The sequence below is a fragment of the Pygocentrus nattereri genome, chromosome 28 (genome assembly GCF_015220715.1).
Source record: "Pygocentrus nattereri isolate fPygNat1 chromosome 28, fPygNat1.pri, whole genome shotgun sequence".
NCBI lineage: Eukaryota > Metazoa > Chordata > Actinopteri > Characiformes > Serrasalmidae > Pygocentrus > Pygocentrus nattereri.
In genome coordinates, this window is record NC_051238.1 from 19,441,333 (window position 1) to 19,513,421 (window position 72,089).

General features: G+C 39.1%; 3 protein-coding genes across 4 annotated transcripts in view; 2 read left to right on the plus strand and 1 right to left on the minus strand.

Annotated features, from left to right (window-relative positions):
• Positions 1 to 11,432: 11,432 nt before the first annotated feature.
• On the minus strand, positions 11,433 to 30,754 carry syn1 (synapsin I). 2 transcript variants are annotated; one of them, XM_017719092.2, is made up of 13 exons: positions 30,022 to 30,754; positions 29,273 to 29,330; positions 27,734 to 27,825; positions 26,675 to 26,831; positions 26,293 to 26,382; positions 23,320 to 23,382; positions 23,084 to 23,226; positions 20,987 to 21,061; positions 20,748 to 20,850; positions 20,032 to 20,163; positions 15,776 to 15,857; positions 15,064 to 15,670; positions 11,433 to 14,418 (listed from the first exon to the last, which is right to left on the minus strand). In XM_017719092.2, exons 1-13 carry the CDS (start codon positions 30,324 to 30,326, stop codon positions 14,277 to 14,279), a joined length of 2,049 nt encoding a protein of 682 aa, XP_017574581.2. In that variant the 5' UTR covers positions 30,327 to 30,754; the 3' UTR covers positions 11,433 to 14,276. The 2 variants fall into 2 exon arrangements, with proteins under 2 accessions (XP_017574581.2, XP_017574582.2); XM_017719093.2 differs by having other exon boundaries at positions 11,433 to 14,380; positions 30,022 to 30,753.
• Positions 30,755 to 39,346: 8,592 nt separating this feature from the next.
• On the plus strand, positions 39,347 to 43,523 carry vgll4l (vestigial like 4 like). The gene is made up of 5 exons (XM_017719117.2): positions 39,347 to 39,538; positions 41,064 to 41,187; positions 41,351 to 41,588; positions 42,925 to 43,003; positions 43,188 to 43,523. The coding sequence occupies exons 1-5, from the start codon at positions 39,472 to 39,474 to the stop codon at positions 43,511 to 43,513; spliced, it is 834 nt and encodes a 277-aa protein (XP_017574606.1). The 5' UTR covers positions 39,347 to 39,471; the 3' UTR covers positions 43,514 to 43,523.
• A 20,321-nt stretch (positions 43,524 to 63,844) lies between these two features.
• slc20a1a (solute carrier family 20 member 1a) overlaps positions 63,845 to 72,089 on the plus strand; it is a 9,294-nt gene continuing 1,049 nt past the window's right edge. The window contains exons 1-9 of the mRNA XM_017719094.2: positions 63,845 to 64,021; positions 64,873 to 65,569; positions 66,930 to 67,070; positions 67,394 to 67,479; positions 67,665 to 67,761; positions 68,645 to 68,764; positions 69,097 to 69,315; positions 71,080 to 71,578; positions 71,770 to 71,955. Coding sequence (XP_017574583.1) covers positions 65,221 to 65,569; positions 66,930 to 67,070; positions 67,394 to 67,479; positions 67,665 to 67,761; positions 68,645 to 68,764; positions 69,097 to 69,315; positions 71,080 to 71,578; positions 71,770 to 71,955 — 1,697 coding nt within the window. The 5' untranslated portion in view covers positions 63,845 to 64,021; positions 64,873 to 65,220. The remainder of the gene's footprint in view (positions 64,022 to 64,872; positions 65,570 to 66,929; positions 67,071 to 67,393; positions 67,480 to 67,664; positions 67,762 to 68,644; positions 68,765 to 69,096; positions 69,316 to 71,079; positions 71,579 to 71,769; positions 71,956 to 72,089) is intronic.

Consider the following 72,089-nt stretch of genomic DNA (forward strand, 5'->3'; position numbering starts at 1 on the left):
TGGGCGTGATGTGCGTGTTGCTAAACTGCTCACAGACTGAACATGTAATAGATGCGCAAGTCGCTTCTATGCTGTTGAAGATTAGCTCCACTGTCATATGAAGCACACTGACCACAACTTTATGCCACTATGGAAATGGTGTGGACATATGGCATTTGGTGATGTCACCCAGCTCCCACTGGGATGCTTTATAAATGTGACACTAGACTGAGCTCACCATCCGGTTACTGAGGAGTTAGAGAGGAAACACTGAGTGTAGGTATGAGTAGTAAATTTGTAGAGGAGTCTTTTCCTTCCTTGCATTCAGTTTGGCATGTAACTGAATTTAACTGTAAAAGTTCTTGTATACATACGTGTGAATGTTCTGTAAATGCATATAAAAGTGGGCATACATTTGTGACTGGATGTATTTTGATTACATATATTGTGAATATGTGTATGTACCTGTGTATGAGTGTGAATTGTAAGTGTAAGCAAAAATATGAGTGTATGCATTTTATTAGTATTGCAACCATGTGAAAAACAGCTGTGGTAAGTGGTTAAGGTGAATTCTAAGGGTAACACTTTCTTCTGGTATATTTGAGACAGTTCATAACTCTAAAATGGATGCAGGAGTGAACGCAGTGATAAGCATGTGAGCTTAATCTTTGTGAAAGAACATAATAATAGCACCATTATGTAAAAGCTGTGTTGGCTATAAATTAACATAATTAGTTTGTCTGTGAAACTGTAATTAATCTAGTAAGAAAGAACAGAATTGCAAATCACACAGCATAAACCTTTCTGTCTGACGTCATGATGTTTGCAGCCTCTTTTTTGTCCAAGCCCATCTGGCCTGATGTCCAACTGCAGAAGAACTGAGATTTGAGTCCCTGAAGAGACCTGTTTTGTCTGATGTCTGAAATCTGTTGCAGTGGTATAAGGATGTTCTAAAATGTACTCCATCATATAGGCAGCTTTTTGTAACGGTATGATGTCACCTGCTGCAGTGGCAGACAGTGCTGTTTCCACATTAACTTGGTTTTCTTTACACCAGTTGCCCTTTACAATGTGTGAACATTGCTTATACAGTTAGTTCCGTGCTGATATTTCACCACTACATTACATGGTTTTTCACAAACACTGCATCGCTCCTCTGAGAGGCCGTTGCTAAGCAACGACTTTGACAGCTGTAGGAGACACTCTAGCTATTTGAACATTTTTACTTGTTACTTTGTACACAAACAGAAAATGGATACTGTGAAGATTATATTTGACTGACGGACGATTTTGTCGGACTCTGAACATGAGACTACACGAAATTCCCAAACTGTCACTTGGTCTGTGTGAGGAGCTGGAGAACAAACCGCCGGCTGTGCAGCAAGTGAACAGAGCTCATTACTCTGATGCAGCAACAAGCTGCTTGTTAAGGAACTATAATTTGGCAGAAGGAATCGCTAACATTAAAATATATTAAATGACACATAATGGCCCAGTTTATTTGTATCAACAACTGCAACAGTTTCGTGGGTCCATCCGTAATGAAAAGCTTCTGCTTTTGGCAGAAGGAACTGCCAATAATAAAGCACATTTGATACCATGTTTAGGGGCTTCTTTGTTTTACTTTTATCTTTATTCTGTAGAACTGGTGTATAAATGCAGAGGAACACATGAGGCTGTGTGCTAACAGCATCATAACGTTATGTGATGTTATTTGCAACAACCTTTAGAGTTCTATTGCTTAAAATGCCGTAGACATGGTGGGCCTTGTTCATTGGATTTTACAACCTTTTATGATATGTGAACTAGTCCGGAGACTTTCATGCATTGTGGAAACGTTGAGTTGACTCGCTCAGCGCTGAAGCTTTCATACAATGTGGAAAAAGCTGTGCATATAATGAATCCACTTCAGTGTGTAACCAAGTACCAGCCTAGCAGTAGCTCATTCATACAGTATATAATTTACATGAAGCACACCCTAATTCATGATTCAGATGTTTTGATTGAGCCAAAATAAAGCAGGTATTATTTGGGTGGTGGTCGTGTGTTAGTGTGTGCTGTGCTGGCATGAGTGGATCAGACCCAGCAGTGCTGCTTTTTTAAACACCTCAATGTCACTGCTGGACTGAGAACTGTCCACCAACCTATAACATCCTGTCAAGAGCATCCTATGGGCAGCATTCTAGGAGCATTGATAAAGCACTCTAGGATGATCAACACAAATTGGGAGAGTGAAAGATGAGCTATGGTCTCTGACTTTAAATCTACTGGGTGAAAAAACAAGGTAGATGTGTCTTATAGTGGACAGTGGGTGGATACTGTTTAAAAACTCCAGGAAAACTTCAGCAAAGCCTCTGGATTCCTGGCAGTGATTTTTTTTCTTTTTTTGCTTCTGAGTAATGTGAAGTAATTATTTCTTTAGATAACTGTTAAAAACAAAAGGAAGGCATGTAGTCACAGCTAAAATCACAGTTATAAATACTGTCAGCCTTGTGTGCAAACCACATAGTGCACAGTTGTTCACTCACAGATGACGAGCATCAATAGTTTTTAGACAGTGTTTATTAGATAAGTAATACGTAACAGGTAAAACTGTCATTATGTAAAACTGTATAAAAAACACAGATGTACCTACTGAGTTCTGATATTGTGAAATCGATCTGAGATACTTTAACCATATGTTTTAAGGCACACTCACATTCATTTAAAAAATGAACTGTTCAGAAACATTTAATTTTACTGTTTGCATTTTTGCCATATTCACTGAAAAAGGTGAGAACGGTAAAGAGCTACATTGTACTAACTGATGTTCTAACTCATTACACAGGTGGCCGGGGACACTGTCAGGCATGTGTAATAGGTTTCTAAAATGCCAGACTTTTAACGTCAGCGGCAGTCGTGGGCTGGAGGTTAGGGGACTGGCCCCATGACTGGAAGGTCGCTGGTTCAATCCCCTGAGCTGACAGTACGTGACTGAAGTGCCCTTGAGTAACACACCTAATCCCAACTGCTCCCCGGGCGCTGTGGATTGGGTTGCCCACTGCTCCGGGCAAGTGTGCTCACGGACTTCTAGTGTGTGTGCGCTCACTAGTGTGTATGTGGTGTTTCAGTTCATGGATGGGTTAAATGAGGAGGAGAAATGTCCCAGTTGTGGGACTAATAAGGGTCACTTAATCTAATTTAATTACCTGTTGAGGTTTTTAAATAATTGTACAGTGAATTCTACCTTTCTTCCACATTCTGTCCTGGACTAGCTATGAGTGATGATCTGGTCAATAACCATTTGGTTTGAATTTCACTCAGTAAGGTATGTATGTAAGGCTGACTTTGGGCCCCTCTGTGGTCTAACTGATGATATATATACTCCTCTTCAGGTTCACACACAACACAGACATATCATTGTTGTTGGATGAAAATGTTATATCTCCAAAATGAGAACTTTACAGGGGAAGGAAACTACTTTACTTTCAGTGGAAATCAAAGTCAAACTCAAAGGCAATGGAACCAAATGTTTTGTCCAAGTAATTTTGGGCCGTTTCTTTTAGTCCATTCATCATGAAATTTACAGACAATGTAAAGAGCAACAGGCATTTTCAAATTATGTCAAATACTGAAAACCGAGAAAAATTTAGGTTTTGTTCTAACAGGTATATGGACTTAACTTTACATTAGCAATTTCTGTTATTTCTATTTATAAACATATATCTTCAGCTCACCAGTTTAAGAGCTTTTTACACCAATTTCACTACAACGTGATGTTTTGTTTATTATTCACAGTAAGTCAGACTGTGTCCCAGTTGACAACATTGACCAGTCTGAGCTTAAAGAAGACATGGAAGCGCTTTGAGTGGGTTGATTTTACAGGATATATTTACAGAAATGGTTTTGGTTATGGTCGACTTTTGGTTTTTGTAAGCAACATTAGCCTCATACCCCAGCACTGAATTAAACCAGCAAAGTCTGGATGCCAAGCTTGTCTCACCTGAGGTAAGTGGAAAACTGTGGTTTTCATTTTTGCCAAACCATCTTGTTTCATTTAATGGTGCATAGCATTGATTTGACAGAACTAGATCATGTCATCAATCAATCAAATTAGGTTTACCTGAGGCATGACTGTGTGCATCTGTGGAAGAGTGTGAGACTCATACTCGGCGGCAGTACTCAACTCTTTGACCTCTCCATCTCAGCCACTTTTCTCCTAACTTTCTGACTGCAGTGAATCCACACACAGTGGTGTGACAAACACACACACACACACACACACACACAAAAAATAAAGATGGCCAAACAAACAAAACCACTGCAGTTGGACAATGATATGACAACGACTTTTCTGTCCGGTATCAAAGACAACAGCAATCATCTGTAAAGAGACTAGTTTAAAAGAGGGAGAAAAAGAAAGACACAAAGGGAACGCAACATAAAAAACAGAGCTGTTGGGTCTGAGCTGGATGAATGTGAGGATTGTTATTTGTGGAGATGCAGGCTGGTCAGGCAGTGTTGTCACCAAGCTTTGTCCCCACTGGACACAGTAGGAGGCAACAGTGCTGCTCATTACTGTGTGCTGTCAGGATGTATTGCGGTAGCGTGGCTCCCTCTAGTGTCCACACAGAATGAACACCAGACAGGCTTAAACTGACGACTTCATCTGACTGCAGCACGCAAGAAGGTGCACCCAGCTTGTCTATCACTTTTTTTTTTAGAACCATGAACATGTAGCCTTTTTAAAGGTTCTGTACAGAACCATCTACAGCACATTCTTCACTCCACTAGCGCAAAGCCAGAGCACCAATCAGGGCACAGCGGTCACTTTGTTTAGAGCTTGTTTTGACCTGTTGGTCATACCAACCCAGTGCGGCACACGGTTCAACATCAGCGCAGCAGCGTAAAACTTTGGGAGAGTCTGTTCAACATAAATAATGAACTAACCTAACTGTGTGTAAATAGAGCACAATATAGAAATATGTCCACATATGCAGTCGAGACTGACGCGGCTTTTTTTTTTAAATTTCTACAAACACCATTTCATTTTATAAATTAGTAAATTAGTTTGGGCTGGTTTATGTTTATGAACAGAGGCCTACAGATCAACATAGTAAAGGAGCTCATCTGTGATCCTGAGTTTAAAGCCAGTTTTTATTCAACTTGGAACTAATTTACAAAGTAATCTGAAACTGAAACTTTGCTTGTGTGTAAAAAGTGATTTCAGAGCCACTCGGTTCTCCCTGATGGAAACTGTTTACCTTCAGTGTTTTGTGCTTATGATCATTTTAATAGACGTCAGCGTCACTAATTAATGACGTTCTATCAAAAGACTGGTTTACCAAGAGAGACGCTGGAGGACTTTCACCTGAAATAACTTCATGAAGCCAGTCTTGTTATAAAAATGATAACAGGACATCAGAGCCAGAATTACTCTTTTAGTACTTTTACTTTCGATACTTAAGTACATTTGAAGGCAAATACTTTTGTACTTTTACTCAAGTTGAGGTCTAGAGTAAGAACTTCTACTTTTACTGGAGTAATATTTTATCTTGGGTATCTCTACTTTAACTCAAATACATGATTTGTGTACTTCGTCCACCTCTGCCTATCCTTGCAGTAAGAGATCTTTGTTGATGTGATGGGGCGAATGTTTTGTGGGTCCAGGCTCGTTGTCTGTGCAGTGTGGAGTATCTCAGAGTTACGACTGATTTTAAATTATTACTGAGAAATGTGATGCTTAAGACTGAAACATCTTTTTGATCTCTCACATCTGTTCAACTGTTCCAGACACCAGGAGGTGGACTTCTTGGACTTTTGATGACCTTGCTGCTTTCATTCTCTACCCTCACAATGCAGAGTACACCCAGGGCCAATTATTACCTGTTCCTACTTCAGGTAACAGACTAACTGTTATATGCCACAAATGCTCTTCATTAAAACTCATCAAAATCCATGAAAAGTACATGATTATTCTTTCATGTAATTCCACTCAATTGAAAACAGCCTTATTGGCATTATCATATTAAGATAAATTTAAATAATTCTGTTTCAATGATTTACTTTTCTCTGTTTCGTCTCTCAGGATGAGATGATGCTCTTGTTAGATGGCATCTTTTTACTGGAGGAGTGTGTGTATCTGCATGGTCCTCTGGATGTTGTTGTGTGGGAAAGCTTGCTTTTCCATGTCAGGCAGCTCTCAGAGAGGCTGAAGCCCAGCTATTGTCCCTACATTCCCTTGGATCCCTTCCTTTCATATTCTTTTCTTCTCTCCTAAGCTTTATCCATGCCTTTTTGATTTTTCCCCAGTTAATAGCAGAGTTTATAGTCAGATAGTATAAGTAATAACTTAGTATAAGCAAGTTAGTATAAGACAGTATAAAAAGTAAGTTAATACAAGATAATCTAGTTTAAGATTGAACAAGTGGTAGGTTACTATAAGTAATAAGTTAGTATAAAACTAGCTAGTGTAAGTTAGTATAAGTAGTAAGTTATTATAAGGTAAGCTAGTGTAACTTAATTTAATGAGTAAGTTTAAGATAAGATAGTATAAGCAGTTAGTATAAAATAAGCTAATGAAAGTTAATTTAAGTAGTAAGTTCAAGACATGCTAGTGTAAGATAGTATAATTAGTTATTTTAAGATAGTATGAGTAGTAAGTTAGTAGAAGATAAGTTAGTGTATGATAGTAACATTAGTAAGTTAGTATATGTAGTAAGTTAATAAAAGTAATAGGTTAGTATAAGATAAGCTAGTGTAAGACAGTATAAATAATGACTTGGTGTAAGTATTAAGTTAGTATATGAGAAGCTAGTTTAAGACAGTATAAGTTAGTATAAGATAAACTAGCTTAAGATAGTATAATTCACGTTAGTATAAGTAGTAAGTTATAACGTAATAATAATAATAAGTTCATGTAAGATAAGATAGTGACTTAGTATAATAGTAAGTTATTATATGAGAAGCTAGTGTAAGATTTAAGAAAGAGTAAATTAAAGTAGAAAAAAATGAAAGTAAATTAAAAAGTAGGTGGCAGTTGTGGGCTGGAGGTCAGGGAAACAGCCTTGTGACTGGAAGCCGGTTCGATCCCCTGAGCCGACAATATGTGACTGAAGTCTACTGCTCCCTACTATGTGTGTTCACTAGTGTGTATGTGGTCTTTCACTGCATGGATGGGTTAAATGTGGGACTAATAAGGGTCTTTTATTCTTAATTAATTAAAAGATCAGTACAAGGTAGTTTAAGATGGTATAAGAAGTAACTTAGTATGAGATAAGCTAATGTAAGATATTATAACAAGTTAGTTTAAGTGGTGAGTTAGTATAAGATAAGCTAGTGTAAGATAGTAGAAGTCATACATCAGTATAAGATGAGCTAGTATAAGATAGTATAAGAAGGGAGTGAGTGTATGATAGTATAAAAATGAAGGTCACTTGAAGGTCAAGCATGGGGGGACTTTAAATGTTTTATGATATTCAATGTTCAGGAAATTATTTCATTCTTTTACATTGAAAGTATTTAAGCATTTGTGATTTTGCTCAAATGCTCCATATAAACTCATTCAATTTGGACTCACTCAGGAGCGCCCCCTAGCATTAGAGAAAAACAGAAGACATTGCAGAGCGGTAATTCTCCTCTCTACAAGTTCTCTGGTGTTTTTGTTATGTGCACGTCACAGAGTGTCTGGGTGCAGCATTTCTGCACTTCCAGGTTCCACTTTTTGCGTTCCGTCAACATTACGTTACAAAATAAATATTTAGAAAATCATTTTTTAAAATTTGTGAGTCGATCCCCGCACCCCTACACACCATTACACTCTCTCACACTTGCTATCAAATGTCACACACACACAGCCGTACTCTCAAATTCACCATCAAACTCTATTACACACTATCACACTGTCTCTCCTACACCATCATGCTCTAAAGCATTCTTGACAGTGAATGTGAGAGAGTTTGACAGTGGTTGAGAGAGAATTTAAAAGGGAATTTAATAGTGATTGAAAGAGAGGGTATGAGAGAGGGTGATGGTCACATTTTCTGATTGGTCTAGAGAGTTATCATTTAAATGAGCAGTTTCTGATTCGCTTTAGTCAAATATGCCTGTTTCCCATGTGCAGTTATTTCCAAAGAAGTAGTTCACGCTTTAAAAAGATGGTTCTTCAAAGGTCCTTTAGTAAAGACAGTGGTTTTATATGTAGAACTAGAAACACTCGAAGAACCATTTGCATGATTAAAGAGCTCTTTGCTTGGTGAAATGGTTCTTCAGATTTATAGGCAATGTGCTGTAGATGGTTTTACATATGACTGAAGTCTTTTTGGTGTTATATAGATCGATATATATCTTTTGCTTATTACATTTTCATTTCAAAACCAGTATTGAAAAATAAAAAAATGGATCAGTTTTCATTTTTTATTGTTATTGTCAGTGGAAAAAAAAAACAAGTAGAATAAAAGGTTCTATTTTATTTATCCAAATGTAAAAAGTTCTCTCCCTTCAACCTGAAATACACATGTAAAGCACGCATATAGTTGCATAAGCTCAGAAATCAGGCAATCACGGTTAAAAAAGGACAAATGAACGTTGATATGATAGGCATAGTCTTTGGGGAGACAACATGCCATTTTATAAATGTTTGTATATTTGATGTATTATATCAGCAAATATAATGTATATATCTTTGATTTTGCCATTTAACTTGGAAATCGAAGAGAAATGAAAGTCATGTTGCCCAGTAATGATGAGAAAAATGAATACTGTATTGTTACGTCGTCAGATGTGAACTTCATGATAGCAGCTGTGTTACTGCTCCAGACTTATGAACTTAAGCTGTGAGCTGTACGCTGTCCTGTGTTCATATTGTACTTATAATCCTGTGGCTGTTGCCACTGGCTCTGGTTTTGTGAAAGGAGCTTTAAAGGCGCTTTATGAAAATATATGTCATATAAAAAGGGACATTGTTATGGCTTAATATCGTAGATATCGTAATATCAAGACACTTATCATTACAGCTGAGAACCATTCAGTCCACAAAGTGCTGCATAACAACCAGCATTTTCAGTACATTAAACTAAAATCTCACTGCAAGACTCTGAGTTGGGCTTTAGGTCCTGTTTGTTGTGAAGGGATATTGAGGATTAACCATTATTTACACACAGAGACAACCGAAATCGCCAGTGTAGTCTATAGTGTCCACATGCTTGCCAGACATTTATATTTACGGCATTTGGCTGACGCTCTTATCCAGAGCGACTTACAGTTTGATCGTTTTTTTACACAGGTAGGCGGAGGTGGCGTTAGGAGTCTTGCCCAAGAACTCTTATTGGTTTAGTGTAGGGTGCTCACCCAGGTGGGCATTGAACCCCAGTCTACAGCATAGAAGTCAGAGGTTTTAACCACTACACTAACCACCACAGACATGCGTGCACATGAAGGGGAGTCAGGATTCTGCACAAGCCCAACAAACAGGCCTGATTTCTGTGGTTCTGAGTTTCTGAAAAACGTGTGCTCTGCACATTTATTTCAGGTTATGGTGATAGAAGTGTTTCACATGGATAAGTAAAGTAGGATCATTTATTCCATTGTTGTTTGTTTGTGCAAGTTTGAATATTGACATAAAGGCTCCTCTCATAGTATAAGCTAGTGTAAGATGTAAGTAGTATGTTAGTAAGATAGTAAGACAGTGTAAGATAGTATATAAAGTCAATTTGTGAGCTACTATAAGGTAGTAAAATACATTAATATAAGAAGTTATTTTAAAATAAGATATTGTAAGATAATGTAAATAGAAAGTTATTTAATCAATAGAACATGAGAGAGTGTGTTATCATGAAATAACATTATTCACAATAGCACATTGATTTTGTACAACAATTAAATAAACAAAGTAAGAAATAAATCAACTGGGCAGTGAACATGGCATTTAATATGTTTCAATGTTAGCAGTTCCTTTCGCCAAATTATAGTTCACTATAATTCACTATAAACACTATATTGCCAAAAGTACTCAGTCACCCATTCAAATCATTGAATTCAGGTATTCCAATTACTTCCATGGCCACAGGTGTATAAAGCCAAGGCTCTAGGCCTGCAGACTGCTTCTACAGACATTAGAGAAAGAATGGGTTGCTCTCAGGAGCTCAGTGAATTCCAGCATGGTACCGTGATCGGACGCCACCTGTGTAGCAAGTCCAGGCCTTCTTGTCCAACATCAGTGTCTGACCTCACAAATGCGCTTCTGGAAGAACGGTCAAAAATTCCCATGTGGACAGCCTTCCCAGAAGAGTTGAAGTTGTTATAGCTGCAAAGGGTGGGCCGACATCATATTAAACCCTATGGATTAAGAATGGGATGTTACTCAAGTTCACATGCGTGTGAAGACAGACGACCGAATACTTTTGGCAGACAAAACCTTCTTTCTTCATTTTTGTTTGTTTTTCAGTTATTTCACAATTTCAATGATAAATGGACCAAAAGAAATTGGAGAAAAAGGTTCCACTGACTTAAAAGTATGTTTTTTCTTTCTTCTGCAAAAATTAGTGCAATTAATGAATCTTCTTCTGTAGGTTAATGCCAAATGAGTTAAAGTAGAGACACCCAAGGTAAAATATTACTCCAGTAAAAGTAGAAGTCCTTACTCTAGACCTCAACTTGAGTAAAAGTACAAAAGCATTTGCCTTCAAATGTACTTAAGTATCGAAAGTAAAAGTACTAAATAGTAGATTTATTATGACTCTAATGTCCTGTTATCATTTTTATAACAAGACTCACTTCATGAAGTTATTTCAGGTGAAAGTCCTCCAGCGTCTCTCTTGGTAAACCAGTCTTTTAATAGAACGTCATTAATTAGTGATGCTGACGTCTATTAAAATGATCATAAGCACAAAACACTGAAGGTAAACAGTTTCCATCAGGGAGAACCGAGTGGCTCTGAAATCACTTTTTACACACAAGCAAAGTTTTAGTTTAAGATTACTTTGTAAATTAGTTCCAAGTTTAAGTTGAATAAAAACTGGCTTTAAACTCAGGATCACAAATGAGCTCCTTTACTATATTGATCTGTAGGCCTCTGTTCAAAACATAAACCAGCCCAAACTAATTTACTATAAAATAAAAGTGTTTGTATGAATTCAGAAAAAAAGAAACACGCCAGTCATGACTGCATATGTGTACATATTTCTATATTGTGGTCTATTTACACAAAGTTAGGTTAGTCCATCATTTAGGTGACATATGTATTTTTACACTGCTGCACTGAAGTTGAACCGTGTGCTGCACTGGGTCGGTATGACCAACAGGTGAAAACCAGCTCTAAACCAAGTGACCAAGTGAAGTACAGATACATGACAAATTTACTTAAGTACAGTAATGAATTACTGTATGAATGAATATCCACCAAATGTTTTTAGACTGCACTTTAAATCTCTCAAATAAGGATTCTTTTGACAAAAACCTAAAGGGGAAATCAGACATATCTTCAGACTTATATGCTTTATTGAAGATGTGCACATTTTGTCAGCATAGTCATTTCACACAGTTATTAAGCTACAGTAACAACATAATATTTGCAATATTAATTACATTCAATAATATCTCTTCATCTGTATATTAGACAGCTTTATATATTCTTTACTTGTTTTGTACAACTGGCAGGCATCAATAGATATTTTTCACAGAGATTCCTACAGTCAACACAGCATAAAACCATTCAAAATTGCTAAATAAATATACTTTAAAAACAGACACCATATTTCAATATGCACTGCATGAGAAATTTGAACAGATTACGTAAAAAAACAAAAATTTAATGAAGCATAAGCCTGAGTTGAGGGCCAGTGATAATTTATATAAATGAAAAACAAGCAAAGGTCATCAATTTCCTCTAATCATACAATTCCTGACTAATACAGTGCATAATTAAAAGCCCATCGAATCCATAATTGCACGCTCACATAGTCTTGTTTAAAGAACATAGTCCATCATTAAAAATTTGCCTGAGACACATCATGTAACTGGACCAGACAGCATCAGTTTCAGCTAATCAAATCACTTCATTTCATTTTTATATTAATGAGATGACTAATATTGTGTGCAATAGAACTCCAAAATAAGTGAGTGATGCAAATCATTTAAAACAAAGTGCTTTCACAAAAAGCAAGGCATATATCAAAGAAACCTAAATAAAATCATCAACCAGACTTCTAGAGGAACTTGACAAACACATTAAAGTATTCACGGCTAACTATAATGAACAAAAAGGGAAAAAAACAGCATTTGCATTATTTGTTAAGTTACAGTCTGTACAACACTTCTATTTGGTTTTGACAAATTACGGTACAACATTTACACTAATGCACCATTGGCACAAGGGATCACTATGGATACACAACAGGCTGGTGCAGGAAGCTGGAAAAGGGATCAGGGAGTGGGCCAGGGCTATCTTTGTGGCCTCATCTATTATACTGCCCTTAACACCACAGTGTTGGAATGTTCTCACCTATGGAAGACATGGCAGTGCCCTACCAACCTATGGATTCAGTTCCGGCAGAGGTGGCAAACTCAACCTGGACGGCTGTTGTCATGCATATTTTGGTGATTATCCTACTCAAGCATGTCTTATTCAACTCAGCTTATTGGCAGGTTAAGTGGGTTTTTAAAAGCAAACACCAAACTGTGCTGGACACTAACCTCCAGGACCACCCCTGAGTTGTAGGATCCATCTGAACTATCAGAAACCTGAAGAAATTATATTAAAGATTCTAGATAGACCTTAGGGAAACCTGGGACTTACCAAAAGCCGTTCTGTCTATTACCAAGCATATGACAGAAATCTTCTTTTATATTATATGGTTTTGATTGGCAAGGACATTCGTTACACCAATGGTATCCTTGGCTGTTGCATTCTTTGGAGTGTAGCCCTACTGTGGATTCCATTAGAAAGACAAGCACGTGGACTCCTAATCTCAGAATCTAGGCTCAGGCACTCAGAATGGCTGGCATAAATTGTGTTCAGTGTGACTCTGACACATACTATGGATAGAAGTTAACTCCATTCTTTAACCATCCTGAGCTTTGATCCATATCATGTTTTCTCAAGTATTACAGTGCTCATGTGCAAACACAGTCGCAAGAAATCACAGACAGAATATCAGTATTCTATAGTACAAGCAAATAACTATATTCATTCTCTTCATTCCTTTACAACTGTCAGTCATTGAGTTTTGAACTATTGGTTTGGAAGACCGGATCATAGACACTTTATTATTGTGTCACTCTCCAGGACATCCCTGAGATGTATGCACTTGAACAAAACTGAAAGCTGTTTTTGTCTTTCTAAGGCATGTTAATCACATTTAGGGCTTAAAAGGGTGTATTATTCATATTTATATTTCAGGAGAAGGGAAAACAGGGAGGCAGCTACAGATTCGTCACAAAAATGAACACTCGACTACAGCTACTTTATCTATGCAGAATGGCACAAAATTACAAAAGCACAATCAGCACTGCTTTATGTGACTACCTCTTCCTTGATTGACATGCAGTTTCAAAGACATAGCTAGTGGCTTATTTTGACACTTGACAAAAGCCTGTCCATACAGATTAAATATTTACTCTAACATTACCACAGCGGTTCACCAGGGAACTCAAACTGTGTTCAAGCAAGTACGCCAATGTATCTTTTGGTCACAAATATGTGATGTTGAAATATAAATCATGTGAGACGATGCCATTACTGCATCGATAAATGGCATTCCAATGTTGACATGTCCAGCTAAAATTTCTAGCTAGTTCAGATCTTACATTTGCCAAAAATATGATCTGGCAGGAAAAGTTACCTTTAAAACACTTGAACACCATCTAAATAGTCACAGATATTAATGATTAGTTTAAATGAAGTAAACAATGTGGATAGAGACATATATTACCAATGCATGTGTGAGTAGCCAGAAGCACTGGGAATATTTTTGAGACACAGGTGCAGTGCACTCACTAGCAGCACTGTAGAAGCCAGCTGCAATACTTCCCTTTATTGTGATCTTGTGATCATTCATTTGTGTAGGCAGTGGGTGTTATGTTAATGTTACAGTAGATGCAATGATAAGACATGCACAGGATGTTCATAACAATAAGTCATGTTATTGGTCCTTTGTGTAAGCTGTGTCTCAAGTCCTCAAGTATTTGTGTGTATGCAAGGGGTATCTGTTTGACTGTATCAATCTAATTTTATGTCTGTCTAATTGTCTTCTTGTTTCTCAGCCTGTCTTCTTAGAATGGTGGTGCTAAGATGGTGTTTGTTTGTGTTTGCACATGTGTGTCTATTCCACTGAGAAGAGGCTGGCAAAGGATTTCCGCAGGTTGCGGATGGTCTCGGCTTTCTCTTCATCCTGACTAAGACTTGGGTGTGGGGCCACTTGCGTTTCTGGAATGTTGAAGGTATTGGTAAGAGACTGGGATTTGCTACAGAGAGAGAAAGAATGGCAATAGAGGAGAAGAACAGGCTATTAAAGTCATGCAGTAAATACATGGAGATGGCTGTATAGAGGTGTGGCAGAGAGAAAAAGAGAGGATGAATTCATTCCCATTCATGGTGTTTTGCCAGTGAATTTGAGAGTCACTGCTTGAGAGCAAGGGAATGACATATTCAGATGTAAAAGCATGCACTGTCTTGCATGCCATCATTCTGTGCCACTATTCCTCAGTCAAGAGCCCAGCAGCAAATCCATTTCACTTGATTACTGCAGTATTCTGTGTATCCATTGCCAGTCAAAAATTCTTGGAACTTAACAGAGGAATAATGCTGGACAAATGATGCTTATTGTGAAAATAGAGAGTAAATAAATTGTACAGCAGTCATCAAGAAAGATGCTGTTTCTAGAATAAAGGTTTCATTTCCAAAGTGACTTTATCATGCAAAGCGTCCTAGCACATAACACATAGCATCTAACACTACTATACATACTTCCACATATATTTTGAATATATGTCTGCAGCAAAAGAGTTGGTGGTAAGTTGATTGTGTTCATTTTCATCATCAGCTGACATTCATGCATTTAGCAATTTACTTTAGCACAGTCTAACGGAGCTATAGAAAGTCATTCTTACTTGAGCTGTGGGGATCCACTCAAGGCTGGGTGGTCAGGGCTAGGTTTCTGTGGAGGCTGGGGCTTCTGCTGCAGTGGTGGACGCACACCGCCTGGTCCCCCCTGTCCCTGTGCGAAAGGTCGTGGCTGCTGGGTGGTGGGAGGTTTGGGACCACCATGCTCCTGCTGCTGTTGCTGAGGACCTCTCTGCTGCTGGCCTTGCTGAGGGCCTCCCTGGGTGGGCTGCCTTACTGGCTGAGCCTGTCGTGGTTGTGGAGGCCTTTGCTGGGGCTGACCACTTACAGGTTTCGCCCCCTGCCCCCCAGGCTGAGGCCGCTGTTGAATAGGTGCTTGTTGAGGTTTCTGACTTTGAAGAGACCCACTGGGGCTACGCTGAGTAGAGCCCATGGATGTAGGAGACCTTTGCTGGCCTGAGACCCCCTGGCCCAGCGGCCGATGCTGGGCAGGGTTGGGCTGTTTGGCCTGTTGAGCTGGAGGATTCTGCGCAACAGGATTGGTCGTGGTCTGCATCTGGGGGGGAGGCTGTCCCTGGGGAGAAGGTCGCTGCTGGGGAACGGGCCCTTGGTGAGGGGAGGAAGTACCCATAGGTGCTTGCTGTGGTGGCCCACCTGAGAAAATTAGATAAATCAGGAAAGTGAATATAAGAGCTCGCATGAAAAGTTTAAGATTCTAAAACTATCTGGTCTTGTAAAAACATAGTTGCAGTTTCCTACCTTGTGGAGGAAGACGCTGTTGAGCTTGCGGAACTCTGGGTTGAGTGACAGGCTGAGGTGAAACAACTTTCGGCGCTGAAGCCTAACAGAGCAAGGGTGAGGGGTACCAAAGAGATGCTGGAATAACCTCAACAATCAGCAAACATTCACTGAAAATACAGATTAAATGCTAAGTCTCATGAGAGGCCCATGGGGGCATTAAATTCAGGTGAATAAATTTCCTTATTACAAAGGAAGGATATGTGACCAAAGAAATTACAATATCACTAAGTGATGCCAGCAGTTGAATTATCGCAAGTAACACAGATTGAAATGCTGAACCATGGAGTCTCATTCACAGGAAAGATTATTCTGTTCATGAGGGAAAAGCATACTTGCATCATCAGTGTAAAAATGTACTGTAAAAATAATCTGGGGTGAAGAACATTTCATTAAAAATATTAGTTTACTACATTATATGCTATAGTACAAAGAGCTTGTTGCTCTTTGATGTCTCAGTAGACTTAACAGTGATTCTCTGAAAATGTCATGGCAAATCTGAGCATAAACTGTAACTTTATTGAGTTCTGTAGCAGACACCCCCAATCTAGGTGAGCCAGAATCACACTGCTTAGGAGGACTCCACATTCATTGTCAAGCAGATGTCATCAAAACAGGATTAGGGTGCCTACAAGTTTTATGACTTAAAGGATGTTATCTTGGGAATATGGACACAGTGGGAGGCCTGCAACCCCCTTTGCTCCATATGGCATACCATACCAGGCCATAAATCCTGGCCTGGAATCCAGCTGCAGATCTCCCCAAACTTTAATTAAGCTATGAATTAACAGAAATCATTCTATAGACTGCACCAATACGGAATTTCCACCATTTAATGGGATTTGGTCAAGAAGTCCAGAGATATCAAGAAATGGGTTGCTATGAGAATCTATAACAAAGGTAGCCTTTTTAGATTTCATTGACAATTTAGATATGGAACCACAACACCCCAAGTGGTGAAAATGAGGCACATCACACCACCACTATCTGCTTATAAAGAATCCAAGGGACTTGGACGTTGTCAGCTTTGAGTATCAACATTTATATAATCTGTAAGCCATACTACTTGTTTATTAGTATTATGTGTATTATCTAAATAGTACCTATATCCTTTTCTACTATTGAGTGCTAGAAATACGTAGTGTCAACTTTAATAACCAACAGCGACAACCATCTAATTGCAATGAGTTAGACCAGTGACCAATACGCATCCTGAATGTACTGTAGTTTTCTTTTATTTCCTTTGGTCCTTTCCTTTCGTGGTCAATTTTATTTCTTCAACATTTATACAGTCTATAGTATAGGAAAAGCATTACCCATGTTCTTTAACATGTGTTGTGTATCAGGTACCGAGGGTTAAACTCTCCCATATCTGAATATTCTGTTCATTCACTGATTCTGAACGTTTAACCAATTTGATGATATAAGAATGTTCCTTTGTTTAAACTAACTGATACAAAGATAGGCAGTAACTCTGGGGAAGGCGTTCCTAAAATTATGCACAACCAATCAGGGTTGGAAACAATGAATAGCTAATTAAGTGTTTGGTTAGGAAAACCTATCAGCACTCTGATTCCACCCCAAGGGGAAGGGTCAGCAGTTGGAGCAAAACCCCAGGGCACGGAACTTTTGTTAGACAGACAGAGAGACAAAGAGACAGAAAAAGAGACAGAGAGACAGAGTGAGCAGGAGTCAGCGTTCTCAACCAGAAGCTGAACTCCTAAGTTTGTGTCGGCCTTAGTCAGAGACACAGGCCAGAATTGGAATGCTCCAAGATCAAATCTGCTTAGATCAGTCCATCTACAGACCTTCAGTTTAGACCACCCTCAGAGAAGGAAGGTAGATGTTTCTTGTCTGCTAAAGAGAGGTAATTAGTTAAGTTAGCATCACCAGCCTCAGAACCTTGACTGCAATCGAACCAGACACAGGAAAAGAACAAGCAGTTCGGACGCCACGGAGACCCAGCAGCACACACAGAGCCAAGCACTAATCGGTGAGCAGATTAACCAGAGAAAGGCTGCCAAGAGCCACCCTGAGATGGCCACGAGATGCCACCCTCAGACAGCCACAAGACGCCACCCTGAGACGGCCATGAGATGCCACCATCAGACGGCCACAAGACGCCACCCTCAGACGACCACGGGACACCTTCACCAATCGCTGACGGGAAAGAGCGTGTCCACATGGCGACACAGCATCTGTGGCCAGCGAGGAGACAAAGCAACACGTGAGCTCCAGCCTCAAAGACGGCCCTTTGGAAGTCAGCTGATTCCCATGTAAGCCGGTTCCATCAATTGATAGTCAGGGCTCTGACGCCAATTTATTTAATAAGACAGCGATTAATAGGTACATCTAACTCAGCCATATGTAGTTACTCCCGTCCATACTTAGTTCTTTACAGAGACCCTTTCAAGTTTCCCGCACCTTCCCGAGAACCACCCTGCTTCATATCATTTAACTGAACCACTTCACGTGAGCTATGTTGTCCTTTTAACTTTTATCTTTTTTGTTGTGTTTTGTTTCATTTTCTTTCATCTATCATTGAATGTAGTCCAAGGTAGTTTAATATTTAGCCAATAAACTCCATTTTATCAAAGCATCCTCGATGCGAGCGTCTCTCTCTCTCTCTTGCCCTGATCTGTGGACTTTGCATAAATCCAGGTTATATCATCTAAAGGTTTGAGCAATAATAAAATGAATATGGCATAGACCACAACAGTTCTCTACTAAAACTCAAGACACATATAAGGTTACTTTTGCTTAGGAGAAACATTTGAGCAGCAAGAGACTTAAGCAAAATCTTCTTTCCATCTGATCTCACTGGTTCCTAGTGTCATACTCTCTCAGAAAAAAGACACAAAACTGTCACTGGGGCAGTTCCTCTCTCGTCACTGGGGTGGGACTCTCAAAGACACATCTCAATACCTTTAGTCAGGGAACGTTATTATACCATAATCCATTAAAAGTATATTTTCTAGGTTGTACTGACCCTACACGCCCCGTCTCATCTCCAGGCTTTTTATTTTACTGTCCTGTTTTAAAACATTAGGTTATGAAGGTACATGCCTTTACACAGGGAAAGACTTATTTAAGGTACACAACTGGACCTTAAAACCACTGTTGTACCATTCAGGGTACTTTCAAATTGTTTGTACCTTGATGAATGAAAAATGTGCCTGCACAGTCCCTTTATTTTGAGCAATGTATATATGGGCATATCTCTCCTAGTTGTTGCACTTACATTCCTACCTGTGTGTTGTCTTCTGGCTTTTGAAAACTTTTTGAGAGGTTTCAATTTATACAGCTGATTAATCTTATTGAGTAATATATTTTTAATTTTCTGTATTCATTAGAAAACGTCATATAATTATTACAACATATTTTGGAAGCTATTGCTACTTTAATTTAATAATAAATTTGATAATAAATCTATCATTTATTGTATGTAGATTTCATTAATAAATAAGACGCTGGCTTGACTCAAATGTGTTGATTGTAACATTGCTGAGAATCAATGACATCAATACGTACACCTCCTTGTTCGTACAATAACTGTCAATTTTAGCAGCCACATAGATGCATTTTGTAGTTCTACAATTAAAGACTGAAGTCCATCTGTTTCTCTGCATACTTTGTTAGTCTCCTTTCACCCTGTTCTTCAGTGGTCAGGACCCACACAGGCCCACCACAGAATAGGCATTATTTAGATGGTGGATGATTCTCAGCACTGCAGTGACACTGACATGGTAATAGCATTAGTGTGTGTTGGGCTAGCATGAGCAGATCACATACAGTAATGCTGCTACAGTTTTTATGCAGCACAAGATTTGTTACTGTCTCTAACTTTACATCTACAAGGTGGACCAACAATTTAGGAATGTCTAATGGAGTGGACAGTAACAGTACATAGTGTTTAAAAACTCATGGAACACTCATGTCTGATCCACTCGCATCAGGGCAGCACACACTAACACACTTCCACTATCAGTGATCAGCCACCCAAAAATACCTTCTCTTTGGTGGTCCTGTGGGGGTCCTGACCATAGAAGAACAGTTATAAAGCGAGCTAGCCATGCAGAGCATGCAGAGAAACATGGACTACAGTCTGTAATTGCAGAACTACGAAATGTACATATATAGTAAGTGGAGCTGATAAAATGGACAAAGAATGGACAAGGAGGTGTACTTAGGAGGAAGGTGTGTGACTGTGTGTTAACCTGAGAGAGGACCGGAGAAGGAGCTGAAGTTTGTGGGACAGTCTGGTTCATTTTGGACACAACCAGGTCAGCTATCAGAGCCCGATCTTCTTCCTGCTGATCCCCAATCAGAGGCATCGAACATCCCACCACCTAACAGCCCACACAAAGAAATTGTACAGCCGTTACCAAAGTTGTGATGCGTGAATACACTGTCCTAAATGTATTCAGTAACATATTTCATTACAATGACATATGAAAGTAATGTCAGAATACATTTGGAACACATTTAGAATAAATACTAAAAAGGTCAATGGGAAAAACTGCTGTAACTTTTATTCAAACTGTTCCTCACTGTTACTGGTTGGCAGTTTTGTTCATATAATTCTTTGGTTAATATGTTTCATGAAAAAATTATTCAAATTACCAAAATGCCTACAACACTCTCAACATTATTTTTAGCTGCTATTGCTTGCTTCACCCCACTCCTGCATTGCAGTCCAGTACAAGTCCAGTACAATACCAAAGCTAAGCTCTTCACACGTGAACATGTGCACTACCGAGGAGTTCAGTCTTCCCTCAAAGTAGATTACTAAAACTCAGAATAACTGACTCATCACAACTGTATTCTGAATACGTCTTTTACAAAATGAAACCTGGACTGAATACAGATACTTACAGATATTTTTCATTCTGAATATATATTGAATTGAGCTTTTTTGCATGTAATCCCTTACCTCAATAATGTAATCTTGCCCATCTTTGCCATGTAATGCCTCAACAGCACATATATCCAGACCTCCAAAAACATCAGAGCACCAGTCCACCCACTTACGATACCTAGAGGCATCACATGCAATATATATGCTCCTTTTACCGTGAAACTGTGCACCATGAAAAGACAGAGCTGTACACTACAGCTCTAAAGAAATGCAATGTGCATTTTAAAAAGTGGACATCTCAGCAGAGAACTCACCTTTCAGACATGGCTACCTGTTCCAGCATGGCTGAGCCTGTGTTGGTCTTCCAGTTTCCAGAGATAGATGTCCTCCTGATCAACCAAACAGCACTGGTCAGCTGCCAGATAGTTCATGGACAACCAACTCCAAAACATATTTTTTCTTACAAATTTAATAGATGCTGGTCAGGAGATTGAGAGATGACTCAATACAGTTGGAAGTATTTGTTTTCAGATACTTTAGAAATTGCAAGCCAAAATATTTATTGCCAGTATTAAAATAGCAGTGATTGACGGTAACTAAGTAATTGTAATTCATTGCTGCATTTAAGTAGTTTTTTTGTGTATCTGTACTGAAGTTTCTCCATTCTGGGCGACTTTTTACTTTCACTCCACTACATTTCAGAGTCTAATATCTGACTTTTTCCTCCACAACATTTTGAGAAATCTGTCGTTCCTTTTGGTTTCTGTGTGTATAAAAATGTAACATGTCAAAATGAAAGAAGCGCAAAGCCAGAGCACCAATCAGGGCCCAGCGGACACTTTGTTTAGAGCTGGTTTTGACCTGTTGGTCAGACCGACCCAGTGCAGCACACGGTTCAACGTCAGCGCCGCAGCGAAAAATTTTGGGAGAGTCTGTTCAACATAAACGATGAACTAACCTAACTTTGTGTAAATAGAGCACAATATAGAAATATGTCCACATGGGTATATTTGAGATGTGTGTTATGTGTCTTTGCAGTACTGGCTACTGCTTTTGTTAAACATAAAGAATTGATCGCAAAAAAAAAAGAAATATGTCCACATATGCAGTCGTGACTGACGCTGCTTTTTTCTGAATTTCTACAAACGCCATTTCATTTTATAGTAAATGAGTTTGGGCTGGTTTATGTTTATGAACAGAGGCCTACAGATCAACATAGTAAAGGAGCTCATCTGTGATCCTGAGTTTAAAGCCAGTTTTTATTCAACTTAAACTTGGAACTAAGTTGTAAATAAATCTGAAACTGAAACTTTGCTTGTGTGTAAAAAGTGATTTCAGAGCCACTCAGTTCTCCCTGATGGAAACAACCTTCAGTGTTTTGTGCTTTTGATCATTTTAATCAACATAATTGTCAGACTAATTAATTACATTCTATTAAAATATTGGTGCTACAAGAGAAACAAGAGTATTTTCACTTAAAATGAGTTCATGTAGCAAGTGTCTTGTTTTACTTTTCATTTTGTACTTTCAAATACATGGTTTGTGTATTTTGTCAACCAAATAGTCTGCTATATATATACAGTACATCTCATATTGATGGTGTCGATATTAAGCCAGCCCAATTTGTTAAGAAACTCGGCTGTCTTCTTAATTCTTCTCTTACTTTCGAGTCTCACATTAAGCTTGTAACTAAAACTGCATTTTACCATCTGCGTAACATTGCAGGCTTACGCCCTGTGCTGAGTGACACTAATGCTCAAATGTTGATCAATGCCTTCATCTTCTCTCACATCGATTACTGTAACTCACTTTTCTATGGCCTTCCAGTTCAACTAATCAATCGTCTTCAGTACGTCCAAAACTCAGCAGCCAGGGTTCTGACCTCCACCAAGCACTCGGCTCATATCACTCCTGTTCTTCAACAGCTGCATTGGCTTCCGATTAGTTCTAGAATCAAGTACAAAATCCTTCTTCTTACCTTCAAGGCTTTCCATGGTCTGGCTTTGACATTCCTTTCTGATCTTTTTTCTATACTGTCCCTCTCGTGCTCTCCGATCTTCTAATGCTGGACTCCTCACAGTTCCCTCAAGTAGATTTTCTACTATTGGTGGCAGATCTTTCAGCACTGCTGCCCTCAAACTCTGGAATTCTCTACCTTCCACTCTTCGGAATTGCTCTTCTCTGTCTTCCTTCAAATCCCTGTTAAAAACCTTCCTTTTTTCCTCTCTGTAGACTTAAATTTTTTTCTTTTTTTTAAAAAATGATGTAATGCATCCTTGGGTTTGTGAAAGGCGCTTTATAAATTTAACTTACTATTATTGTTGTTATTATTATTATTATTATTCATAGACAAAATGTTTTTACAAATTATAAAAACTTCACTTTGGCTTATGAACAACATATTCGCTTACATGTAGGCTTTGTAATTGTCCCCAATCTTCTGGATACGGACATCATACTTGGCATCAATGAAAGGCTCAGAAGTGGCATAAGTCTTAGTTAAGGCCACAACACTGGCAATGTCCTGGAAATCATACTGATTGTCCACTTTGACCTGTAAAGAAAACATCACATTATTAAAGCCCAGACAAACATGACTCTGTCTATTCTTACAGTCTTAAAAGGAAAATGAATGTTCTGATATTACCTTTCCCATGCCAGAGTGAGCATGGCCCATCTTCACCACCACAGGAAAGCCAGGGGTAGTGATCTGTAAATAAATAAACGCATTCACTTTTAAAAGTCTGCATCAAAACCACCCCTATGCATTCAGGTTGGATGGACTTCTATCCTTTATTATTTATTAATTATCACCTACGTTGTAAAGAACTGAACCAAATTCAGCAGTAATCTACTGTATTCCTTAAACATAATCAATTGCTATAAAGAATAGTGTTTTCTGATAGGTCAAGCTTCTTGTCAAATAAGCTAAAATGTTGATTTTTACAGTAACTAACATCAATTTGCAAAACATATTAGGAAAATGTGTGGTGTTTTGTGCAGCCTGTCTGAATTTTGAATAACTGGGGTAAAGCTTAACAGAATTATTTGCAGTTTTGTTGGTTTTCTGTTAACTTGCTTTCATTTTTCTTCTACAGACTATTTCATCTGAGAATTTTTTTATCGCAACATATTATCCCAACTCCTACTTTATGTCTGAATGCTTTTTACATATTTCCAACCATGTTGGTGTATTGTGTTGCAGTTAACTTCATTTTGTAGTGTAATAATTAATACATAAATTGTTATTTATATTAATGATGGATATAAGTGCATGTATACATTGCTGTAATGGGGTATTCAGTTCACAGAGTGATTCATAAACAATACTATGCTGTTGTTAAAAAGCACTATTGTTTCTTTTAAATACAGTGTCCTCCTAAATATTGGCATCCCTGCTAAACATGGTGCAAAACAGGGTATAAAAACATTCTTCACCGCCATTCCTCTTCATCTTTCACTCAAAATATTAACAAAAATCTAAGCTTTTTTTCAGAGCACATTGACATTAAACCTAAATACTTTTCTATGTTTGTGTCCACGCCAAACTCACCTCTGGTGTTTGTTGCTAAAATCCTCTATTTTAGTCTGAACTGACCATAGAACATGGTCCCACTGAAAGTTCCAGTAATGTTTGGCAAACTGTAGGACCGTGAGTTTATTGGTCCTTGAGAGCAGAGAGCTTTCTTCTGACAACCACATCAAACAACTCACTGAATTAGGACGTCACGCCTGACCATGAAAGTGTTCCTAATCATTCAGGTGAACTTAATACATAAAATATGAATGGAAATATATTTCAGTTCATTTTCACTTCTAGTGCCAATAATTGTGGCACACATATAGATCTTTACATGTTGATCTATGTTGATGTTGATGTAGTGAAACTGAAGTCCTTGAGCTATTGGCATATTTAAGCTATATATTACTAATCATCTGTATTTAGAAATAGAGTAAAGTATTGTAATTTTAAACAATGAATTGCTGCTAGTAAATAGTATATATATAATATATACTTTTTATTGATAAAATCAATAAAAACAGTGGATAAAGTGACATCTACATTTAGATTTATGGGAAAGACCTCAATAAATAGGGTTGGAAAGTGTAGTGGTTAACACCTTTGCCTTTCACACTGTAGACTGGGGTTCAATCCCCCACCAGGGCAAGCACACTACACTATACCAATAAGGGTCCTTGGGCAAGACTCCTAACACCACCTTGGCCTACCTGTGTAAAGTGATCAAATTGTAAGTCGCTCTGGATAAGAGCGTCAGCAAAATGCCGTAAATGGAAATGGAAATGGAAATTGTGGTTGAAAGCACACATCCAATGACTGTGATGCGTGTGTATTACAGTATGTAAAGTAAAACAGAAGTTGATCAAAAAGTCAGTCTGAGACAGTAAGACTGTCAGCAAGAACAGTCCAATGTTAAATGTTCAGGAAACATTTTAAAAGAGTTAATGCAATCATGCTTGGCTATGAAAGGAACATCTGGTCCTGGACTGAGTAAGGACTGAGGACTGAAGCTCACCACTTTGCCAATAGCCTAATTGTTTAAAAAATACTCCTCTATGATTGACTGCATTAAAAGATTCAAAGAATCCAGAATAATCTCTGTGCATAAAAAGCAAGACCAAAAACAACATCTGAATGCCTGGGACCCCCTCAGACAGCACTGCACTAAAGACAGACGTGCTTCTTTAATGGACATCACCACATGGGCACAGGAATACGCAACTGTGTCAAACTGTTGTGAATAAACACTGTTTGTTACTGCAACCGCAAATGCAAGTTAAGACTGTACCGTGCACAATGGAAGCTGCAGACGTATCTGGGCTCGAGCTCACCTGAAATGGACTGATGCACAGTGGATGTATTGCAGTCTGATGAGTCAATCTTTAGCTTGTTATGATAATAATACATATAATAATGAACATCATGCTCTCTGGGCCAGAGAAGTAAAAGACCATCCAGATTGTTATCAGTGTAAAGTTCTACAGTCAGGGTCTGTCATGGTATGCCGGCGTACATGTGCCCAGGGCATGGGTAAATTGCACATCTGTAAAAGCACCTGAAGCCTGAAAGATATATACATATTTTGGCGCAACATATGCTGCTTTTAAGACAGCATCTTTTTCAGTGACATCCACGCTTATTTCAGGACCTTCCCACATTTTGCACATTACAACAGCATGGCTTTTGTATCATCCCCATCAGAGAGCATGGGTGCCAGACTAGCCTGCCTGTCTCCTATTGAAAATTATGAAGTGCAAAATACTACAACAAAGGCTCTGCGTGGCTGTGCAACTTAAACCATAGACCACTCAGAAGTTCTTATAAATAATAACTTAATGCTCTTTAAGAAAGTAAATGCAAACAGAAAAATATTGTCCTCATAAGAATCTCTACAGGTGCCAGTAATGAGACGGCAGCTCTATGATTTGTGCTGTGGAATACAGAATATGTATGATACCACTGAATTTTTGCCTAATGCTGGGCTGTCCTCATGCAACGGCGGATGGTGCCATCTAACAGCTGCTCTGCTGTATCCTGTGGATTGTGCGGGACTCTGCAAGTGTGAGAAAGTGAAGGAAAGACAGATGGTGCCATACTCACCATTTCCCTGTGGTTAGGGTAGTAAACCTGTTCAATCAGTGGGAACTCCTCTGGCCCCAATTGCTTGTACAATCTGGTCATCTGAGCGAACTGCAAGCATCCACAGGCGCGTAATCACAAACATACATGAATCCTTGCATTTCACTTATTGGACGATAAGAAAATGTGTCTTCACAGTAACATGACTATAATCTATAATCTCTATAATTACTTATTCATTGGAATGAAAAGATATAATACATCAATTTCATAGTGTTTTATGAAATCAATGAACCTAATAAATTAACTTATCAAATCAGCTCACGGTGACAATCAAATGAAATGACAAATAGTGACACTGATAAAGATCAGATCACAGATCAGATGGCACAATATTGCTCACCACCCATGGCTTGTCACAGAAGTTGTATACAGAGTGCAGAGAGTTTACACTAGGGATGCCAGCATACTGAAGACCGATCACAATGTTCCTGTGATCTCCATTCTTGGCCATACTGAAAGCATGCTGCCGCACCAGTACAAAGTCTGGCTTGAAACATCTGGAGAACATGAAATATCACAACACATTTTGAAATCTGATTAATCTATTTTTCACATCAGCCATTCTAAACATTATAACACATGTCTCAAAAAAATGATTTATGCCCATCATAAAAATTAAGCAAATACTTTAAATAAAAATTATTTACAAAACATAATTTTTTAACTTATTTATATTCATTAGAAACAACCCAATTTGGATAAATTCAAAACTGATTTAATTGATTTGAATTGAAAAGACCGGTTGGGTTTTTCCACTAAATCTTATTAGGAGGCCGTGCGCATCTGCAATAGTAACAGGAAACGCATCATCACCCGGGAGATTGCTTCAAACCCGTTTCATTAGCATCCTTGCTAGATCTGCTGCCATGTAAATGGGTACAAAAGGTAGATTAAATAAACAATGGGAGTTATTTATTGTGAGGCATAGTATAATACTTTAATACAGTTTGGACTCCAATAAATGTTTGGGAAGTTAACATGTATTGTCATTTAATACATTTACATAGTCTAAGTAATTGCGCTGTGAATACAGAGGGTATTATTAACTCTAGAAATACATAAATGTTACGTAAAAAAAGAAGCATAAATCCTACAAGTACTTCTTTTTTAATTCAGGCTTATTCACATGATGGAGAAACAAATTATAATACCATTTTTGATTGGATTTATGTATTTAAATTGAATGGAAAATTCACATGTAATTAAAATCCATAAGCTTTCATTTTTGGGCTTAAATATTCTTTTGGGTGTACATTTACAATACTTGACATAAGCATGGAAGCAAAATGCACAGTCACAAGACTGTTGGTAAATGAAGATTGTAAATCTATCTATAAATAATGTCACTGCTTAATTCATTTAAGATTTCTTAAGATAGCCTGAATGTGTTGCAGCTTACTTTGTGATCTTGTTGCCACCACGAATAGCTTCAGTGTCCACACTATAGCTGCCAGTTGCATGAGCCACCAGATTAATCTCAGAGAAGTCAGCCTGGAAGAAAATCAATACCAGTGACAAGCAAGATGATTAACATTCATTTGGGTAATTTCCTCTTGTACATTCATCATGAAATTTACATACAAAGTGAAGGGCCACAGGTAATGTCGAACTACATCAAAAACTCAACACGTCAAAAGAGAAGACATGAGGTTTTCTTCCAAAAACAGCAATATATCTGCACCCAGTCAAAAACATCTGCTGTTCACAATATGGGAATAGAGCAACACAGAAGTTTAAACGATAATAATCCAACTCACATGATTACCAAGCCTGTCATTATTAAACGCTTTTTGCCTTCCTGATTAATGCTGTGGAAGCACTACAAAGAGACTGGCCTTATGAAGCAGAAGTAGAGGGGTAAGTAAGTATAACAACACCGAGACATTAGACAATAAAGGGTCATTCTGGCCTAAATCTAGCATTCAATATGCTGTATTATGCAGTACTCTGTAGCCCAGCATTATATCCACACTGCATTATTTTTGTTAGAATTTGTTTATTTATTGGTTTCATATTTTCTCCTATTACATTTTCCAGCATGCATTGCACAAAGGCCATACAACCACTGGGAATCCTGATTAATTTAATTTAATTAATCTCCTGGCTCATAAATATAGTAATGCCAGTTTGGCTATAACATTTTACTATAACCATGCTTATCTTTCTGAATAAGAGCATCTGCTAAATATACAAAGATTCTGTTTTCACTGTTTCACCAGAAACATATGACTAACGGTTAGTGGAAAGGATGACAGTATGCCACAGAAAAATTATGTATACTTACTAATTAGCCACAAAAGGACTACTAGAGAGATCAGAAAGCTATATCACGGGCATATCCGAGTGTAAATAAAACAGTGCTGCTGTATTTATTCTGCACAAAGTGAATGCTAGAGACTATTTCTTTACCCTGTCAGTCAGAGGAATGAAGCCAAACTGAGGTAAGATATCTAGATAACCAGGTTTTCCTCAGCTTGCTGTATTCCTCATCTGATGAGTCATCTGTCATTTGAGTAATCCAATTTCCACCGCAATGATGACTTAAAACCATTACTATAGTTAAACAGTTGCTATAAGACATTCAGCTCACTAGCAGTAACATTCCACCACCACATTTCTAGTGTTTTTTTTTTCCCAAGCTTTCAAAGGTTATACGAAAGGGGTTTTCCTAGTCTTTAAATGGGAATATCTCCCTTTAGAGAGTACTGTGGAAGACGCTGTAGAAAATGATTAGGTATGATGCGGCAATGGTTAAGTTTCCATTTTGCCCAGAGTGTCTCTTCACTTCTGAATAAAATTAATAATAGTTGCAATATTTATTCATGTGAAGCAGTAAGAATAAAATTCTTACAATCAAATTTAAATGACAAATAGCTGGAATGAGAGCATCTTATTAGCGTGTGCAACATACAGGAATTGAAATGGAAATTCTTCCCACCTGTTCCACTTTGATGTCAAATTCCCCGTGAACCTTCCTGCCTTTAAAAACCTTGGCCCTGCCGGAGGAAGAGAGTGGGATTAAAGTTACTGAACATAATGAAACGCAAGTCATACAGAAAATGTCAAGAAGGAATATATCTAACTTATAACATGTGTTTATATTCTGGGGCATGACTGTATAAGAGACCTATATTTATATAGAAAATCTACATTCCAAGTCTTCTGTTGGACTTCTTGCCAGAATTGTGAAAGGTGAAATAATGAGTTTTCAATCTTCTACGCTTGTTTTGGGGCTTGAAGTTCGCAGATTTATCAGTACTCAGACCTCAGAGCCCAAATTTGACTGCTCACAGAAGCTGCAGTTCATTATGTTGAACGTCCTTATGAGCACAGTCGCGAATGTCTAACAGCTCTGTTTCTCATATTAGGCTTACGTGTAGCCTAAAAAGGCGATGAGATGTCGAGTCACGCCTATTGATACTCGACTATCGAAAAATATGATATTTTTATGCTTTCGAATAGTGCTGCACGACAACAGCCCACAGGGGACCCAGAAACTCTACGTGTACTGTTCTTATTTACATGCATCTATATAATATCATAATCTGAGGTTGTACTTGTGACAAAATTCGCATTAATCGACGATTTAAATGAAGCCCACACGTCAGCCCGCATGAAGGAACCGAGGCTTTCTTAACAGTCATGACCTACTTAAAATGAGGAGGTACACGGCGGCGTTGATCTTACCAGTCCGTCTGCTGGTCATCGATGACCAGCAGAATCTTGGCGTGTGCAGAGCTCGCTCTCTCGGCAGCCTCGTTAAATGTGGCCGCGGCGGCTGCGGTGGTTTGTTTCACAGCGTTGGAGATGGAGGAGAAAAAGCCGGCCCCGCTCGACTGGCTGGGAGGTGGCCGCCTCTCCTGCGCTCCGGGCGACACCGCCGGCCCGGGGCTTTGCTGCGGAGGGTCGGGCCGCTGGAGGTCAGTCATATAGCCATTAGGCAAGTTGGACATAAAATTGCTGTCCGACAGTCGACGTCGCAGGTAATTCATGGTGAGGATAAAAGGTGAGGCGACTGGATCGGTGTATAATAACAATAGTGATACGTGTGCAGTGACTCTTCAAATATTACAAACCATCCACCACCAAGCGCCCTACTTCCCCATCGAAAACCAGTAGACCAGACCCTGGAGACCTTATCCTACCGTGCAGCTTCCCCGAGCGGTACCTTAATGCGCTCGACGCTGCCGTCCACGAGCATGAAACGCGTTATTCTAACGCAGGACGGCACAGCTGATCATAAAGAGACGTTTAAGAGGCTGTTTCTCCTGGTTCTGCCAGGCTCATCTGTAACAACACCACAGTTGTATTTCAATTCCACCAAGATGCTGAGCAGAAAGATAAAAGTGTGTCTGGATCTCCTCCCGTCGTCTTGTGGCCAGACTGTCAGTGACTTGGATTCTTCTAAGCGCAGGTGCGGCTGGAGCTCCCGAACACGCGTGTAGCCTACCGCATCACGCCCGCCGCCCAATCCTGTTCTCCTGAATCCGATCCGGGTTTTCCTTCTGTCCTGCGTTACGTTCAGGACCACCACCCGTTGTTCCTGCAGTGCTTATGACTTGGTTTGATTGTTAGGAGGATGCTGATCAATGGGAAAATGATGAACGGTTATTGCAGTATTTTTTGTTTTAATTACTTTTCATCCTCCAAATCAGAACAATTGTCCTCCCAGAAATGAGGTTCACTGATTGCAAAAGCTGCAAAAAGAAATATGCATGAGTGACGCTATGAAAGCAACCGCTTGCTGTTTGCAGGTTTGGCTGTTCAGAGGTTCAAAGAATGCCTTCTCAGTTTTTGTGGGATAAACGATTTTGATGACAATTCTTACATTCGCAGGGCTTCAATTGGGACTGCGTGGCATGATGAACATTCATGAGCAAATCATACATCTGGACTTGCCTACAAAATCCCTAGACTTGAATACTCTTGATTTGAATTTGAACACTTGAAAACCTGGGAGACTTACCAGGAACAACAAGTAAGACAGCAGGGAAGGCGTCCACAAAATCTGGCCGAACTTTACAGTTCTTTGAGGCAAAAATTGCTGAACCTTGATGTTGCTCAGATCCAGAAACTTGTCAAGTCCATGTCAAATTGAATGGCAACTGTTATTCATGCTTATGGAGGTATTGCACGCTGGTAGGCATGTTTCAGTCATAGATAACATTTGTTGTCCAGTGAGCTTATTTTAATGTTTTATTTAAAGTGATGCATTTAATTTACTTCTTTCAAATGTGTACATCATCCTCATATGGATATTACATCAACCCAGCTTTGTCTTTCCATTTATTTACATTTGGCAATAATTGTGTTGATGGAACATTTTAAAGTATATACAAATTCCATTATGTATAGAACTGAGTCATATAGAATTGAGAATGAAGTTATAATAAAATATGCAAAATTTCTCATATCTGAAATCTCAAGTTGGTCAAGTTGACAAAAACATTTCCTCTAGTTTCACCTCTTAAGAATTCCTCTTTACTGTGCATGGGGCCGTGGTACACTTATGTCCTATTCCAGGCAGGGTCAGCATAGCTTCAGTTGTTTGGACCTTAATATTTATCCTAATATTTAGCACTGTCCATGATTTATAAAGATCAGCAACCTAATTTGGATATTTTCTGATTTTCCCAACATTAATAGATGTTTAGATTGCATGTTACATATTTTTATCCTTGGGGAAAAAGTGAGTGGCCACTAAAAACATAGGAGTGAGCTTGTGACTCAAACAAAAGAATACCTTAACCTTAAGCATTGCTGGTCTGGTCTCCTAGACTTCTCAGCACCTAGCACCATGCAGTCAGTAATTTAGAGTTAAAGCAGGGCCATACATGACACTGCAGCCCTCAGGCCATCTATCCTCCTCCAGGCAGAAGATGTGAAAAAAGTACACTGCAACTCTAGGCAACAAGAGCAAGTCAGTGGCAATTGTACTGTATGTTCAGGAACACCTGGTGGCACTGTTGCATCAAGAGTCAAGGACAGAGTCTGCAGAGGCAAGAATAAGTCAGACTGATCCAGGATCAGGGACACAGAAAGTGCTGAAGTAGAAGCTAAATAAACTGCATCTGCATTTAAAGATCCAGTCTCTGGTTTCACTGCATCTTAGGCTAACAGGACTGCAATAGCTGAGGGCAACAGGACCACAGTACTTGAGGTCATTGAGACTGCAGCAACAGAGTTCCTAAGAGGTGCATCTGGTACAGCAGAGCTACTGGTGAGCTGACCTGAAGAAGTTACTGTTGCTAGATCAGCAGTATAGGGGACTAGTGCAGAGAAGAGTTACACAAAGCATCAAAAGCTTGATGCTTTTTCAATATTATAACATGGCAAATCATTTGATTCTATAACTTTATGCTTTCAATACTGTATACAACCTAGCTAGCCAAACCACCCAAGTAGTACCTGCTCTGTGAGGGTCCATGGGGGTCCTGACCACTGAAGAACAGGGTAACAAAGTATCAGAGAAACAGATGGACTACAGTCTGTAACTGTAGAACTACAGAGTGCAGCTACACAGTAAGTGGAGCTGATAAAGTGGACAATGAGAAACAAGGAGGTGGTCATAATGTATATGTGTGTGTGCAACAGGGGAGTCTGAGAGTATTCTTGCAAGAGAAATGAAACAAAGGATCAAAAGTGACATAAAAAAGATATGAAAACAAAAAACTTGCAACTCGTTCTCAAAAATTATTTGCATCTATAGAAAAAGCTGTAAAGGAACAGCTTCTGCCGAGAGCTTAGACTGTTCAGCTGTTAGAAGGAGCAGAATAGGAGCAGCAGAGTCAGAAAGAGTTCATCAAGGAACATGCAATGGAGGTAGCAAAGAAAAAACTCATCTGAAAAAGCTGAAAAGCTTGCTGTCTAGCATCATAACAGAGAAAAGGGGATCAGCAGGCAGCTCTGCGGGTACAGCTGAGATTGATGCATATGACAAGACACCTCCTGAAAAGCTTAGTAGTGAGTTCACGCTGTACAGCCAGATAAAGGAGATGAGTCCCGAAGAAGACTCACTTGCCTAGTAGGGGTTATATGCCAAAACCTACCCATCCTTGCACATTTTGCTAAAGTGTATCTGTGCATTGCCTGTAGCTGTGCGTCAGAACGGGTGTTCAGAACCTCTGGCTCAGTCTGCAGTCCAAGGAGAATGAGACTGATAGAAGACCACATAGACCAAACCCTGAACAGGCGAAGAAACTCCCCTGCATGTTATTTCAGAGCAAGAAAGACTATTTTTTTTTAATTAATAGTCATTTGACTTGATGTGATTATGTTCTAACTGAAGTTTGGCAGAGGAACATGGCTGAAACCCCTCCTTCATCCGATCTAATGCCCTATAAATTCACATCCTCATTCTGTTCCCCTAACAAAGTGTTCACAATCAGTAGTATGACACTAGTGTAGCTCAGTTGTCAACCCTGAATTCTCTACAGCTGTCTGCCTACACATCTTTCTGAAATCCATTTGCATCGTACTTGCTGCTCTGGGTAGCGAGAACTCAACAGGATCTAGGCTCTTGATTTCTTTGGCCACGAGTAGACTCCCAGCCAGGTTCCAGCGCTTCCAAGCAGTCTGCAGTACTCGGAGCTGTCCAAACTACACCCTTCTCTGGACCGCAACTACACACCAATGCGCTATGATGGAAAAATCACATCTCCCATACTGATATTATCAACTGGGCTCCCTCTCAATTCAGCTCCTGCAACCTGGCTCTGCAACTCCTTTCTGACTCTATATGGCTCCATCTCCACTCATTCCATCTCAGCCCAGCTACTGCAGCTCAGCTCTGCAACCCCTTTCTGACTCTTCATTGCTCCATGTCATCCCGGCTCCATCTGAAGTTTAACTTCTTCCAGGTTCAGCTCTGACGTGTCTCAGCTCTGCAACTCTTCACTCCACTCAGCCCCATCTTGGATTGGCTCCAGCACAACTCTGCTCTGTAACTTATTTCTGTCTCAACTGCTCCATATCAGATCAGCTCCAGTGCAATCAGCTCTGCCATTCACATCTCACGCAGATTCTGTACAAACCAAGTGTTCCATCTTGGATCGGCTCCTACAACCCAGCTCCGCAACTCCCTTCTTACTCTTTATGGCTCTGTCTCATCCTGACTCCACCTCAAGTTCAACTCCTTTCTGGTTCAGCTCCAATGTGTTTCAGCTCCACAGCACTTCACTCCTCTCAGCTCCATCTAGGATTGGCAATACAGCATGTCTGCAACTTATTTCTGTCTCAACTCTGCTCCATATTTGATCAGATCTGTCTCAGATCAGCTCCAGTTCAATCAGCTCTGCAACTCACGTCTGACTCACTTTTGCTCCACCTTGGATCAGCTTGGCTTCATGTTGGATCAGTCGCATCTTGGATCTGCTCCATCTTAGATCAGATCCATCTATGTTCAGATCCAACACAGTCAGCTCCACAACTCATTGCTATCTTAACTCAGCTTTACCTCAGACCAGCTCCACCTTGAATGACTTTTATCTTTTACTCAGATCCATTTCGTAGTTTTTCCATCTGACTGGACTACTATTGGTTTTTCGTAAAAATGCTGTCTGTAACCTGCTGCTCTCATAGGCACTCTGGTCATTCTTTGGCCACCATTTGATTTCCCTTCACTCTCTTACTCCATTCAGTTCTCAGTCCTGGGGGGCCATGTCTTTTCGGCATCATCAGTCTTTTGGGGGCTTAAATTCCAAGCAAGTTATTCTCACCCATTGCCATAACTAAACAACCAAGTTGTTGCCAACAGGATTTCCATGCCATACTACCTCCTGCAGTGGCTGGAGCATCATCTAGTTGCCTCTGTCACCAAGCATATCTTCCCACAACCACCTCCAACAGCCATTCCTGCTCCATGTTTATTTAATTCAGGAATATATACTGTAATCTGCTTTATTCTCATCCAACCCATTTGCTTGCTGTGTTTAACACAATCTTTACAATCTGGTGTGGACCAGAGGAGGATGGGAGTCCTGGTTGCTCTCAAGGTTTTTTCCTCACTGTGAGTTTTTCCATGCCACTGTCACCGTTGGCTTGCTCATCAGGGGTTTGCACCCGGGTGTCTGTTAAGAAGCATGCTAAAATGTGACACAGAATCAAATTAATTTGATTCTGTGTCAACATCTTACAACCTTAATAGCAAACTACTTACTCCAAGCATCATACAGGGGCCTATGTTACAGGATTTCTTTTCTGCCTAGGCAAAACTTATCTACCTAGCCATACTATGCCTTAGATACCCAAATGCTAGACTGAGCAACCTGGTTCTGAATCTAGATCCTCCGTATTCCTATAGTCATACCAAGTTACCCATGCTGCTACAGTTGTTGTCACTTCAGAACCTACTCTTGGAAAGCCATATTTCTGGAAATCAGTACTCATCATGTGAAGATCACTCAGTTCTCGTACTCCAGCCTGGTTCTCAGTTCTTCCCTCTCCCTCTCCGTCTTAAGATTCCTTCACTGAAACTAAAATGCCTGGGCCAAGCCCTGAAAAACAACCCCATAGCATCACTCCACAGAATATGTTTCCACTGCTTCAGAGTCCAGTGGCGGCATGCTTTACACCACTCCATCCAATGCTTGCCATTGTGCTTGGTGATGTAAAACTTGCATGCTGCTGCTCGGTCATAGATACTCATGCCATGAAGCTCTGAGCACACAGTTTTTGTGCTTATGCTATTGGAAAAGGAGGTTTGGAACTCTGCAGTTATTTAGTTGTCTGTTGTCATGGTTTCTAAACGCTTTTACTTGTCAGTAATACCATTCACAGCTGATCGTGGAATATCTAGGAGATATGAAATTTTGCGAACTGACTTGTTGCAACGGTGGCTTTCTATTGCAATACTATGCTCAAATTCAGTGAACTCTTTCACTGTTTGTAAAGGCAGGCTGCATGGGTAGGTGCTGGATTTGAGGCAATGGGGGTTGAATGAAGCACTTGAATTCAACGACAAAGAAGTGTGTCCTAATACTTACAGAGTGCTTTATTAATGAACTCTGACACTTTTTTAGGTCATGCAAGAAAAATACGCTCTGATTGCAGTGCCAATTTTAGGGGTGCTTGTAAAGAACTGTGCATGGTCTTGGAAGAACCGAGCTTGAAATCTAGTCTGAGCTTAGAAGGTTATCGCTGGATTTTTAATCTTCCCCATGCTTCCCATATGGGCGGGACTTGGAAAAGGATGATTGGCATTGCATACTGGACTCTATGCTCCTGTGTATTCCCCAGTCGTGACTCACTCACAAAATGTTTTCTAGGTTTATGGCAGAAGTCTCAGTGAATGCAAGATATTTGGCTCCTGTGTAGTGATCCTGATTTACCTACTTTCTTGACCCCAGCCATGTTACCAACACAAAAGCTTGGTGCTTCTTCCCATGCCGGATTTGACTTCAAGGACCTCTTCTGGCAAAAATGGAAGCAAGTACATCTTGCCAGTACCTTTTGGGAGCACTGCAGGCATGAATACACGAATACTCTACAAAGCCACAGGAATGGATGACTGGAAGGTCCAGTGTCAAGAAGTAAACCTAGATCTTCTTAAGGATATGCACATTACAAAGACTACAAAGAAGAAAGGTGTATCCTGCAATGGCTTTTTCTTACAGTCTTACATTTTCATACATCTTACAATAGTGCACTTTCAAGTATTCAAAAAGGTGTATAACACTTCACTAATTTTTTAATAAAAGCCAGTAGGCTTAAATTTAATCACCTGTTCCTGTGTAAAGCTCTATTTTTTGTCTTATACAGTATAAATATAAATCTATACCTGTTGCTATCAGGCTTATTAATTAATTAATATCCACCACACAAAGCCACTGATTATAAAATCTATACTTCAGCACAGATATTCACTCACAAGCCGTGCAAAATGGGATAATTTATTTACATTTACAATATTTAGCAGATGTTTTTATCCAAAGTAACTTACAGAATTGCTTTGTTGTCCACTCAGAAAATATATATCAACTAGTAATAATAGGTTAGATTCCAAACTAGCCTCAAGCTAACACACTGCCAGAAACAAAAGCCAGTGTTGGTACCTAGAAAAAATACAAAATACAGATTTAAAACGTAGTGTAAGTGCAATACAATGCATTTCAATAATGCTATAGATTAGATAGATGTTTATTTAAGTGATTTACAAAGAGATCACTGTTCAGTCAGCATTTGAAGACAGCAAGGAGCTGTTAGGAAAGCCAAGAGAATTTCCATCATCTGTTGTGGAGAAAGAGAGAGAGATGCCTTCTCCACCCAAAGCAATGGCAAAATATAGGGTTACGGTTAGGGTTAGGGTCACATATACTATAACTTCTTTCCCTTTCTTTATAAACATACGCTTGGTTCTGAGGACAGTAAGTTACTTTCCTAGTTCAACTGTATGCCTAAGATAAAATCATCTGCCCCTGCAGTAGCCAAATATATCATTACTGCCGTGAAGCATGTCTCCATTGTATGTAGTTGAATGAGGAGAAAACACAAGAAAAGCAACAGTAAAGCCAATAATGATAGGCGATGAGTTGTGCAAACATTTGCAGTAGGTGGCATACATCAGCATGTGTGGCATCTGGGTGAGGTATTCATTTAGCTAGTTATAGAATATGAGACGAGGTAATTTCCTTTTGACTTAAGTAGAGGGTATAATGATTCCACAAAATGTAAGCCTGCTCTTCAAATTAATTACTTTCATCTAGTTTGTTTTTTTGCATTTGTTTTTTTCAGGTTACAAAAACCTGCACCACAAGAAAAGAAGTTTGGCTGCATTTAAAACAGAACCAAGCACCAACATCATTGTGTTGACAAATAAATAATTTGAGAGTAAATTCCACATATTTATCCAAGGCTATGTGCAAAGTTATTCCAATGCACCTTATACATATTTCACAGAAACTAAATTCTATTGGAGTAATGCCCATATTCTATGGTTACTGACCTGCACCTCGAAGGAGACATAACCCACCAGTATCGGTAACAGTGGGGTCAAGACTCATTAAGATTGACTGGACTACTACCATGTTTTTGAAAGGCATTGTAACATCTGATAAAACTGCAACAGTAACAACAGGAAAAAAATGTGATTTAGAAATTTGTTCCCGACTGATGTTAATGAGGTTTTCTCAGAACACAGGAGCTTAGAATCAATAGAGAGAACAATGCAGAGCCTCATATTTTGATTGTCCTAGTGAAGAGTCAAGATATACTTGACTTACCAGCATATTGTATGTGATGTGTGCGTGTGTGCGTGTGTGTGTGTGTGTGTGTGTGTGTGTGTGTGTGTATGTGTGTGTGTGAGAGTGTGTTTGTGCTTCACAGTTTGGGTATGCATCCAGATGCTTCAACGTGCTCGGGCAGGATCACTCAAACACAGAGCACAGAGATCTTTCAGTGCTTAATAGCATTTGTCTGACCAGCTAAAGACAGAAGAAAGAAAAGGAGGAAAGAAAAGACCTGGTGGTTTAAGGTTAGTTGAACTTGCATGAAGCTACGTGTATAGGCAGGTTGGCAAAATGACTGCAGCTCAAGTAAGCTAAGCACTCAAAAAAATGCAGTCAAGCAAGATTTTAGATTAGTCCTGAAGGAGGGGCTGTCAACAGGTGCTAACACTTGGAGAGGAAACAGCAGGCAGTGCAAGGCTTGTTTGTGGATACTAAGAAGATTCAGGGAAAAGGAAATGGTGAATATCTGAGTTTAAATACAACTAAACGTTTTTGAATACTATTTTCCACCAGCAGACACACACAACATGCACGTCCACGACATACTGAGGCACAGCAGATTTCTGCCACTGCAAGTTTTGTAAGAGCTACGGGAGGGGGAAGTTAGGGGGGATCCAGATAGAAAGCAATTTATAGCTCCTTACCAGACTCCTCCCATAAGGTACCTGTGGAAACTAACATCATTGAAATAGAAGCAAACAAAGAGCAGGAAGACCTGGAGATGGGGGCTGTACTTGAAATAGCCAATAGGAAGATGTTCTTGAATGACACAGAGCGCAGGAGTGGAGTCCTGATACAGAGCACAGTGTAGAGTTGTTGTGAGCGTGACATTTCAGTTGTTCTAGTGAAAAGCCCAGATACAATTTATTTGTCAGCAGCTGGCAAAAACCCTTGAAAGCACGGATCTGGAACCATGGCTCTCACTAATTTCCACTACATCACTCGGATGAGCAGTGGCTTTAAAGTTTACATACTGGAAGGTAATTATCCTTTTGTGCTTTTGTGCATTTTGTTGTCTTCTATCATCTATTAATAGCTTCTGTTCATTTTTGACTTGGTCTTCTAATCGCAACTTCTGTTCATCTAACAAATACCTTGCTGCAATAATGTGTAATGACTCCCCAACAGAATACAAAACATTACATGGTCTAGCTCATAATGTAAAAATATGCCATTTTAATGAACATTGCCAATTGAGGATGGCTAGAACGGAATTGAATGAATTCAGATAAACATGGTATTTTTCACTGATTTTCATTTTATGTGTGCTTCATCATGTGTATGTTAGATAGCAAATGGTTGTTAATTGTCTGGTGGTGAATAAAAAGATGATGGAACCCTTAGGAGGGCCTGCTTTTGTGTCTGAGCTCTCAAGAAAAATAACCCTCCCTCAGGCGCTAGAAAACAACTCAAGGTGTAAGGTGTGGTTTACACCCGGCCCCCTGTCCTCTGCCAGACCGTACCAGCCTGTCAAACTCCACTGAATTGGCTTTGTGGGCATGTCTGTAAGTGTGAGGGAGAAAGGTTACTGTTTGCATGAAATTTACCAACATTTTCTGCTTAAGACACTTGGAGTGTTGGATTCTTGACTTAAATATTTCATGCTGTAAGATTCTTATGTTAACATTTGCAAGGATTTTCATTGATTTTTAGGAATGTACTCATTTAAATGTTTTGCCCAATTGATCTTTGCTTTTCACAGTTTGTGAAGGAGGCCATCCTGACATAGTATGGTAGTTGCTTTTGCAGGTGAAAGACATTAAGGAAATTTCTGGACATAATAAATAAAATCCAACCAAACTCTTCAATCAAATGTGCCTAGTTTCTAAACTCAGCAGTGGTGTACTGCATTGACGTGAACTACAGCCACAGAAAGTTGAATGAAACCTATTAATTGGTTCCATGGCTTAGTGTATCACTGCGTTTTTTGAGAAATAATACTTTTGCTTCTGTTCTGTTTGATGATGAGTAAAAATATGTTGTGAACAGTCATGGCGGTCCCATTTCACAAATGTCCAGCTGTTGGTCGGCAAGGCAGACAGCGTCAGAATAGATCATAAAGTTTCAGTTTGTTTCCAGGCAGTTATGAGTAAATGAGTAAACAAATGCTGCCTTTTTTGTTTTGCATTTGAATGACATTTACCGTTAGTGGTGAATCAGCTGGGTTCCACAGTAGGACTCACAGAGCCAGTCGATCTTGTTCTGCTGCTTAACGGAGTTTACATTTAACGAAGGGCACAGCAAAGTTTTCCCACAATTAAGTCATACAGGTAGTGATGAAATAGCAAGTATTAACAGTAAGATGGTTGTTTGTGTTTGCCACTCCTTTTCACTGTTTTCTCCCATAATCCTTGCCTAGTCACATAAAGCTACTGTGTTACTTATCTCAATTAATTTACATTTACCCCAGTTCACATATTTGTGATTTTCTACAGATATGCAATATGCACTTATAATTTTGCAGCTTTTCCACTGAGCATCTTTGAAATTTCTGTTGTCTTCTAGGTCAGCCTAGCCTGAGAAGTGAGGACAGGTTCCGTCACATGACCAGTGACAGAGTGCGAGTGGTCCCTGCTCACCCACCCAAACACAGGCACAGTTCAGAACGAGGGCGGACACTTGAAGAGAGGTACATCCAGTGTCAGCCGTCTTTAAGGAACATCTGCTAGTGGCTTTTTAAGTAGCTTGAACATATCTTTGTACAGTTTAGCCAAATGCTATTCCTGCTCTTTGTTACTAATAGACAGTACTGAGCCTCCTGGAGATTGACAGTCATTGCTGTATTTTGTCAGGAGAGAAAGGGCCCTAAGTAAGAGCCTGGCCAACACTGCCAGGAGAACATCAGGCTTCAGCATACCTGAGAGTCCTACATCCACCTGGAGCCCCACAGCCAGTCCTACTGACCTCATTCCCAGCCCTGTCCTCTCCACACCAACTATGGACGAGCCTCTTGCCCTCATCAAGAAACGTCGTCAAGAACCAGAGATGATGGAAGATAAGAACAAAAAAACCTCAGTCAGGCACATACAGGTGATTGCTTACACAGGGTGATTGGCTCCCATGCATGCTTTCCAGAGGAAAATGGAAATGATAAATTACCACTTAAAATAAAATGAATATAATAAAATCATTTAGTAAAACATCCACAACAGAGCAAAACATTTGCTTCAGTGAACAAACACAAACAGGCCAAATTTGGTGTGAAATATCTTGACAAATAATATTAATGTTCCAATCTCAAACACTAAAAATATTGTAACTTAGGCATACTCAATGTCATTTTTGTTGTACACTGGAAATGAGAACAAAATATACTTAGACTTTAATTATTAAATCGTGAACAAATTATTTATCCAACTATGCTGAAAAAGAAGTTCACTATATAATACAATAATAAGCACAATACAATATGAATAGTGGGACTGGATAAAGGTGCTATTTTTTACCTATACTAAACCACCAACTACATGTGGACTTATTTACATACATATCGCTGCTGTCGGAAGAAAACCTTGTATCTCCCTTTTAGTTGTTTTTCAGTTTTTGACAATGCACACAGTTTTATGAAAATGCCTGTTACACTGTAACATTACATTGTATGTAAATTTCATGATGAATGGATCAAAAGAATCAGGCCAAAGTTGGAAAAAAGTCTGGTTGACTTTCACTGAAAGTAAAGTATGTTTTTTTTTTTTTAATCCTTCTTCTTCCGACAACAGCAATATGCATATTATATATATATATATATATATATATATATATATATAAAAAAACACACAAATACACACATACATACATATTCAACCAATCACTGTCTGTGCTAGTAATGCTGTTCAACATAAAGCAGAGTATGTCCCGTCAAATTTTAGAATCTCGCCCAAGGCCATACAGGTCGACTTATCTCCAATATCTGTAAGTTTCAGCAGAATGCAGGAAGGTTGTCTATATTCCCAACAGACTCCTTCTTGAGTGAGCAGACAGGCCTCTGCCTGCCCCAGATATGCAATCCAGCCGGATTCAGGGAGAAATGTGAGCAATGGGTGGAGGAATGTTGTCAACAAGTCCCAACACACCATGGTCGTTGTTGACCTGTTAGTGTCATCAGAACTGAAGCAGTAGTTAGGAACTTTGAAAAGGAAAAAGTCACAGAATTTTAGCCACAAACATTCCTTTGAGATCTTCTTCCTTTGGACAGATGTGCAAACAACTGTTTTCTTCAGGAATTAATCTGAATTGGGTTGGATTCATATAAATGGCTCTTAAGCATTATTCTGTCACAGTAGTGTTAGTAGTGTTCACTATCAAAGGATAGACCTTTCCCGCAGTATGGTATGTAACGAGTGTTGGTTGACACTTTGTTTTCCAGGTTCGTCCCTCAGTGATCACTTGTGTCTCATCAACTAAGTCAGCACATAGGGCTGAAGACTGCTACAAACATTCGTCTGGTATGTAACGATGTAAAGAGACTTTGTTTTTTAACAGTTCTTCTAATTGCTTTTTACAGCATCACAATGCTCACTATTGTTAACATACATCAGATTACTTATTTTATCTATATCCTTCTTTTTTATCTATTTTAGTGTACATTTTAAATCTTTTCTTTTCCCTCTTTCGGTTTCCTCCGTGCAGTTATGACACACCACAGTTATGATAACGTTGAGGAGCATTTCCAGAGAAGTCTTGGAGTGAACTACCAAAAAAGCTCCTCCAAGCAGCTCTCTATCAGTGTGTCTGTGGATGATCACTTTGCCAAGGCCCTTGGGGAGAAGTGGCTTCAGCTGAAAGCGTCATCCTCCTTTTGTACCTCTTCTTCTTCACCATCATCATCCTCGTCATCTCCATCAAGCAGTCCTACCTTTATTCACTCACCTTGCTATGGCCAGAGTCCCAAACGTGCTCGCAAGGATTCCGTCAGCCCAACCACAACCACTCCCAGTCTGTGGTCAGAGAAATGAAATGAAAAAAGAAAAGCATATATAATTAAGTGAATGTATTTACACTCACCGGCCACTTTATTAGGTACACCTTGCTAGTAAAAGGTTGGACCCACTTTTGCCTTCAGAACTTAGTTATTCATGACACACTTTCAACAAGGTGTTGGAAATGTTCCTCAGAGATTTTGATTGGTTATTTGAGTTCCTGTTGCCTTTCTATCATCTGGAACCAGTCTGCCTGATCTCCTATGACCTCTCACATCAACAAGTCATTTTTGTCCACACAACTGCCTGTTTAGTTGCTTGTTAACACAAATAGCTAATCAGCCAATCACATGGCCTCAACTCAATGCATTTAGGCATGTAGAGGTGGTCAAGACAACTTGCTGAAGTGCAGACCGAGCATCAGAATGGGGAAGAAAGGGGATTTAAGTGACTTTGAATGTGGTGTGGTTGTTGGTGCCAGACGGGCTGGTCTGAGTATTTCAGAAACTGCTGATCTACTGGGATTTTCACGCACAACCATCTCTAGGGTTTACAGAGAACGGTCCAAAAAAGAGGAAATATCCAGTGAACGGCAGTCGTGTGGACGAAAATGCCTTGATGTGAGAGGTCAGAGGAGAATGGGCAGACTGGTTCCAGATGATAGAAAGGCAACAGGAACTCAAATAACCAACCAGAATCTCTGAGGTATGTTTCCAACACCTTGTTGAAAGTGTGCCACGAAGAATTAAGGCAGTTCTGAAGGCAAAAGGGGATCCAACCTTTTACTAGCAAGGCGTACCTAATAAAGTGGCAGATGAGGGTATGTGCAAATTATTGACACATGGAATCATGCTATGTATGATTAGCACCTGTACAAAAATGACAGGGCGATGAGATAGTGAAGCAATATTGAGGAATTTGGTACTGAAGTACTGCCTGGTAGTGTGTCTCTCTCTACATGGGATTTTTCTTGGAGCAGTTGAGCATGATATGCCCTAATTTCAAGGATGTGAATAATTTCTTGATGACTACTTGAGGTACTGCTAGAGAAGTGTTATCGATAGGTTTAATGTTCTTTCCATGCCTTACGTTGTTTGCCACTGATGAATATTTGTTGTCCTTCATTGCACTGATTATTAATAATACCATTTCATTAGGCAGTGTTTGCCCAATACTAATACTAAATGCTAGAGGTATTTATATACGCATAGGTCCAATAGTCCAAGTTGTGGTTCTGTTCAAAGTAAAATTTAAAAACATTAGTAAAAGATTTTGTGATGGCCACAAAAATTAGCATACAGTGAGAGATTTTGACAGCATTAATGATGCCTATGTGGGATGAATTTCTTCATTTCAATTTATGTTTGGATTTCAAGAATCTGTAAGAATGTGTAAATATTTTAATAAACTTATTCGCTTACAGTTGTGTTCAGCAGCATTTTATTATGCTTTGTTATTTGTTCTGACAGAGGTTAATATATTTTATTAAGATTATTTCACCAAATATGATTGGTGCCAAAATTATAAATATAAAATAAGACTACTGAACCAAATAAAATGGTCAGATTTGACCTTCTATGAAGACAAACGAAATGGAAACCAATTGTGAAATTATTGTTCCATTAAGTATATTTTAAAATCAAAGCATGTAAATTGCATAATAGTAACAGTGCAGTTGAGAAACTGGTTTGAGCAAATTCTTCTAGGTTTATACAGTAGAAGTAACTGAAAATGCTGTTCAAAGAAGTCTCATTGCCAAAAGCCAAGCCCTCTATAAAGTTCTAGGCTTGGCCTGCCTGGTCCAGGTGGTGGTCTCGTGTTACTCAGCAACAAAACAACTCATGTTCTCAGCTTAGCACTAGAGATGGTGGTGTAACCCGATGGCCTCCTGGAATGTGGGCACTTCAGGGCAATTGTAAAGAACAAGAAAAGCGATGACTTCACCAATGTCCAATCCAGATGTACAGTGAATGGTTCATTTATCAGCAGTATAAAGGAGAGTATTTATTTTGTAAGAAATTTACTAATATTTCTCTTTGTGTGTGTCAGCATATTGGTGCATATCAACTGATCTGAGGTTAGGACTAGGAAACTGTAGTGGCATAAAAAATGAATTACATGAACTCCGTTATATACACCATATGAACGATTGCAGAGTCAACGACATCAGAAATAGCTAGAAGTCAGTGGTACGCAATACACGTTGCTTAGATTCATATCACAATTATAAAGAGTTGATATAAAGATTAGTAAAGATAAAGATTTGTAGTATGAAATATTTATCACCAATGAGAGGAAAACTAAATACAGTCTTAAAAACGAGTCACTAAGGTTTCTTTTAGTGATGCCATAGAATAATTTTCTGGTGCCCATGTTTAAATCATATTTGAAAAAGAGATGTTAATATAATGGTTTTATACTAATATAAGGGTACTTCTTTGAACGTTTATAAGAGGTACTTTAAACGTCACAAGTGTTTTCACACTCTCATTCTCATGTACGAAACATTTGTCCACAGAAACTTTCATTAAAAGGTTATTAAGTAAACTAAAAGTGTTTTCTGTGGCATCTCTCCTCAAACAAGTTTTGCACCTTGGTTTTAACACTGAAATATAAAACTTGCTACACTATGTAAACGCAGGATCTATTTAATCTATCTAATATTGTCAGACGTTTCACCAGCAGGAACGATGTACCTGAATGACACAGACATTACAAACAAAAACAACACTTTACAGCTAATCATTCTTTGTTCATGTCCATTCAGAATCGTGCTGCATTGCATTCCTGTCATTCTGAATTACTGCAAATGTATGTCAGTCTGCTTTGCTAGTCCCTCGGGCTACACATACTGGGCTTATCAAGTGGGGCTCAACTGAACTTTAAATGATGTTGCTTGACTTAGGCTCCAAGTAAACAGAAAAGATTAAAGATTTCACAGGACTTCTTGCTGTATGAAACCACAGTGTTAAAGAGCGATGAAAGCCACTTTTCAGAGGCCACACCTTCTTCACATGTAAGCATAGATTTGTTGAAACACATCCCTTTTCATGCATTGCTTTAACCCTTTTAGGTGTGGGAGGTCATTCTTAAAAATTCGTAAAAGTTTACAAAAGTCACAGATATCGTATATGTGGTGTTTGCAAACGAGTCAAAAAGGAAAAACTACAAAAATACACGTTTCTGCTCTAACAGTGACATTATAGATGTATTTAAAGTATATAATCTTAAGCCCTCACAACCACTCCCTTTAGGGTTCCAGTAAACTACAATATATGACTCACTTCCACAGGACAAGGCTGAAGATTCTCACCTTCACAGCTCTGCCTGACATGTAATCATCACCCTAGACTGAGTAATGTGGTGATGCACTGTTTGTAATTTGTTCCTCTCCCAGTCATGTAAGCAGGCCACATTACCAAGTTCCTAAGACTAGAAACTGTCTGTGTAATTGATTCACGTGGACAGGGCTACTAGCACAGATATCACTATGCATGTCATTCAGGTCCTTGTCTGAGGTTTTTTGGGGAGTGGGGAGTGAACAGGCTTACACCTTAAATGCACAGTACTGCAGCCAAATATTGTTACTGTATATAAAGAAAATGCGATTATTTTACAAAAGCCCCCCAACCTAATATTAATCATGCCAATGTCAATAATGCTACATTTAAAAACTATTAGAAATATGCAGTTGGCCATTGACCTGATAAACAAGCATACTGTTTATCATGATGACAGTAAATTACCATCGTATTGACCATCTCTACATATATATATATATATACACACAGAGAGAGACATTCCTCTCTCCTGAGAAGATGCTTCAGAAAGATCCTACAGATCCTGTTTGGCAAGGGAGCACAAAGTTGAAAAGAGTGGATAAGGGAGGGGGAGCTGAAGAACATGTTCTCATAAGGGATCATTTTCAGGGCCTCATTTGCATGCTGTGTCTTGTCTGCTTCTTATAGTATGGAAGCTTTCGCTGAAAGTTCTGCCTTGTGCTTGTTGATTTGCCAGATAATATGTAGAGTGAATGTTTGGAAAAATACATGGGAATAGTGACACAGCTCTGAACTCTTGTAACACATAATGTTATCCTAAAATGTATATAATCTAAACCATTTCTTAATCTGCACCCCTCACAAAAGGAAGCAGTAAATATGTGTGTGTGGGGGTGGGGGGGGGGGACCATGTCTTTTTATTAAAGGTGAGTGTTATTTTAAGCGAATGGAAATAACGGAGCTAATAATGATTGATGGTGCCATCTAGTGGTCATTATAGGACATACATGGGATTTCCAGCATTCACAATTTATAATTGTTCATGCACTAAAACCAAATCCCTCATATAACTCTGTAAAATACACGCACAATTTCTAACTTGAACACAGTTCGCAATTTAAAATGACAACACAGTACACACCTTTCTCCGCTTCATTTGGAAAACAGTGTCAGTCAAAACACCTATGCATCTCGGTTCCTCGCAGTGATTTTTTCCTCGTGCTCTAGGGAAGTCATCCCTCAGCAATGCAAATTAATTTTTGGACTGAGATTTCTGGACAAGCTGCTTGTGCACAAAGCCTGGAGCAAGCACTATACAAATACTTCATAATAATTACAATAAGAACGTTTTATATAGAGCGCCTCACATACTGGTGGAAGCTTAAAGTGCTTTACAGACAGGTGATAAAGTTTAATGGCAATAGAAATAAAACTACATTTTCATGATGTTGAAGAATGAACAGAAACAGAAAGGAGCTTTTTCACTGAAAACGTAAAAGGCATAAGCGTACTAAAGATAGCGCTGATCCATTTAACATGTGGCTGCAACAAAGACGTATTTATTTGATGGCATTTGTGTCTTTTTCGTTGCTTTCTTGTCTTGTATTTAGAGTTTACAACAAAGATAAAAAGAGTATTTCAAAATTTGGATGTATATTGGACATACCTCTAGTGGCTCTGTTCCACAGTCAAGTGTGGCCTTATTTAATATTCGTGAGAAGTGAAATTCTGCTCTTCTTTTAGAAAATTTTTATATTTTTAGCTATAAAGCATTTTTAACAGACGTTGCCTGATCTATGCGGGGGTCGACAACCTTTTGTCTCATTTGATTTGTGGATTCACTTATCTTACTTTTGTACACGCACACACACACACACACACACACACACACACACACACATCACTAAACCGCTTATCCTTATGGGTCATGGGGCTTTTTTAAAATTATTTTTTTAAGCAGAACAAAGTCTGTGACATAGAAACTCTAGGGAAGAGCTGCACTGAGCATTGTCCTAACTAATGACCGACACTTAGGACCAGTGAGGAGCTGTCTGTGGCGGGGTCCAGTCTGAAAAGCACTGAATAGGTGGTGGCAAACAAATGAAAAATAGTTGCAGGGGCAAAGGTCCCCCTACCTAAAACTCTGTCTGTCATCTTGTAGGTGTGCTACTTTTGTGGGATGAGTAAATCTTTAGTAGTGTCCAGCTTTCTAGCTGTGTGCATTGTATTAAATGTTCTAACAATGTGCCGAGCACTATATACAACGCCAAACATAAGTCTGCAGTAGTGTTGGGCCTGTTGGGCAATATATACTTATGATCCACCACTACCATTCCTCTCAGCAAGCCACACTGTTTATACTGTTCATTTGAACCTGAACAATGCTGCTTTGGTTTGTCTCTGTCTCTCAGTGAGTTTAATCTATTGTAAGACCCTTTTGCAATTATTCTCACATCCTTATCACTATCATTTGATTTAAGTGATGTTTTGGGTAGCAGAGATAAGTATTACAACAGTTCTCTTCTTCTCAATGCAATGTTTTTTCAGTTTGCTATTGTGTGGATTGTCTACATAATTATATGGGATTCTGTGAAATTGCCTGTAATAGTGGTTTAGAGAGTGATGTTTTGTTTAGGCACCACAACAATGTCGTTTTAGGAAACAAACTCATTTTTCCCTTTTTTGAACATCCTATGTGTGTAAGTGCAAAAGTTTTGGGATACTTTTTACTTTATGTTTCACATGTTTTAACAGAAAATGTGCACAATATTCCATAATTAAGACTGTTCTTACACTGTTAGAAATAAAGACGTACATGTTTTGCTCATCAAGGCACAAACAGTGTAAATATACCCTCAAAAGGTACAACAGTGGCTTTTAAGGTCCAGTTGTATACATCAAATAAGCTTTGCCCAGGTGAAAAGTAGACATCTGTAACTTTTATAACCTAATGTTTTAAAACTATATTATAAAAAGTCTAGAGACGAGATGACGTGTGAGGAGCTAATTATGTTCCCTGACTAGGTACTGAGATGTACCCTTGAGAGTACCAACCCAGTGAGAAGAGGAGTACTGCCCCAGTGACAGTTTCGTACCTTTTTTTCTGCGTGTGTTGACTTATTTTCACTTAAATAAAAAAAAAAAAAAACACATTGCTGTTGTCGGAAGAAAACCTTGTATCTCTAAAATAGTAACTTTACAGGAGAAGGAAAAAACATACTTTACTTTCAATGTAAGTCAATGGAACCAGATGTCTTTCCTAGTCATTTTGGGCTGTTTCTTTTGGTCCATTCTTCATGAAATTTACAGACAATGTAAAGAAAAACGGGCGTTTTCATATTATGTCAAAAACTGAAAAACAACAAAAATGGAGATACAGCCTGTGTTATTTGCAGCTTTATGCTGTATCTAAAAATGTGTTTGCTAGTATTAGGTAATCTAAGGATATATCTATTACCAATTATGCATATTGTTAAATATACACCCACTGGCCACTTTATTAGGTACAAGTCATTTTTGTCCACACAACTGCCTGTTTAGTTGCTTGTTAACACAAATGGCTAATCAGCCAATGACATGGCCGCAACTCAATGCATTTAGGCATGTAGAGGTGGTCAAGACAACTTGCTGAAGTGCAGACCGAGCATCAGAATGGGGAAGAAAGGGGATTTAAGTGACTTTGAACGTGGCATGGTTGTTGGTGCCAGACGGGCTGGTCTGAGTATTTCAGAAACTGCTGATCTACTGGGATTTTCACACACAACCATCTCTAGGGTTTACAGAGAACGGTCCGAAAAAGAGGAAATATCCAGCGAGCGGTCAGTTGTGTGGATGAAAATGCCTTGTTGATGTGAGAGGTCAGAGGAGAATGGGCAGACTGGTTCCAGATGAGAGAAAGACAACAGGAACTCAAATAACCAACCAAAATCTCTGAGGAACGTTTCCAACACCTTGTTGAAAGTGTGCCACGAAGAATTAAGGCAGTTCTGAAGACAAAAGCTGGTCCAGCCTTTTACTAGAAAGGTGTACCTAATAAAGTGGCTGGTGAGTGTACATGTGTGTGTTATTAAAAAAGGAACAATAAACCTGTTTTGTCAATATTGATCCCCTTACTAGCTTACTAAATACATTGCTGAGCCAACTGAAGACAATTAGACTTGGAATAGCTAAATTCATGTTCACATTCTAGTTTAGTCATGCTACAGAGGTATGCTAATGTAGAGTAGGAGCAGAGTCAATCTTTACCAGAGGCAGCTCTACTGCCTAAATAGTTCCCTAAGTAGTTATTTGTAATGGTACTTATTGTCCCCAGTTACTTCTTTATTCATTATCTCAGTAAATTGGCAAACATATTTATTAAAACAAGCAACATTATCTGCAGTCTAGTGATACAATTTCCCTTAATAAAATTACTTAAAACAAGTAAAAATGTGCAATGAAATAAAATAAAATGAAGTAAAATGTAAAATGAAGTAAAAGTAAAATGAAATAAGAGATTAATATAGTTTGTAAACATTTTTAAAATTTGTTAAACATATCATACACTTAACATATATACAATATATACTTAATATATACATTCCATATACAGAAACTAATCTGGAAAAACAGCCCTTTTTGAATTAATTTCTTTGAGTGTCATGAACAATCAAATATTTAACATTAACATATATCTGTCTATTCAGACTACAGTGGTTTGGCTCTACCTACTCACACTGACTTTCTCAGCACCTACAAGTGAAGGAGGCACTATATAGCCCATTAGAGAAGGGCTCATTTATGTACAGTTCCCTTTACAATTATTGGCAAAGATGTGTAAACGGGTTATGAGAAATATACCATTTTGTGTACTAGCTTATCTTCACACAGAATAAAAATGAGAAAAACCCTTTAATTGAAGTTCATTTATTCTGAGATAAAAAAAAAATCCCTCATCCAGAAAGTTTTTTAACATAACCAGATGTGCCACAATTATTGGCACCCTTAGAAATCCTTAGAAAGAAAATGTAACTTTTGCTTTTTGATCAGAGTGTCTAGGAACTTCATGCAGTAATCCATGACTTTGTTTCACTAAAGTATGTATATGAGGTGACACATTCATCAAATTCCCTTAGTCATTAAATTCCCTTTCCAGTCATCTAGCCGCAAATGTAAGCACCTGAATTTTGCTTCACACTACTGGCACTTTGAAAACTTGATTTCTGAACTTCATGGTTTGAGTATACATGCCTAAACTCAAACAAATGATACTGTTATACAAACTTATAATTCTTTATATTTTAAATAATATCATATATCACGTTTGGTGGCTTCCCTAAAAGTGAAACCAGTAAATGTTTCTGGGTGGCATAATTTTTAAGTCAACTCTAATCTTTTTGTGTTTGACATGTTTTAAGTTAAATTCTTGTTAAAATGTGTTGATGTTATTTTTTCTGTCTTCTTTAATGAAACATCTTTTAATAATGACAAGTAATTGAAAAGTAACAAAGTAATTAGGTTACATTACTGTAATATAGTAATTGTTAAGATGAGGTTACAATTACTTTAATAACAGGTAATCAGAATCTATAATGGAAGTAACCCTCTCAATCCTGTGTACATGGTGGGACGTTTCAAATCAAAATCTGTCCGCCTCTGCCAAAAAGCACAGATCAACACAAAAATGGTTTAATGAGCACAAAATCAAGCTCATGGCCATCTCAATGACCTGATCTAAACCCGTGTGGGCTGAAAAGGAAAGTGTACAAGAGAGAATCTAGGACCCTGGATGATCTGGAGAGATTTTGTAAAGAGGAATGGCCTCAAATTCCCTGCTCTGTATTCCCCAACCTTATACGATGTTTGTGGAGAAGACTAAGTGCTCTTTTGTTGAGAAAAGGAGGTTGTACACTGTTTTAAGTACAGGGGTATCAACATGTAACATATGATGTTTTTTTACCTGAATTTTTATCTTTATATTTACCTGAATACCATTTTTACTGATCTTTATTAGGGGTGTCAATAATTGTGAAGAGGACTGTATATCATATCTAAATGCACAGTAACAAAAAAAAAGCTCATTTAGGGAAAAAAGAGAGGTTGGAACATGGTCATGTAATAATGAATGATTGTTTTTGCTACATAAACCCAAATAAAATGTCATAAGAGGTTCTCAGACAAAAATGTGGGTGTTTTTGCAACAATCTAAGAATGAGAAATATTAGATGTATAATTTATTTCAAAAAAAGATGATTCCATGGATGCAACACTCAGGAGTTCACAGCTTTAAAATTGTGCATCCAGGGGGCTCCATACCTATGTTTTGCCTAGATCTAAGGAATCACTAAACTCCACTGCTGGTTAGGAGTCTGGCCCACCAACTTTTATTTTTACAGCATGTGTGTACACCATACCAATCATCCTTTTTAATTACACTAAAACACAAAGAACACATGGGATGCTAGTATCTTCTTCATAAATTAAATAAGATTTCAGCACTTACTAACAAGCACTTTACAGTACAAAGATTTCAAATCTCTGCAGAAACAATTTGTATTAAACCCCAAATACTCTACAGCTCAAAATACTCAAACATCAACACTAGTGTTCTTACAAGTGTAAATCTATGTAAATATATGAGTAGTAAAGGATTATTTACTCTGTAGCTTTGTTTTGTGTGGTAATTCATTATTGCTTGGTTGATCTTGCAAACAATATATAGATTTTTATTTTGTTTTATCTGTTCTTACACAAGTAAGTTATAGTGTTCCACAAGGGTTTGTTTTAGGACCTCTACTTTTGTTTTTTTTTACAACCCTTTGTCACTGTATTTGCACGCTGCAAAAATTTAACCCATCCTTTGCAGTGAAACACCCACATACATGCACACTAGTGAGCCCACACACTTGCCCACAGCAGTGGGCAGCCCTATCCATGGCGCCCAGGGAGCAATTGGGGGTTAGGTGTCTTGCTCAAGGGCACTTCAGTCATGGACTGTCTGCCAAGGGGATCGAACCAGCAACCTTCTGGTCACAGGGCTGGTTCCCTAACCTCCAGCCCACCACTGCCCCATTACACTGTGCCCTATAATATGCACATTATACTGTATATGCTCTGAGATGCATCAGGTACATCTGTAAAAGTTTAATCAAGCTTTTTCTCATTAATTTTCCTGACAGATATGGTGTTCTGGGGATTCATGGAGAAAGAGTATTAGAGGATACTGGTAGTGTAGTTGCTGTTGTCCTGCTGCTCTTATGCATTTGCTCAACTTTGTTGACAGTGGAGTAGAGGTGTGCTGACATCTCATGGAGCCCTCATGTCTGTTACGTTCTGGCTCACCCTTTTAGGCTGTAATAGCTAGACATGCTGGAGTCTGTGCTGCACTCTTTTAACACTGTACACTGTAATCAATCTCTTTTAACAGAACTCTGTGTGTTTTCTTTGCCAAGTTTCTTTGAGCAACTGCCCATCTAGTGCAGTCAGATGCTGTTGGTTCATCTACCTTGATCAGGTGCCCACAGCTCCCCCATCGCCTGGACCAGTTTAACCACCATGGAGCTTCCTGCTGTACAACACTACGCAAACCTACTCGCATTAACTGTTGATGCTGCTACTGCTGCACATGCTTTAACTGTTTAGCTCTTTAACTATTGCTTTTCCCCTTTTTGGTATTTTAATATTTCATACTAATGTTCAAATCTTATTCTCTGTTCATTTTGCTCCTTTTTTTATATTGCTTGCTATTTAGTGTGGACCAGAAGAGATTGGGTTCCCCTTTTGAGGCGTGGTTCCTATTGCTCTTAGGTAGTTTTTCTTACCACTGTCACCATTGGCTTGCTTATGGGAGCTTGGACCTGGATGCTTCTGTAAAGCTGCTTTGCTGCAAAGTCATTACAAAAAACCCGTAACAATCCAGCAAAAATCCACCACACATACAGTACATGTTGATTCTGTCTGTTCTGCATCATTTTGCCACATGTTCTGTTTACATCATGCTAACCTTGCAATTTTTTACAATATTTATGAAACATTTTCCATCGCCAAGTTCATGTTTTCAAGTCTTCACACACCTGTCTGCAGAAACATGCAGCTTCCATCAAAACACTCCTTCCATCAAAACACCAACACCAGTGTTTTTACAACAAGAACACTTTGTCAGTCAGCCTTAGTTCAGTTTACTTTAGTTGATCATGTAAACAAGGCATAGACTTTTTTTTTCCAAACACAACAGAAAATCATTACAAAACCAAATGATTTAAATTTACTGTAACAAACGAAGTGATGTAAACAAACACATAAAAAAATCCTGTGTTTTACAAAGCCTAGCAAAGAAAAACATCCAAGGCTCAGATACAGTAAACGCTTAGTGTGTCTGTTATGTATAATTTAGCCTCACATTCACAGACACACACCTGATGTTCTCACTTACTTATTTACATCACTGGCTCCATAATGGACCGTCCATTATGAACATGAACTACAAAACTAAGCCCCTGTTACAGATGGTCAGCTCAGATGGGAATCATATGTGATTGGTCTGTTTAGACACATTCAATCAGCAGTTTGTGTCTCTATAATCAATATCATTATTTGCTTTGATCGTGCAATTTAGCACTTATGACTTGGAGTTTGTTTTGGAGGTAAATTAAACAGTTCTGTAGTGGCATTTATACACACTTACAATTTGAATTTATTACTAAAAGCTGAGACGCAGTTGAGTGAGAAAAGACTCTGGAAATTGTGTTCCCTGAATGTATACTGTTTTCAAACAAGCAAAGAACTGTTGGTCCAAATATGTGTTCTCATTCACATCGCACATTATGTCCTCACTTGCTTATATACATACAAATAAGCACTTGCTTATTACTTCCTGGGCCCATAATGGACTGAACAAAACACAACAAAACTCAGAAATCAGTGAAACAGTTTTGTAACGGTGTACACAAGGATTTGTAAAATGAGCTACAGAAATACATACACTCACCAGCCACTTTATTCACTGTATGTTCACTTGCTTGTTAACACAAATAGCTAATGAGCCAATCACATGGCCGCAACTCAATGCATTTAGGCATATAGAGGTGGTCAACACAACTTGCTGAAGTGCAGACCGAGCATCAGAATGGGGAAGAAAGGGGATTTAAGTGACTTTGAACGTGGCGTGGTTGTTGGTGCCAGACGGGCTGGTCTGAGTATTTCAGAAACTGCTGATCTACTGGGATTTTCACACACAACCATCTCTATGGTTCACAGAGAACAGTCCAGAAAAGAGGAAATATCCAGTGAGTGGTCAGTTGTGTGGATACCTTATTGATGTGAGAGGTCAGAGGAGAATGGGCAGACTGGTTCCAGATGATAGAAAGGCAACAGGAACTCAAATAACCAACCAACCTCTCTGAGGAACATTTCCAACACCTTGTTGAAAGTGTGCCATGAAGAATTAAGGCAGTTCTGAAGGCAAAAGGGGGTCCAACCTTTTACTAGCAAGCTAGTGTACCTAATAAAGTGGCCGTTGAGTGTAGCTATGCTGACGGCTGAGCCAGTGTGAGAAGTGAACTAAAGAATTTTGGAAATTGTGGTCACTGAAAGCATTCTATTTTTTATTTTTTTAAATTGTATGTTTGAGTTTTACAGAAATTAGTTTGTAACAGAACAAATTGGGAATATCTCTCGCCACAGCAGTATCAGAGGAGGGTTAACATACTCTATGACTTTAAATAAATAGAATATAAAGCAATACAACAATACAAATGTGATACAAGAAGGAAACTTAATTACAGATCCTCCAGCATTTTCACAGACTTTTTGGTGTTTTCTGTGAAGTTCAGAAGAAGGTTTCTCCAATGGAAGAAGGTTCGACACCTGTGTCAGCCATATGTTGAGCGAGTCTGGAGAGATCCACAGCAGTAAGATGCATGTTTTTTTGCTAGATATGATAATGCTCCCAACAAATAGGCTTGACTGTCATTTGTAACCATGTCGGGGCAGTAGTTCAAAAGATATAAACATGGTGACATATGGAAGCTTTGATGAACAACTTGATGAACATCTCTCCAAAATGTTTGAATTTTTATACATTCCCAAAACATATGCATAAATGTACCCTGATCAGTATTGCACTTAGGACATACACTTTTGGACATCTTGTGAAGGCGTATGGGAGTTAGGAGGTAGGATCTGTAGAAAAATTTTAAATTCTGCTCATGGATATTGACAGAGGTGCATCTGGGAAATATTTTATTATGGATATTGTTCCATGTATCATAAAATGCAATAGAAAGATCCCTCTCCCAAATATACCTTAACGAATCATAGCATAACATACTGGTATTAGACAGAGTAGAGTATATGTAAGAGATTTTGCACAAGAAGCCGTTAGGTTTGGTAAGAAACTTCTCCACATCAGTCAGCTCCCTGCGGAATTTATTATCCTTACATAGGGAATCTACAAAGTGGCGCAACTGCAGATACTTGTAGAAATCTGCTCAACTGTCATTAAACCTTGATTATATATACAGGACAGATCTATTATTCCAGACATAAACCAACTACATAAACCTATATTTCTTAGATGAGAGGGAAAATCTGGGTTGAGGATAATCAAGTATTGTCTAACGTCTTTCCAAGCCAGCAGTGTGTTATAGACAGTGTACTTATCTTTTACAGTGTGACATTTTCCTACAGAGCTAATAAATGGGAGAGACTTTAACTCAAGTGGCTTGCAAACTGAAGATACGATTTCAACCCATCTGGAATTGTGCCTGTCTCGAAACCAAGATGCCATTTGTTTAACTTGTGCTGACCAGTAATAAAGTTGGAAATTAGGTAGAGAGGCACCTCCCTGTTCCTTGGGTTTGGTAAGTTTTGAGAATGTAATTCGAGGTTTCTTTCTATTCCATATATACTCTATTATGCTAGGAAAGCATTCTATTTTAAAGCATGTACTAACTATGTGAAAAGTTTTGAAAAAGAGATCTCAGCACTTGAAAATACAAAGCAGTGTCACGGTTGGTTCTTCCCACTCCTCCATGTGCTTTTCTGTTTACTTTTTATCGTCTGTATGCTTCTTTGTTTGATATGTTTCATCGTGTTTGTTTGTTTGATGTATTGTATTGTATTCTCATAGTGTTTGGTTCTTGTGAGGTTTTGTGTTCATTTTGTCATGTCTGTCCCTCCTGCTCTCCGTATTGGCCATCTGACCCTGGACCGTTTTGACCATGACCCTGAAAGATACAGAGAATCTGGAGAAATATCTGTACACAATGGACAAGGGCAAAAAACAGGGTTTGCTGGCTGTCACCTTTGGGCCTTCAGATGGCACTGCATTAAAAACAGACATATTTCTGTAGTGGAAATCACTGCATGGGCTCAGAAACACTTCTGCCAACCACTGTCTGTGAAAAAGTTTGTTGCTGCATCCACAAATGCCAAGTAAAACTCTTAAATGCAAAGAAGAAACTGTAAACAGGATCCAGAAACATTCGCCTTCTCTGGGCCTGAGCTCATTAAAAATGGAGGGGAGCAGAAAAGTGTCCTGTGGTCCGATGGCTCGACATTTGAATTTCTTTTTGAAAATCTTGGACACTGTAGCCACCAGGCTAAAGAGCACTCAGCTTGTTATCAATGCAACATATACTGCCATCCAGACAACGTCTTTTTCAGGGAAAGCCTTGTTTATTTCAGTAAGATAATATCAAACCACATTCTGCATGTATTAGAGCATAACCCATATTAAAAGAGTGCAGGCGCTAAACTGGCCTACCTGCAGTCCAGACCTGTCACCATTAATAAAATTTGGCATATAATAAAATGAAAAATGCAACAAAGGAAACCCTGAACTGATGAGCAGTAGAAATCCTATGTCAAACAAGAATGGGAAAACATCACTTTCAAAACTACAGCAGTTGCTCTCCTCAGTTCCCAATTGCTTAGAGTGTTGTTAAAAGCAGAGGTGATGAAACACAGCGCTAAACAGGCCCCCATCCCAACTTTTTTGGAATGTGTTGTTGGCATCACATTTAAAATGGGTATATATTTTAAAAAAAAACACAATACAAATTGTCAGGGTTTGATTAGTTGTCATTGTACTATTTTCAATTAAATAAACCAAACACAGGTTCCTGACCCCCACTCCACAGTACTGAGCTCTGACATTCTCAGGGTCTGTTACTCACTCATCACTGTAACTGCTCTAAGCTCAGTCTAACTGCAGTACTGTACTGTTTATATTTGCGCTATTTATACCCACAGACCTTAATCTGTATGTGCCTTATGTAACTTTAGTGTTCATTTCAGGACCTCCTCTTATATTTCTATAATTTTTTATTATTCTATTTTTCTACAATTAAAGTTTATTTTTTACGATTACTGTTTTTTTAGTGTCTATTTAAATTCACACTGTTTACCATTTATAACATTGTTACACCATGGGGTCTGAGAGTAACGCAATTTCAGCACACTGTATGCCCTGTACATATTGTAATATTGACAAAAAAACTGACTTGACTTGAAATATAGGGTTTAAATTATTTGCAGATCATTACATCTTGTTTTTATTTACATTTATTTACATTCCTGCCATGGGTGTCATTAGGGGTAGGGCTCAAGCCCTGGATGTTTTGATGCCAGCAATATATATATATATATATTTTTTTTTTCCATCTTGGGTTCTTAAAAGCACAGTAATGTTCTTCACCACTAATGTCACTTTAAAAGGTTTACACTGCAGCACCCACAGTATCTGAGACCCCTTCTGCACTAATCACAAAAGCAGTAAAGATACATTAGATATTGACCAATGTGCACTTATCCAGAGGCAACAGGAACTCAAATAACCAACCAAAATCTCTGAGGAATGTTTCCACCACCTTGTTGAAAGTCTGCCACGAAGAATTAAGACAGTTAATATACTAAATAAAGACAGCTGATATACTAGCTGTGGAGGATGTTATAGTATGCTTGACACAATAGTGTGGGGATAAATATGTGACTAAAGCGGGTTTTATACAAATTTAGATAATGATCTCAGACTGCCGTAGTCTAGGCCAGAATGGGTAAATTATCTGTATTGACACCAAAACAATTAAGTCAAGGGTGTGACTGCAATAATGAGTGGCCCCCCATCGTGCTTTCAGGGAAATCATCAGAGTCTACAATAGATCACAAATTTATTCAAGAACATTATTAAATTTGACAAAAGTCAGCTAATTCCAGCAGGAGCTCAGATTAGGGTCCTGGTGGCCTAAAGCCTGTGGTGATAAGCACACATATTAACAAAACACACAAAAAAGCTGACATGTGAAGATAAGCAGCACAAGCATCAGTCTCACTGAGGATAAGCTGAGGAGGGGGAACCGTCATGATGTTCTGAACTTTAAGTCACTCATGTCCCTCCTCACTGACTTAAGACACAGGGACAAAGTTCCTCTGAAATTTACATCCGTTAGATTTACGCTGAGCAAGCTTTTCCAACCTCAAGACAAGATGACTTATAAGTAATAATTAAACAAAATTATGAGGATGTCAGCATTTCTATGTGCATATCCGTGTGTAAAGTTGATGACTGCCTGGAACCTGTCCCTATATTTTAAAGAAAAAAACTGTTAATGATTGTGAAGCTGTTTCCTGAGAATGATGCATCAAGATGGGGAAAAAACATCATGAAGACTCTTTGTGGTTAATGTGGTCAATCTCACACTCAAAATCTGGAAATCTCCTCCTGAAGGTTTTCAGTGAGGCTTGGCTCAGGACTGGGTTGGTCAGGTCAAAAGCTTAATTTTGTGGTTATTGAACCATTTTTGTGTGGGTTTGGATTTCTAGTTTGGACCAATGACCTCTGGCTCAGGTAGGGCAGCGCCAATGTGTAATTTGGCCACTTCATCTTCCTCTAAAAATGGGGCTAGTATGATGGGGAATTGGAGCGGCAGCACTGTGGCTGTGTGATGTGCAGCAATGGTGACAGACTCCATGCCTTTTGTGTTACCGTAAGTCCACTAGGCAACACAAGGGCTGAAAACAGACTAGTATAGCTTGTAACATGAACAGTGGCACAGTGACTTCCTTACTTCATTATCCGGTCATTCTCTGTTGAATCCGTCAGAGTCACATGATGTTATTCTAGATGTCTAGAACAGCATGTTATTATTTGTCCTCCTAACTGTGCTCTTCATAGCATTCTTAAGAACATCAAAAACACATTTAAGTACTATACGTAATACGTAGATACTAGACTCTTCACTAGCCACTTTATTTTTTTATGTTCAGTTGCTTGTTAACACAAATAGCTTATCAGCCAATCACACGGCTGCAACTCAATGTATTTAGGCTTGTAGAGGTGGTCAAGACAACTTGCTGAAGTGCAGACCGAGCATCAGAATGGGGAAGAAAGGGGATTTAAGTGACTGAACATGGCGTGGTTGTTGGTGCCAGACGGGCTGGTCTGAGTATTTCAGAAACTGCTGATCTACTGGGATTTTCACACACAACCATCTCTAGGGTTTACAGAGAACGGTCAGAAAAAGAGGAAATATCCAGTGAGCGGTCAGTTGTGTGGACGAAAATGCCTTGTTGATGTGAGAGGTCAGAGGAGAATGGGCAGACTGATTCCAGATGATAGAAAGGCAACAGGAGCTCAAATAACCAACCAAAATCTCTGAGGAACGTTTCCAACATCTTGTACCTAATAAAGTGGCCAGTGAGTATACTGAAATGCAATACCTGTTTTCTGTCTAAAATGTTCAAATGATTGAGGAAACAGTGGATTTGCTTAAAGCAGAGTGAACTCTCTGACCAGCTTCTCCATGGTTGATAATTAGTTAATCAGGATGGCCCTCATCAGATTTGATATCCTTTTTTTTTAAGCCATGTTCCATGTTCTTCTTCCTGCCCTCTCCTCTCATGTCCTCATCATCTGCGCAACATCTCCTTCTGCCTCTTCCACTGTTCCTCTTTCCTCCTATTCCTCAACCCTCCTTGTCCTCCCACAACAACTCTGCCTCCTCACACATCCGACACATCTTTCTCCAGACTCTTATTCTTTAACATGTTCTAGCGCCAGGGCTTTCACACGTAACCTCTTTTATATAAATATAAGTACTGACACCTGTGTGAACAATTTATAAAACTGGACTTGTTGTGTGCTTTACTAGCCCCGCTGGCATCAGTTTGGTTGTAAATAACATATTCCCCTGTGTTAATTGTTTTAAGAACTTGGTTTAGAGAAAATTGTAATAACGATTAAGAAAAATAGTATTTGAGGGACATTGGATAACAATAAAAAAAAGGATTTTAGCTGATAAAGAAGCAACATTTATATTCATATTGTTTAATTAACCCCAACTTCTTCAACTTGAAACTGTACCGTTTACCTGACACAGAAGCAACACTACAATGTGAGTCGAGAATATTTGAGCTCTCTCAAAAGTCTGAAGTGAAATTCTGTGCCTTCGAGCTGAGTTAACCAACTAAAGCTGTTCAGGAAGTGCCTTATAAATTTAACTTACTCACTGGCCACTTTATTAGGTAATAAATACACTTGCTACTAAAAGGCTGGACCCCCTTTTGCCTTCAGAACTGCCTTAATTCTTTGTGGCACACTTTCAACAAGGTGTTGGAAACGTTCCTCAGAGATTTTGGTTGGTTATTTGAGTTCCTGTTGCCTTTCTATCATCTGGAACCAGTCTGCCCATTCTCCTCTGACCTCTCACATCAACAAGGCATTTTCATCCACACAACTGACCGCTCACTGGATATTTCCTCTTTTTCGGACCGTTCTCTGTAAACCCTAGAGATGGTTGTGCGTGAAAATCCCAGTAGATCAGCAGTTTCTGAAATACTCAGACCAGCCCGTCTGGCACCAACAACCACGCCACGTTCAAAGTCACTTAAATCCCCTTTCTTCCTCATTCTGATGCTCGGTCTGCACTTCAGCAAGTTGTCTTGACCACCTCTACATGCCTAAATGCATTGAGCTACGGCCATGTGATTGGCTGATTAGCTATTTGTGTTAACAAGCAAGTGAACATACAGTGAATAAAGTGGCTGGTGAGTGTACGATGTTAACTTTATCAAAAAAAAACTAATTTTATGTTTCAGCAATCAGAGAACAATTAAGCCTTTCCAGATTACATAAAGACTTCTCAGATTAACTTTAAAGTACTGCACAGAAAACGCAGTTAACATGTAATTATTGTGTGAGGGCTCACCTGAGCATCACACACACACACACACACACCACACACTTTATTTCGGTTTACAGCGGCTCAGCCACCCCTTCTTGGGTTTCTGAAAGAACTGTCCCAGGCCATTCTCTTGAGAGCTGGTGTATTTCCACGTATAAGCCACGTGTAGAATGAAACAGTTATGATTCCCATCATCATGAGGGAAGCCTTCGGGCACTGAGCATATTTAAGATGACCATGTTGTGTGTGTAGGTTTGTTATGAGGCCTTTAAGATTAACACAGCACACAAAACAGCTCCACACCTATTACCTATAAACCTCTAACCCATAAACGTTTCAAAATAGCGCAGTCAAAAACAAGCAAATGTAACCCTCAAAGTTGATCTCTCTCTCTCTCTCTCTCTCTCTCTCTCTCTCTCTCTCTCTCTCTCTCTCTCTCTCTCTCTCTCTCTCTCTCTCTCTCTCTCTCTCTCTCTCTCTCTCTCTCTCTCTCTCTCTCTCTCTCTCTGCCCCTTAACTGCGCCCCCGCCCCCCAATAAGTCGGTACATAGGGACCACATATCTGAGCTGTAATATTAACTACTTAGGAATTGTTTTGAACAGATTCACAACATACAATGAACAATAATAATGAATGAAAACGATAAACAACTTCTTGCCCTCTTACATAAATAAAACACTGTTGCATAATTTTATTTTTACATAATCCACCAAACCATCGCTTATTTACATTTTAGCAGCGTGTAACAGCTGGAACACCAAGACTCCGAGCGAAAACCACGGGGTCAATAACTGACCAGAGGCGTCCGGCTAAACATTACACAGCTCTCCTCCGCCGCTCTCACGCAGCTGGACCGGACCTGGAGGCGTGTCGTAGCAGAGGCTCGCCCTCCTCCTCTGAAGAAATGCATATAATCGGCTTCGGCTTCTCATTCAGAGCGACACGGAGACAGGGGCGCTTGTTAAAACAGGCAGCGAATAGGATTTGAAGGATTTCGGCGTCATAGTCAAAGTTTTTTGTTTGTACGCTTTTTTTGGAAATTCGCAACACAGAAACGCAAAAGGACGTTTGGAGGCTCGTTTCTCGGTCAGCAGCGTCTTTGGTGAGTAGTTCCTAAATGAACATGCCTGGTTTCAGCTCCTGAGCTTCTGCCAGGAGCTCCCTCCTCGTCCAGTAAGACGGTGAGCAGTGGCTGGAATAGTTGGAATAGTTGTTCACATTCCTGCCACCAATATATGAGAAAATATCAGCAGGATATTTTTATTAGTTCCCTAGTTAGTAAGTGCTATATAATATTTACCATACTAAAACTTTTCAAACGCCTTGGCTCAAATCACTTGTGGTGACACGGCACTAAAATGTTCTCTTCAGCAAACTGAAGCCTTGAGTCACCCTCGGGATGCTGAGATGATTTAGTTTTACATTTACCTACGTCACTGCTTCCTGATGAGCCTTGAACAAGAATATTTTCAGATTTCAAACAAACGACACGCTTTCTAAAGTATTGTGCTCGTCACTGATGATTGATCTCGCTCATGTGAATTCTATAGAACTTTAATGATGATACAGATGGAGAAAATATTGAATTCATGTTTTTGTTTCCAACCATCGGTTGTGCTTCATGCTCTCCATCACCTAAAACCCACTGGTTATGCTCTGCAGGCACAAGCGCAAAGTAAAAGAAGGCTCCAGTGTAACTAGTAATTGGCACAGAAGTCAGTATACAGTGGTCACATGATAACCAAATTCTTGTGAGAACTTTCAGCCAGGAATTTGATCCCACTGCCAGGAGTTCAACTCTGGAAGGGTTACTGTACAGCACAGTGTACAGATCAGTCACTGACTGATGACCGACTCCCCAGCTCGCAGTCATTTAGTTTGTTGTATTTGTTTGTTTTATAGTTTTTTAATTATTCAAATTATCTTTCTATTTCACTATTTATTCTTTTTCAGAATGCACCATCCACCTTCACTAGGATCTGCTCTACCATGGCTTTGTTCCTGTGTTTAGCTTCCCACAGCCCAAACAAAACCAGCACTAATCTTAGTATATGTACCTAATGACTGGCCCTGTGTCACTTTTACTTCACTGCAGACACACAGATGAAAGGACACAGCTCTGTTTGTAGTTTGTAGTTCTAATCTGTAAATCTGTAGTGCATTTATTTATTATTAAAACATCACATTTTATTGTCAGATTTTCAGAGAGTGTTTGAATTTGTAGTTGATATATAACAGTTTAATAATTGTAATTGTGATCCGAGTAGTTTGGCCCAATATAATTACACTAGAAGAGTAGTAATGGAATCCAGTACATTAGTATCCTTAATGACTGTTACTGCGACAACCTTGGCTACAGAGGCTAACCCGTCTCCGTATTTATGGCTGTTGGTTTTGGGCTTCGTCATTGCTTTTATCCTGGCTTTCTCTGTGGGAGCCAACGATGTGGCTAACTCATTCGGCACAGCCGTGGGTTCTGGAGTGGTGACGCTGCGTCAGGCTTGCATCCTCGCTACCATCTTCGAGACCCTAGGCGCTATACTTCTGGGGGCCAAAGTCAGTGAGACCATTCGGTCGGGCATCATCGACGTTAACATGTACAACGGATCTGAGGCAGTACTGATGGCTGGCTCCATCAGCGCCATGTTTGGTGAGAATTTTTGTTGTTGTTGCACAAATTTTTAGAACTACAGCTTCAACTGGCCTACAGTAACAGGTACATCTTAACGTGAGATTAGTGCCAACTGTGTTAATTGGTTGAGCTATTTCAGAACACCTGCACTCGTCTCGATGCTGTCTGCATTAGTTCCCTGGTGGTAAACAGGTAGAAAACGTGCTGTGGAAGATTCTGAGGCAACCAAGAACATTGCATAAAACTATTCCTGCCAGCTGTTGGTGTGTTTTTCCCAGTAAAACAATACACAAATAAACCTAAATACTATATAATAGTGGGTTAAAAGAATAGTTATTATACATCTATTTTAACTGAATGAAGTACTGATTAGCCAAACTACTCACAGGCCACTTTATTTGGTTGCTTGTTAACACAAATAGCTAATCAGCCAATCACATGGCCACAACTCAGTGCATTTAGGCTTGTAGAGGTGGTCAAGACAACTTGCTGAAGTGCAGACCGAGCATCAGAATGGGGAAGAAAGGGGATTTAAGTGATTATGAATGTGGCGTGGTTGTTGGTGCCAGACGGGCTGGTCTGAGTATTTCAGAAACTGCTGATCTACTGGGATTTTCACGCACAACCATCTCTAGGGTTTACAGAGAATGGTCCGAAAAAGAGGAAATATCCAGTGAGCGGTCAGTTGTGTGGACGAAAATGCCTTGTTGATGTGAGAGGTCAGAGGAGAATGGGCAGACTGGTTCCAGATGATAGAAAGACAACAGGAACTCAAATAACCAACCAAAATCTCTGAGGAACGTTTCCAACACCTTGTTGAAAGTGTGCCATGAAGAATTAAGGCAGTTCTGAAGGCAAAAGGGGGTCCAGCCTTTTACTAGTAAGGTGTACCTAATAAAGTGGCCAGTGAGTGTATATACTAGATAACAGTAAATACACTTCCTGAACGAAGTTTAAAAATAACACACACACACACACACACACCAACTTACAAAATACAAATAACATTCATTGTATGTTAATTCTATGTTAATTATTATGATGTTAATGCATTTTGTAAATTATTATTATTATTATTATTATTATTATTATTATTATTATTATTATTTCAACATATATAATCCAGACTAGTAAGTCTGTCTTTACCATTTTCAACTCTAAAATGTTCCCAAATTTATCCCCCAAATGTTTAGTCATAGGATTCAAATTTGCATGCATATACATAGTGTGATAGTCGTAGCAACATCCCTACTACACTTCTGCTCCTGCTTTAATGTGTTGTGTTAAAAGTGCACACACAGTGCACCACGATGATTTGTCTCTTCCTCTTTTGCTAATTTATTGCAACATATCACTGGTACATGTCTGTGTGCTGCAGGGTCTGCTGTTTGGCAGTTGGTGGCGTCATTTTTGAAGCTCCCTATCTCTGGAACACACTGTATCGTTGGAGCCACTATCGGTTTTTCTATGGTTGCTCGGGGTCATCAAGGGGTCAGATGGCTGGAACTGCTTCGAATTGGTATGACTTTGACGTCCTGTTGTTCGAGCACACTACTTGTAAAATTCTGTCTTGCCCATCTCTTTCAGTTTATCTGAAATCTGTTTTAAGAACAGCACTGTTTGCACAGACAGGAAGCAAGGTCGTGAGAAGAACCCAGTGTCTGATGATTTAAGTTGTTTAAGGATACACAGCTTGGCATTCTGAAAATATTCTAGTCACATGATCTTAAGATAACAGCATGGCTTGCACAGACCGCACGTCCCTTTTGCGAGTTGGCACACAATCAAACCTGATGTTTTTAATAGCGTATTAATCTGAATTCATTTGTTTGTTTGCGCCAGTGTCTTCTTGGTTCCTCTCCCCGCTGCTGTCAGGCATCATGTCTGCTATTCTCTTTTACTTGGTCCGCAAGTTCATCCTAAATAAGGTAAAATGTAAACTTAAGCTGCGTTACATAACCTATCAGTGTCTTCATGAGATAAGTTTGTTTGGCTGTAAACACAGAGCACATGCTACTTTAGCAGTGAACAGTTAAAATGTTATGAATTGACTTAGTTGTGATGGATTTAGCTTGATTAGCACAAATGTTTGTTTGTTTATTCATTTTTTTAGGAGGACTCCGTGGTTAATGGTTTAAGAGCCCTTCCAATCTTCTATGCCGTTACCATGGGGATTAATCTATTCTCCATTATGTTCTCTGGAGCCCCAAGTAAGTTTAGAATACACACACACACACACACACACACACACACACACACACACACGTGGATATGCCTATGGAAGTATGGAACATGGCTTTGCCATGGCATATTCTTTTTACTTGGGTCTGGGGAATGCAGGTATCCCACCTCGATACAGATAGAGGTTATAGGGTTATAGTGGAGCCTGACTGATATTATAGCAGAACACCATAGGTTAGTCTTTCTAACCTGTCAAAAGGTGCAATGTGTAAAATGTTTATTTTTTTAATGTAATATTTAATATTATACTTTAACAAAAAAAAACAAAAAACACAAAATACACAAAATACAACAGAAAACATTAAGCAACTGATGTGAACCATGCAACCGTCTGAATATTCCCTCTAATCACGAAACAGCAGAGGGGTTCTGTCTCGTTATCTGCTGCGCCAAGCCCATGAACATGTCTGATACTTTCTGCAGAAAGGGTACTTCAGAGAACCTAAAACTTACCCAGAACTCATTTTGCTCAGAAATTTCTCACTATTGTGCCTCATGTGATTCCTGTCGTTCTCCATTTTAAAATGGTGATATTTTCTAGATGGACATGACAATTCTCAACAGAGAATGATGGTAAGGCACCTATTTGTGACCCTACAGGGGTGTTATTGCTTGCTCTATTAGTTCTGAGAAAGCAATGACAGTAATATCTAACTTACTTCTCATCTTGGGCCAAACCTGATTGCTCAGTTCATGTTACAGAGGGATTTTCCTCATGCATAAATATTCAGCCACCTCAAGTTAAAACTGTTTTTCAAATGTTTTATAGTCGTGTCATTTTGGGTCTGTTATATTACAGCTTTAAAGTTTATAACTTATATCCAGAAATCTTCCAATCTTGTTTTTGAACAGTGCTGGGATTCAACAGGATGACATGGTGGGGCATGCTTCTCTCCTCGCTGGGTTGTGCTCTCCTCACTGCCTTGGTGGTGTGGTTTATTGTGTGTCCTCGCTTAAAGAAGAAGATGAAAGGTATGACTCTATACCATGTATTTCACATAATCCCTGTTTGTTCTTCATATTTTGATGCTTTTCATGACTGCAACATACATTTTATTTGATCCATATTTGTAGCAATACAAATTTGAATAGAAACAATATTGAAACAAGGTTGATTCTCAACAGTGTCAAAGTTAGGATGAGAATTAGTTGTAAGCTTAGGTTTAGGACTAGAGTTAGGGTTAGCGGAAATTTAACAAAGTACAATTATGTTACAGAAGTCTTCAAAACTACATCTCCTGAATGAATTGTTTAGTCCATCTCACTGCGCTTAGTGGAAAAACTTCTGAAATCCTTCCTTTTAGGTGTAATTACATCAAACCATGGTGAAGAGTCAATGGCTGAGAGAATCACCCCCCCAGATGAGTCAGTGAAACATCATGTAACACTCCAGTCCTACTCCCCTGTTCCCCAGCAGACACCTGCTGTGGACAGCACCAAAGTGGCCTTTGACATTGGAGGCTCTGAAGAAGCTGACCTTGACAGCAAAGACTTTGAACCCAAAGACCTGGATTGCACGAACGGTCAGTATATTAGAATGACAGACTCAGTAACTTGAGAGAATTATAAGCACTAGTGGCGCAAATTAATGAAAGGCTACCTAAAAATGGCTGTTATGCTTCATCAGCTTGATCTTGTACTGAAAATCTACAGCTCACTTTCAACACTGTCTAGAGCACGTCACATTATTGGGACTTCTGTGTTTAGCACTTTGTACACCAATGTTTCCCAAGATGAAGTCACTCATAGCAGTATCTACAAAACATTTCTGGTGGTGCTAATGGGTGCTGCATCTGTAGAGAGACCTACAGGTATCCATCAACCTGTTCACAGAAGATTTTCTGCGTATAAACACAAGGTCCCTGCTGAGCTGCAGGTTTTACTGCACCTTAGTTCATTACTGTGCATTTGAAGGAATGAGATCATTGAGGTACAAACATAGGGGGACTACCTGGAGCAATTTACTAATGAGGGTATCTTTCCTGAACACCAAAAGCAATCAATATAGCAAGACTTATAATTAAACTAAACATCTTGCTGATCAATGTTCCCCAAAACAACTTTAGCTTGTTTACTCCACAGTAGTTTAAGCCATATCAATTGGAACTATGCTACTTTGAATTACAGTGGCTGAACTCATGTTAAATGTTATTTATTATTTGTTATTTGAACAATGCAGATGCATCGTAACTTACTGTGTCATTAACAAACAGGAAATTACCATTTTATTGTAACACATGAAAAAAAATCATCATTTTAATACACCTTTCTATGCAGCTGAGGGCGGAATATTCTTGCTGAGGCAATCTGATCATATCCTACACCGACATTCTCACATGTCAAACTAATTCACAAGCATCACAGTCAGTGAATGTGCCACCACAAAGGGCCAGATGTACATATGAGCACGCCACAGCTGCAGTGTGCACCCACAATGCGCCTAAATTTAACACTCTTTTTGTTAAGGCATCAGTTTATCACAAACTGTGTGATCATTTTTTAAATGACAGTCATAGATTCACCAAGACAGGTACCAGAGGTCATAAACAAATCATTCAGTTTTTCATAATGAAATTGTTTGCTGTTCTGTTGATTAAGTTGTGACGTGTGTATTTTTGTTTATTAATTAATTGTGTTTGCATCCGTTTACAGTCGGGATATTTGAAAGAAAGAATTTGAGAAACTGGAAACCCGTTCATTTTAATATTGTAGCAGAGATGTGTAGGTTTGCTTTTTAAACATTTTTAAAAATTTAAATTAAAAACCAAACTGCGCAAGGTTTTGTTCAGCACATCGGGAGTCACACGCTGCTTTCTCCTTCAGTTCCCAAATGAACATCACATATCCTTCAACTCAAATGCACGTGTACATTTGTCCACCAGATGTGTAAAATACACTTGGTAACTGTAGGGGGAGCCCAAGAGCAAAAATATCAATTCTCAAATAAGTGTAACTTCAGAAAGCATCTGCACTCATTATGACTCTACTCATCTATTTAGGTTTTTCCTTTAATTTGTTGCCCATCTTAATCGATTACATTATTTATTAGAATTCCGAGTAATGGAAATTAAGAGATTTCTAAATCAGGGCTTATTTTGCATTACATTAAATTAATAAACATTAAATTTCTCACATATCTGTGAAAAGCTTTTTCCAGTTATTCTGAAGGGCACTAGTTCTTGCTTATTTCAAAGAATAAATGAAAGATAGATAAACAAGAAATGAATCAAAAGCTGTACATTTGATTGCTCAGTGATATTGAATGTCTTTGAATGTGACCATTGCAGTGCTAAATGGACATGCAGGAATGGCAGTCACGCAGCTGCAGGGGGGCCAGTTCCACACAGTGCACAAAGACTCTGGCATCTACAAAGACTTGTTACACAAACTGCATCTAGCCAAGGTGGGAGACTGCATGGGTGAGACCGGTGACAAGCCTATCCGAAGAAACAACAGCTACACTTCCTATACTATGGCCATCTACGGCATCCATGGATCCTTCAAGGAGGGTGAGGGAGGTCGCGCTGGAGAGGATGGCGAGAAACGGCGTTCGCGCGTGGACAGTTACAACAGTTATTGTACAGCTGTAGCAGATGGAGATGCAGGTGGTGCCGGTGACAATCTGGCTGTAGATTTGCACGATGATGACAGTGCAGCGGACCCCCTGCAGGAAGACGAGATGGACGAGCTGGAGATCGACAAGCCGGAGGTATCCATGCTCTTCCAGTTCCTGCAAATTCTCACTGCCTGCTTTGGATCCTTTGCGCATGGAGGCAATGATGTCAGGTACGGAAAGAGTTTTGGAATGCCTTTGGTCCAAGTGACAGGACATGCAGGAGATGCACTTGAATTATTGGGCATGTCATTCTTAAGCCATAAAATTAAATAAAAATAGGGTTTCTTTTTCTCTGTCATTCTGCTGTTTACAAGGAACAAAGCAATGCTCACCTTCTTCTGTCTCTCACTTCCTTTTCCAGCAATGCAATAGGTCCCTTGATAGCTCTCTGGCTAGTATATAAAAGTGTCTCTGTAGCATCTAATGCCCCAACACCCATCTGGCTGCTCCTCTATGGGGGAGTGGGCATCTGCACTGGGCTGTGGGTTTGGGGCCGGAGAGTCATACAAACTATGGGCAAAGACCTGACCCCAATTACACCATCCAGGTAATGAACATCATGATTATAATGAACATCAAACACACAGCAAAGCAATAACAAATGGCCTCATGTAAATTTAACAGCAGGCTTAAGAAATTACATGATTTGTTTCTGTTCATAGAATGTTAATTACATGATTT

Bases quoted from the DNA above. Each gene is read 5' to 3' on its own strand.
- syn1 (XM_017719092.2), bottom strand. From the start codon at position 30,326: ATGAATTACCTGCGACGTCGACTGTCGGACAGCAATTTTATGTCCAAC. The intron at 27,826-29,272 runs GTGGGAAGAATT...ATTTTCTTCCAG, and splicing joins TTGACATCAAAGTGGAACAG to GCTGACTTCTCTGAGATTAA. The intron at 26,383-26,674 runs GTGAGCAATATT...GGATGCTTGCAG, and splicing joins TCTGTGACAAGCCATGGGTG to TTCGCTCAGATGACCAGATT.
- vgll4l (XM_017719117.2), top strand. From the start codon at position 39,472: ATGGCTCTCACTAATTTCCACTACATCACTCGGATGAGCAGTGGCTTT. The intron at 39,539-41,063 runs GTAATTATCCTT...GTTGTCTTCTAG, and splicing joins TAAAGTTTACATACTGGAAG to GTCAGCCTAGCCTGAGAAGT. The intron at 43,004-43,187 runs GTATGTAACGAT...TCCTCCGTGCAG, and splicing joins CTGCTACAAACATTCGTCTG to TTATGACACACCACAGTTAT.